This window comes from Rissa tridactyla, chromosome 1 (assembly GCF_028500815.1).
Source record: "Rissa tridactyla isolate bRisTri1 chromosome 1, bRisTri1.patW.cur.20221130, whole genome shotgun sequence".
Taxonomy (NCBI): domain Eukaryota; kingdom Metazoa; phylum Chordata; class Aves; order Charadriiformes; family Laridae; genus Rissa; species Rissa tridactyla.
The window spans coordinates 72232561-72290580 of NC_071466.1; the positions used below are offsets into that span (position 1 = coordinate 72232561).

The 58020-nt window shown below is 40.9% G+C and overlaps 2 protein-coding genes across 3 annotated transcripts; one reads left to right on the forward strand and one right to left on the reverse strand.

Moving 5' to 3' along the window:
- Positions 1-8575: 8575 nt before the first annotated feature.
- On the reverse strand, positions 8576-44584 carry TMEM182 (transmembrane protein 182). Of its 2 annotated transcripts, XM_054216866.1 has the most exons (6): positions 44430-44584; positions 43835-44009; positions 31805-31904; positions 30362-30460; positions 21631-21768; positions 8576-9758 (listed from the first exon to the last, which is right to left on the reverse strand). In XM_054216866.1, exons 3-6 carry the CDS (start codon positions 31821-31823, stop codon positions 9535-9537), a joined length of 480 nt encoding a protein of 159 aa, XP_054072841.1. In that variant the 5' UTR covers positions 31824-31904; positions 43835-44009; positions 44430-44584; the 3' UTR covers positions 8576-9534. The 2 variants fall into 2 exon arrangements, with proteins under 2 accessions (XP_054072841.1, XP_054072831.1); XM_054216856.1 differs by lacking the exons at positions 43835-44009; positions 44430-44584 and adding an exon at positions 32282-33099.
- On the forward strand, positions 43463-51978 carry MFSD9 (major facilitator superfamily domain containing 9). The gene is made up of 6 exons (XM_054216840.1): positions 43463-43616; positions 45921-46008; positions 47317-47360; positions 48163-48292; positions 49579-49788; positions 50327-51978. Exons 1-6 carry the CDS (start codon positions 43512-43514, stop codon positions 51115-51117), a joined length of 1368 nt encoding a protein of 455 aa, XP_054072815.1. The 5' UTR covers positions 43463-43511; the 3' UTR covers positions 51118-51978.
- Positions 51979-58020: the final 6042 nt, after the last annotated feature.

Consider the following 58020-nt stretch of genomic DNA (forward strand, 5'->3'; position numbering starts at 1 on the left):
ACACTTGCTGTTTGGTGACAGTCTTTCTGTAAATATTGGCCACTGTAGGGAAACAAGATCCCGGGCCTTTGGTCTGATGCAATACGGCCACTCTTACAGCAGTTCAAACTGTGGCTTCTCTGTGCTTTCTATTTGCCTTTCCTCCTGAGGATTTCACTGCTCCTGCTCAGGATTTAGATCCCATCATGCCTGGCATCGTGGCTACAATGCACGCATGCCAGGGAAACTGAAAAATCTTGCCCTAACCCTGCACTTTCCCTTCCCTCACTCGAAGCTGAAGGGAAAAGACAACCCGGCAGGAAAAGTGCCAAAATGTTTTAGAAATAAACGACAGGCACCAGAGTCATCACACATTTTCCGAGGCAGGATAGTAATTTCTGTAATGTATTTTTAACAGTGAGGAGTGATGGGAGGGAAGCCACTTAAATCTAATGCAAACGGAGGATTTGTCAGTTACGCAGTTTGTATAATGTCATACCTAGGAAATGTTATAAAAGTGGAGGGATTATGGAGAGGAGAGACATTTCTAAAATTGGAGGCCTTCTTTTAGGGCTTTAGCCCCCTCACTCTTCCAGATCACTGGGAACGTTTTTCTCCGAGGAAGGGCAGGAGCCTACCTCAAAAACTGTGACAGCTCTCTAAGCTACATGTTACTTAAGAAACTTAGCTCTCCTTCTCACTGCTACCTCTTCCAGTTTTTGCCAAATGCGGCTTCTCCTCAATTCAGCTCTTCAGTGATCCCCAACAATTTTAACCACAGCAGGGCAGTTTCCAAATGCTTCCAAGCTGTTTTCTTCTTCCTTTCAAGGCAGCAGCAGCTTCTGTGACCAAAAGCCTTATCTAATATGGAGACTTCCCGCTGTGTTGGTTTTGGTTCCAGCCTGGGCTTAAAGGTGTTAGAAACGGGACCATTTGCCTGGCTGATGCACAGTGACAGCAGCAGTTATGAGCACGTCTGGAAATTCTTCCCAGCAGTGGTTCGATAGGGTTAATTGTGCTGACCTCATTTAAAAAGCACTTTGAGATCTTATGAATGGATATAAGTGTTTAAAAAAACCCCATGCGTTATAGTTATTAATATGTATTACTCTCATGGCTAATTATTTAAGCGAGAAATTGTTGAAGCACCCGTTTATAGCAAAAAGTAGAGCGGCACCGCGGGAACAGGAGTCTGGCAGGCTGTAAAGAGCTTTTAGCACAACATTTGGGGCTGCCCTGCCCCAGAAACAGCCACTGTTGTTATTAAGGTAATGCAAGACTCGTGTGAAGGGTAAAACGTGCTTGAGTGTATTAGCCTCAACTCCGCGAAGGCGGACAGACTTGAAACCCCCTTCCACCCCCCCGCCATAAGCAGGGAGGCCGAGATACCTTTAAATGGCTAAAACCCGAGCTAACAGCAAATGCTCCGCGACGGGGAGGAGGAAAGCCAGGCGCTCATTAGCGCTAACAAGCCGCTTTCTCTGGAAGCAGCTCCCGGCCGAGCTCCTTTCGAGGTGAAATGAAGCCCCCCAGTGGCCACCGGCCGCCTTGCAGCCCCCCACCGCCCTCCCGCAGCCCAGCCCGCACCGCACCGCACCCGCACCTCTACCGCACCGCGCCGCTCCGCACCGCACCGCTCCCGCACCGCCCCCGCGCACACGCCCGCTCATGCACTGCACCCGCTCCCGCGTCTCTACCGCGCCGCTCCCGCTCCCGCACCACATCCACTCCCGCGCCCACTCTCCTGCCTCTCCCGCACCATTCCCGCGCCTGTCCCGCACCACTCCCACTCCCGCTCCCGCACCACACCCATGCCCGCTCCCGTGCCTCTCCCACACCGCTCCTGCACTTCTTCCCCATGCCTCTGCCGGGCTCCTGCGCTTTGGCCCCCGCGGCTCTGCCGGAAACCCCGCGGTGTTGCCACAGCCTGGGATGCTGGAACCTCGCCACAGCGTCGGCCCCCTGGCCCACGTATCCCCTCTACAAAAATTTCCTCGTCGTCTTCCTGCAGCCCACTTTTATGGGTCGCAACCGGCAGCAGGCTGACAGATGTAGGCATCAGCTGCCAGCATTTCCACCCTGCGTACAATGTATGGGTTATGGCTTGCACTGGGGTGACACGGATGTTCCCTGTGTTCCCTCTTAAGCTGAAGGGCAAATAACAAACCTCTATAAACACCATGCAGGCTGCGGTTCTTCTACTGCAGATAAAGCAGTTGGGGAGCATCCCTGTCTCGTGAGGTCAGAGTTTGTTTTTGCCAACCAGTTGTCTTACGCTGGAAGAACAGGTAGTTCAGAAGCTCATGTAGTGTAAGTGTCCTTTCCAAACTTCAAGCCACACCTTCGGCATTCTTCATCAGCGGGAACCCAGGTGCACTGGAAAGCTGGTACGGGCCAAATGCTTTTTATTAAATCACTCTCTCAGGGCCCTGCCTTTTTCTATTATTGAGTAGGTTTTAGACACTCTTGCATCTAAAGGTATCCCTATGTCCAGACACACAGGTGATAACTGAACAGGCAGTGTGTTTGTGCTGGAATAAGGATCTGACCAAATAACCCAAGCATATGAGTGATCAAAGAGTTTCAGATACCACCGTGTAGAGCATTAGCTTCTAACTGGGCCTTCTCCTTTGGTCTCTCTAGTTCATGAATTTCCTCCCTCTCTGAGTGCAGAAGCTCCTTATTAAATTAAAGAGCCCATGGCTGATTCACGCAGAGTCTTCAAGGGATGTGCTCATTTCACTGCAGCAGCGGAGATATGGGCACAGATTACCAAGGGCAATCTGAAGGGTATTTCATTGTCATTGAAATATGCATAGAATTTGTTGGGGTTCTTTTCTGCAAAGAAAAAATGTCAGACATGCCTTTTTATAGCAATTAATAATTGGAATATAATTACTTAATATTCCCATACATCTGAATTACAAAGTAATGCTTCTTACTGCAGAAAGGTTATCCAAATATTTTCCTACTGGGTGAATCACAGGTTAGAGTTATAAGAGGGTCTCGGGTACTAGAACCAGCTGTCACCATCCTGTCTTTAAGCGTGTACGTCATTGCCTTGTGACAGATTTCTATGAGACTGTTCGTACAATAAGGTACTACTAGGTTTTCATTAGGGCTAGAAAAACTAAGCAGACAGGAGTTGGGTTTTTCTTATCAGGCTAGAGTTATTTTTTTCTGATGGAGACTAGTAGCAGTGCCTCCTGTGGATTGCATTCTCTGTAGATACAGAGAGTCAGTAGTCTATCAGAAATGTCTTCCAAGGAAACATGAAGCTCTGCACAGCTTCTATACAGTGCTATTTCAATCCAGCTGAAGAGCGACAACCTACACATACCACTGAATCCCACCAGGTTAATTTCCGCAGACACAGCTAACATCTGGAAAACCCAGGAATTAATGGTGCAACTTCAAGACCAAAACAAGCATTTGGAGCTGCAGTGATGCGACCACAGTACTGGCACACCGTGCCTTGTCTCTGTGGGTAAGGCAGAGAGCACAGCCCAGGTTATAGTTCCTCCTCTCTTCGACCAGCTCTGCCTTGTACACCACAGCACCGTCACCATCAGCTGGCAGAGTGGAGTACTTCAGCTAAATTTTTGGAGCTAGTTGGCAGGCCCACACTACGTTGCTACATAGACATCTCTGGACGCTGCATTTTAAGCTGTATCCTCCCACATCTGGACACCGGTGTGGGTCCTGGAGCAGCTCGTGTAGGTGTCGTCTCAGCACCAGGCGTGCCTGGGACTGTTGTGTGCATGGCAGCAGCACAACAGTGTCTTGGAGGATGCGGTGCTCCGAGGAGCCTTAGCGCTCCCCTCCCTAAAGCCTGCTCCTCCAGGAAGGCTGAAAAGGTGCTCCTGTACCCGATTACATGATGTACGTGCCAAAGAAACAAGTTACTTCTAACACACAGGAACGTGCTCTTCATATTGCTTTGACTGGCAAGTTGCTAGCTCAGGGCAAAGCTTTAAACCCTGAAACGGTTTTTGACACAATTGCTGGGGACGGGACACACGAAACGATGACAAATGACATGGACAGGACTTTAGAAAAAAGGAGTGAAAGAAGGATTACATACGAAACTTCAGTTTCCTCAACGATATCCACCAGCGCTTCTGGGCAAGCACTATCCCATGTGTCCTGAGAGAGGTTAAGCGCAAACTGATCACCCCAGCTTCTCAATTTAATACATGTACCAGGGTTAACAGTGACCTGGGTATGAGATCAGTCACTTTATTTCCTATGGAAAAATCTCCTATTCTCCATTAATAAAACAATTAAATTCCCTGCAGTGTAAAGTATTTATTGGTTAATTCTTCTTGGGAGTTGCTTGTCTTGACTTTGTTCAATGTTTTGTAAAATTCAAGATTAGGCTCATTATATTAAGAGCAGGATTCAAATCTATTTCGATTCTCATAATGGCATCTTTTCCTGCTACAAAATCTCGTCCTGGACTGAATATGGGAAGACAAAATTAGTCCTTTTCAAGAAGCAATCATCAAAGATCAATGACCATCAAAGCACTTTACTTGGGGGAAAAAAGAAAGAGGCCAAATTTCAAGATAGTGCAGACAGTCAGTGAGACTGGAGTGCTTGAAGCTGGTGGAATTTTTTTAAGTCATTCTCAAATACTATATCTACCCTTGACAGGTCATTTCATTCTATTTAGCACTTTTTATTCTCTGTGGTTTATAAGCTCTTAAGCAAATCTAAGAGGGAGGAAAAGCTAACGCGTCTGATAATACACTATATCAGGCTGACAACCTAACTGAATTTCCCCTGTGGTGCTAGCAAAACGCTGTTCCAAAAGGTAATAATGCACATGAAAAAAAAAAGGGGGGGGGGAGAAAAGGGAAAAAAAAAGGATCATAGAGATCATGCCGTCACATTTAATTTCAGAGAACAAAACCTGAAGCTGATTTCTCTTTAGATCAGTTGTATACCAGTTGGAACATGGGTGCCTAGCACTGCGACAGAGTAATATGATCTGAGCTTTAAATAGCTGCCAAATAACCATGTGGTGGCTGGCAGCATTAAACGTGTTGCAATGAGAGTGATCTGTTTCAAAGTAAAGCCACATAACAGAGGATAAGTCAATCTGATGTGGTATAGAAAAGGGAGGGGGGAACGTTTTTCATTATCTTTCTGGGCTTCTTTCTGTTTTAAACGTGTTTCCATCGTAAAGACAAATTAATTTAAGATCTTTTTCTTAAAGGGTTTAAAACCTGAATTATGTGCGGGTCATTTCGGAGCACATCTCCTTGGGCACCCAGGGCACAGGGTGGTGGGGAACCGTGTGCCAACGGTGAAGTACCACCGCTGAGACCATCCCCTTGCTGCAATCCAGCTCGGAGTGGCTGCCTCCCAGTGTGATAGGCACCTTCCGTGTGTAGGGCCTCCCCCTGGTTTGTACTAAATGCATCCTTGGCAGTTTTTAGGAACAGATAAGGAACAGATCTACAGCAAATAACATGAGGTGACTTCTGCTCCAGCCCTCCCCATATCCTCACAGTGAAATGCAGAGCCTTGCAGCACGCCATGAGGCCCCTCTGGGCTCTTTGGGAGGTAGGGAAAAACCAGGTGCAGACTTTGGAGGTGTCTAACATAGGAAATGCTGCCAGCCCTTCATTCCTTCTTACCTTCATGTCAAACGGCTCTCCTGATCCCCATTGTCAGCATGTCTCCCGGGTAGATGAACAACATTGTGGACTGGAAAGATAGACCAGTTTAAACTGGTAACGTGAGTAAGAGACACTTCATCCCTTCTCTCACTTTTTGTTATAGATGACCGACTTCTGTTTTCAATTTTGGTATCTCCACTGACTTCAGCAGCATCAATGCAGATTTACTCTAAGTTAACACAGCACAATTTCATCTGAACATACTTTATCTTGTCTTCTCTGCCTGGAAATCACACTGCCCAAAGCACAGATAGGAACAGGAGAGCCAGAGGAAAACCCAGCTGCTGCATCAGAAGGTAAATAGCTCATTTAAGAGGTTCAATATGACTTCTAAGAAGATAATAAGCACAACATACTTTGCAGACAGGATTTTGCAAGACTGGGGACACGGCATTACCAACGCTACTTACAACTGTCCTACTAGTACACTATACTATAGACTATATAGAGCACGGTCCTAGTTGCAGCAGCTAGGCACTCTGCAGACAAATAGAGCAGGCTTTATGTTGCATTTCCTCAAAGGAGACCATTGCTTTACCTCACTAACATAAATGCCAATAAACAGCCACATATTTCATGAAGGTCAGCTCCACTGAAACTTCCAGCAGCCACCCCAGTGAGTAACAAGGATAAATCTTGGGCAAATCCTTTTCTGACTGTTTATGTCCGCAGCTGCCTTCACCACGTTGTGTCAGCGTGTCCCCCAGGAATCCACAACAGCTGCCCGGCGGGCTGGCAGAGGGTATCGCAGAGGGACGCTCGCCCTCCTTTCTCTCCCTCCTTTCTCACCTCCAGCCCCTCCTTTTCTTCCTGCCTCCTGCATGGGCAGTCACAGTCCTCGTCATGTTTGCACTGGACAAGCGGATGATTGTCAGATTGAAAGTAATCAGAAAATGCTTCTTATCTACCTGTTCCTTTCGCCATCACTTTTCCAAACACGTTACTTAAAAAAATAATGTCTTTTCTTCCAATATGACTACAGACTATTAAGCCAGCCAGCCAATTAAAAATAAAAACCAAAAAACCCTATAGGTTTGTGAGCAACACAGTTCTGTGACCAATTTCACAGAATATTTTGATTACAGTATTTAATCCCCTTTACAATCTTTTACTCAGCTCTAATCATGAAAATCCCTGCATCGCCGCCAAGGATTTTCTAGACAAAAGCATATCTGGAAGAATGCCACGGAGTGAGTCTCCTTAGCTGGCCTGTCTTCCCTCAGTTCTTACAGACCCATTCCCCTGCACGCAGTTCTTTAATGAAATCAGAAGAACAAGAGTTAGACTCTGCTTTTAGGTAAATCCATACAGAAATGCCTCCCCACCACCTTCAACACCGTTCCCCGGTCTGCAGCAGCTCCTTATTACGCATCATATGCTCAGCTACATACAGGTTTTGGAGGGAGCAAACAACCCGTCCACACCATTTCAGAAGGAACCTGACTCTCAGTTCTGCCGTTAGGAGAAGAAGGTGGTACCCAATTAAAGCAAATGGACAGAGCTACAGACTATTGCCAAAAAGTGTGAGTTTGAGTGAAGAATTTATGAGTACTCAAGCAATTTCTACTGACGCCAGAAAGGCTTCCTGAAGTTTCTAAGCAAACCCTCAGAAACACCTTGGGTCTTCAACGGCCATTACGCCTGCAGTCTGACCCAACGGGTTGCCTCCAAGAGAGGCCGCCTCACACACAAGAGTGTAGCTAATTTAGCTGCATAATGGAGAGAGTTCTGAAGATGCACATGGGCTGAATTAAGGGCTCCACAGGAGCCTTTGGCTCATTCCTTGCAGAGTTTATTAGTTGCTGCTGCACACATGGTTAGGTTTGCTGGAAGAAGTCCAGCTCTGAGGCACCTCTCAATTCCTCCAGCTTCTAAATGTTGCAAGAAAGTGGCTCAAGCGTATTGCCCCCTCTAAGCTCTTGTGGAGAAGGGCTCTCCCCTGCAGAGAAGCCGACAGGGTTTGGGAGGGGTACCTAGTCAAATAACTCTCGATTATTGAATTTGCCTCCACAATTACCAGTGAGTATCCTAGACTGTAAAGGGGGTAAATACCAACAGATTGTATTATTTGAGAAACAGTATGTGATTGTGTAATTAAGGGCAGGAATAGAATACCATATGCACAAGGGGCAGGGTTAATTTCAGCATTTCCTGACTAACCAAGGGCATTATGGTGTAACCCTAATGTTCTCCGGATGGCTAACATTTATATGGAGTTCATATATATGCTTATGAATATTTGGTTAAAATTCACCCATCATACTCTCTGACACAGTAATTAAAAACACCATGTTAGCTGCCAATAAAAATATTTTTGTGATTTGGTAATTATTCTAAACCTCAGAGTCCCAGCTCCCCTACCCCCCACCCTTGTTTTCTTCCTGTTCTATAATGTATAAAGCTAATCTTGATGATGGAAAAATAAATAAGTAGCAGGGAAGGCTGGAAAGCTTCCAATCACAAAAGCTCCTGAAATGGAAGCAGCATCCAATCTGGCCCACCACATCTTCTAGGTGGGCACTCCTTTCCTGCCTTTTAGTGATGCTTTCAGTATTCATAACAGCTGTGGAATTAAGCATTATGAACAAGAAGAAACCAACATGCAGTCTTTATTTTTCCCCATCAGTCCCAAACTATTCTGCATTGAGTTAAAAAGTGAAAACCAACACACTCTCAGATGGATTTAATTTCAGCTTGGGCCCAATGCCAGACACAGTTTCCCCATTGTTAAAACTCCACCCCATCTTTTCCATACCATGCATACAGCCCCATCCTCACCCATCTTCCAGACATATGCATGCACACACACACAGAACCATCCACTTCTACAATACAGAACCAAATCCATCTCCCCTGCTGTCTTAGGTACATTCCTTGCTTTCCCTGGGATAACTAGTAGGCAACTTGGATTTGGTCTATAATGCAGATTTTTAATATGAAGGAAGATGAAGGCTATAGAAAACATACATTTTCATGTCCTAGATATTGTCTTCATAAACATTTTTTAATAAAAAAGTCATTTTACACAACCAGGAAAATGTTTGTTGGAGGAGCCAATTATTCCATTCAAAAATAAAAGGCTTAAAACTTGATTAAAATATTAATGGTATAATTCAAAGTACAATTTTGGCATAACTTCAGCTAGAGATTTAACTATGGCAGATTGGCTTATAGAATCATGCAACAAATATGGATTTCAGAATACAGAAGTATACAGCTTTCAGATGCATACAGAAAAGAGAAACGTGTAACAGAAGCAGTTAAGTTTTTACATGTATGGACTAGCACCATGTCGCAGATCACGGCAATTGTCTTCTCTCCCGTCCGCTTCCCATGGATGCTGCATGAACAACTGCACTCTATTTTTATAAAGTGCAGAAATGTTTGCTTGTATTAAAGCTAAGGCAAGCAGTGGAAAACAGGAGAGGAGGTAGATTGAATTACTCTGTTTAAATGTTTGTTTTCCCCTCCACCTTGTACCATTCTCCACAAGCAGACGCACAAGATAAATGTTAAAAGACAAATGTATAAAATGTTGATTTGGCCCACTTCATGTTGGGCTTTGGGTTACAGACAATTTTTGCCTTCCTCTGTTTGCAAAACTGCAAAAACGCTGCTAATAGTACTATATGGAGAACAGTGGGTGTACTTCCTAAAGAATTCAAAGAAACTAGTTGGGACTACAGGTGATTTCTTCCTGTATTGAGTTTTGTGTCCTCTACCCTTAAAGAAGTAACAGAAGAACTTCCAGAAGTCTGCCTGCACACTTAGGATTGCCATAACGGTAATAACGTATAAAATTGTGCTCCAGTTTACAATCGTCATGAAGTTTCACTAAGATTCCTTTATTCCCTGCAGCAGTGTATGACTAGTCTGAGTGTAAATAAATGGCACGCCCTACCAACAAGAACAGCATTCCTGCTAATAAAGCAAAAAATACTCCTATAGGAGCCAGCATAAATGACCAGCCATAATGTACATAAACAGCAAAGTCTGGGCAATCCATTTTTTTCATGTTTGTGTAGTCTTCCAGATCAGCCATCGCCTGGACCCAGATGACATACATCACGACTACCAGAGAGAACAAGACACCTGGAAAAGAAACACCAGGTTTTAACAACAGAGTATAAGACAAATGCTGGGTGCATTTACTCCAACACCTACGAACCCATCGATGCTTGAGGCCCCGTCCGCAAGGCACAGTCAGCCACCACTGGAGGTTTTTTGCCTTTGGCTTCCTCTAACAAGAACCATTTCCATCTTGCTTCTGGTTTGCACTGAAAGGCATACTCCCACGACAAAGGATATAACTGGTTTTGGTGGGCAGCCTGAAACACAGGTGTGTTTAGGGACAAAATTAAGACAGGTATTTACTGTTTTGAATTCAGGATCCAAGGGAGGGGGAAGGAGGCTGGACGGGACAGGACAACCTGAAAAAAAATAATTACTTTTGCTTCCCAAACTCTGACATTGTTTCTATCACAGTCTTTTGGATGAGATACGAAAATGGGAAAGGGGTAGGAAATCTTTCTCTCATCTTCACATCTCTATGTTTGCTTCTTTTTTCTTATGAAAAGAGGTCTTTTTGGAACATACTACCTTCAGAGTATTCTACTCAAGTATTTTGCAGAAAAAATAATATGTATTTAATTCAAAATCCTCCACATTAGAAAAGAAGTTCCTAGTATAGGAGCAAAATGCACCAATAATGAAATAATAGCTATGAAGCAGGCTATTAGTATTAACCTCAGATGGGATACCACAGTTTCCTGGAATTAATCCACCACATAATTCACAGCCTTTTCCCAACCACTCCTCTGAAAGGGCTCTGGATTGTTTACACATGATAGTAATAGGAGCACATGTCCTTACAAACTTTGTTAATCTCTTTGTTACTATACACCAGGAGATATAAGAAGAAAGTGCTTTCCAGAGTATCAGTTGCACTCCTAATATTTCATTTCACTTTAGAAGAATGTGGACACTTGAGAAATGCAAGCCTGCAGCACAGATGCTCCAGCAGAAGACTTGCTAGAAAACTGAGGGCACAAGTCTGAATTTTTCGCATGCTCCAGCATGTACCCACTTGCTCCCTGAGCTCCAGTTGTCACAGCACAGTTACAGCAGCAGGACATTCCAACATTAAAATATTTGGGGGAAACCACCCATGGTGTTTTTATCTCAGGATGTTTAGGTGCCTCATTAAAACCAAAAGCCAGTGCATACTCCTGGGAATACTTATTGCCACACTCGAGTTTTCAGGCTGTAGAGCAGCAAAGTCAAAGGTAGTTGTGGTCTCTTCCCCATCCTCCTAAATACTTGCAATGCAACCTTGAACAAATGTGACACCTATGGCAAAACCTACCAATGTACTGTGTAAGCACCCGTGGATAGGCGTTTGCTTCCAGACCCACCTGTCCTGGTAAACTTTCATGGTTACCTTTCCCCATCCCCACCCTGAGATGCTGCCTCACCACCTCCTTTCCCTCCCCTTTCTACCCACTTACCAGGGAGCAACTCTTGTCATCACTCCCTCATTTGCTTCAGGCAAAATCAGACAGGTTAGCTACAGCAGCTTAAGTTGGTGATCTGGTGACATTCTTGTTGGTGCTTTATTGTCAACATGTAATAGCTTTACATTCTGAACATCTGACAGCTGAGAGCTCACAACTCAATGTTTGTGAGCGCTACCTTTTGAAGCCCACCAAAAAATGAGCTGAAGTAGTTAACCTGAGGCATAATCAAAATGTGACTGAAAGTCCCAAAGGATCTGCAATTTTTATGAGGCTGAAAGAAAGTAGAAAAACTAAATAAAGAAGGAGGCAGACGCATTTCCTGCCTATGAAATATACTTCCAGGATTACATTTTTTGCTAGGGCTCAAATTCCTAACAAAGTTTTTAAAAAAACAACACTCAACTCTAAAAGGCATAAATTCAATTTTGAAAGTATTTTACCTAAGTAAAACTCAATTCTGATGGAATTTAGTGCTGTGATTGTATTAAACCTACAACTGGTGAAACAATCAGAGAGAAAGATCACCTTAGGGCCAGATATAAAGAATGAGAAATTAAATTGAAGACTCGCCAAATATAAGTCAAATTGAGCAGAAGATTCCTATAACAGAACATCTAATGATAACAGATAATATAGGCAACACAGGAAAATCAGAACTAAACAGAGGTAGGAACTTTTGATGTAAAAAGATTCAGGGCCAAACACATAAATGGGGCTATTAGAGACATGGAGTTTCTTCACGTTCCAAACTTAAAAAAAAATACAAAATTCTAGCCCAGGTAACAAAAAGATTTGGAAAGATACATTCATATATGGCAAAATCCATAGGGACATTGGAATTTATCTCTTCAAATGGCGGTGCCTGTGAATTTTCAAATGTCTGTAGTCTTCTATCTATTCTCTACTTCAGGGCAAGCTTAGTCCAAACCAATAATAATTACAAAAAGTAGTGACGCATATTCCCTTACTGTAGCAGCAGGTAAGTGTAACCAGGCCTTGCACATCTGGAATGCTTTTCACCTCCAGCACCCCGGGCAGATATAAAGCTACGTCGCCTAGTTAAGTCAGAAGCATCTGCCATTAAAACAAGACTCCGTCAGAGGTGCTTTAATCTCAAAACACTTGCTCTTCAAGCAGTCTGAAATAACACCTTCTAGTTGGATAAACTAGAGCCAACTCCATGTAGGTGCAAAATAGCAAGCCAGTGCTGCCAGTGAGTGGTAAAACACCATCAGGGAAGTTGAAATCCATCAGGTGATTTCACAGCAAGCTGCTAATACCTGTGTGTGACAAATTGACAGGTACGGAAATTTGCTGAAGAAATGTATGTCAAGCAGAGAGAAATGCCCTTCTTTAAAAGATAAGAAAAAGAAAGGGAGAATATGTAAACCCTCAGCTAATTAAGGCACTAAAAGGGGTTTAAGAGTTCTCACTATCTGCTAACGGAGGCTAATTCGTAGGCATATTGACTAGTGTGTCCAAGAAATGTCTTGAACAGTAGAATCAGGCTAAGTAAAAACTGACCATGTCCTGTCGACTCCAATAGCATTTCATTCATTAGTGCTCCTTTTGCCTAATTTTCACAGAGTTATGATTTCATGGGAGTTAAGCACTTACACAGGAGTTTACTGATGGTCCTGTATGTTACAAATGGTGGCAGAGAAAAAAGAAAACAGAAGCATTTTTAACAGGTAGACACTCTGTTTTGTCCATTTGGTCTTGTTTCCTAAGATGTTCAAGTACATCAGAAGCCGTGGTGAGAGCAGGGAAGCAGATCTTGTACTTCTATTATCACTAATGCATCTATTTAAAATGTTTGATGTTTAAGGCCAGAGGCATTAGTTCCTTCCTACCCATTAAGCGCTTCAGCTTGTGCTTAAAGTTAAGCACATGTGGAAGTCTCTCTGACTTAAATGTTTTTTCCTCCTGGCATCCACACTGATTGCATCAAAATACCCGATTCAAAGGCAAATATGAGCTTAATGAATGGTGACTAGAGCTTAAATACTTATCTGGTTGTTAGATTCCAAAAGAATACTGCTTCTTTTCAGATTATATGATTTCATGTCTGTTTACATCGTTTTATTTTAACAAAATGGAGGGATGTTAACAGTTCAAGAAAGGTTTGAAGAAAAAGCAGTATCATGAAGAGAGTACAAACAATTTGTTCAGTGGACTGAATAGCATATAAAATCCAGATACACGTAGCGTGTGAAGTATTTTTTACAGGTGACAAGATATCAGTTTGGTCTATGCACTATGAACTGTAATAGTCATGTCAAATAACAGTCAGCACTTTATATGGCGTTTACAAAAATACAGATCAAAAGCTGGGTTTGTCTCCATTTTGTAGAAAGAAAAATGAGGAACAGAAACAACTAATTTGATATTCAGAGGTTAAGTATCCGAGCTTTGCTCTTGACTGCGGCTTTCAAAGGAGTTTTGCTCCTCAAAGCCAAGGCAGATTTGCTTTACACATAACACATACCACAGCAGAGTTGCTAATAAATACAAGTCTTCTGCCTCTCCATCCTTCTGCTTTGTGCGTACATCTGCACTATTTCTGCAACATTCTGCTTTGGATATTTACACCAGGCGGTGAAGTACCATTCACTGGAGTGCACTTAAACAAAAGGAAAGGCATTGGACTGAAGGCAACACAAAATCTTCCTAAGCAATTGTCTATCTTGGTCTGCTCAAGTGTTTCAAACTAGCTCCCATCACTGCAAAATCTCACTGCCTTAATTTATATGTAGGGAATACGGTATTTTTGAAGAAAAATCATATATTGCAAAAAGCTTAAAATTAGGCTTTTTCTTTACATCACCCCCAATCACAAGATTTGGACTTGATTACGAAGAATCAAGTACAGTCGCTAGAATACTAGTGACTCAGAACCATCAGCAGAGTCCACGTAAAACTGAAGAGCGGTCAGAATTAGACTCTGTACTGCTGGAGAGTGTTTTCTTAGATAAATTTTATGCTGCTTGTGGAAGATAATGGAGAGAATTCCTCCATTTATGTAACTACACCATTGCTATTCCATCCTACTTCTGTATCCACAAGTTTGCCTCCCTGGCTTGTCTCCTTCCTTCAGAATATTAGTCATGCCAGTAAGAGCTGAGAAAGCATCCATTACAAGTGTAATAGGAATGGCTGTCCATTATGGAGGAGAATATACTAAAAGGAATATATATTTATTCTGGGAAGTCTGTTCCTGCAGTCTTGCACTATCTATTGTGAATGTCATGAACTCTCATAGCCAAGCTCCAAAGCAAAATTACTGAGATTGAAAAAAAACTCCACAATTTCATGAAGCAAGTATTTTTAGGAACAACGTGTGCTATGATGTATTTCTACATTTTCAGCATTTAGACCTTTTGCATAGTGTGCGGGTGTCCATTTGCCCTTGCCTTTTAGTGAATATAAAATAAAACAGCAGTCGCATGAATCAGGAATGATGGGGGAAGTTATTCCTAGAACATGAAATATGTGTGAGAGAGATTAAGACAAATAAATACCTCCCTCCTCCTCCTTTTTCTTTCTTTTATTCTATTTTGCATTTTTTTTAAGAACGCACATGTTTGATACACAGCTCTGTGCAGTGTGATAAGACATGGACTTCTCTGAGGTCACTCTTTTCTGTCTTTTGCATTTATTCTTTTGAATTTCTTTCCAACAAATACTTGTGCATATTGCAGAGGAGAAAGAATACAGAACCTTTAGAAATGTCTATGAATTCAAGAAGCAGTTTGCTGGCCTTTAGTACTTATTCTTCCCACATAGAAATGCCTTTCACTTGTCAATGGTGAATAGCTGTTTATGGCATGAATCTTTTACTATGCAGACACGAAGACAACAGGTGCTGGGAAGAATGATGTGAGCTTTTTACTTGTGCCTAGAAGTTTAGAACTCTTTATCTCACTTGAGGAAAACTTGTATGTGTGTGTATGTATTCTTTTTTTCAATTGCATTTTTCTGTCCTTGTCCTTATTACAGATTTCACCAGCTACCTTGGCCTCTTGTGACCTTTATTTACGAAGTATGGTTGACATTCCACTCTGAAGTACCTGCAGAGGATCCCACTTAAGAGCTATGGGAGTTGGCACATATATATTGAAGACGGATTTTTGTCCTCATCTAGGAGCTAGAATAAATATATCACCTTTTTCCCACTCTTTTGACAGGAAGCAGAGATTTAGATTAGATATTAGGAAGAAATTCTTCACTGTGAGGGTGGTGACACTGGAACAGGTTGCCCAGAGAAGTGCTCTGGAAGTGTTCAAGGCCAGGCTGGATGGAGCTTTGAGCAGCCTGCTCTAGTGGGAGGTGTCCCTGCCCATGGCAGGGGGGTTGGAACTAGATGATCTTTAACGTCCCTTCCAACCCGAAATATTCTATGCTTCTATGTTTGTACTTCTAATCACAGAACCACAGAATGGTCTTGCTTCTTTCACAAGGGCGTGATTCTGTAATGCTCTGTGCACATCCTGGGGGCTTGCTGCTTTGACATCAGTACAAGAGGACAGTTTTCACCACCGCCCAGACAGGAACAGGCCCAAGGTAATTCGGGACTTCATTGAAGGCTGCTCGAAGTGATTATTTTATGGCAGCTTTCCCTTCTTTTCCTATGACCTTTGAAACAACTATAAGGCTTCTTACATTTTGCACTACTGTAGCTGCTCTTGGTCCATCCTCTGATATCACAGACGTGGAGATAAGACTGCAAAGACAGTGCTCAAGACACTAACTGTGGTATCATTGAACTGATGCGCACTTTTTCCCCACAGGTGTAGCCTCTGTAGTTTCACCTACAGCCTCAGGTAGTTAATGTGGTTACAAAGCTTAATAGGGAAAGCTGCTAGTCAATAAGCTGCCACCAATACTAATAATTGTGTGTGCCTCTCCATTTGTGATAGTTCAGCTGCACCACTCAGTAGAAGTGGGCAGCCTTTCTTAAAGAACAGGCTGAAGACAAGGCAGGTGTGTGACTCCACCACAGATCAGACAGCAGAATTGTTCTGTGGGTGGGTTTGCTGCTGTTTTGGGACCCAGATATGTGACACTGTGGAGAGGCTTCTGAGGTTCTTTTGGACCTTGGAGACCCTTTGCAGTTCACCAACATGGGCACCAGTGATGCTGGCAGAGAGACCTTGAGTCCTTGAGTGAGTAATTGGCGGACTCTGAGGGTGAGAGGTAACGGCATGGGGCCCAGTTGATGATGGTCTCAAACCTGCTGCCTAAAGGATAAAAACTCTACAAAAGTTGGCATACGCTGTCCATCAGCTCCTACCTTTGCAGATAGTGTCACAAGCAGGGCTTTGGCTTCTGTGACCACTGGACCCTCTTTGAGATACAAGAACTCCTGGGGAGAGGTGAGATCTGTCAGACAAGGTGGGGTCAGACAAGCTCAGAAACCTTGTAAGAAGAGGTATTTGCAAGGACCATTGGCAGATGGACATCAAAGCCTCCAGATAAGCAGGGGGAAGAAAATGGAGAGCATATGCATGGGACAGAGCAATGAGGGAAGCTCGTACACTTCCACTGAGAAAGCAGCACATCTGAAAGCCCATCTCAAATGCATGTACATAAATGAACTCAGTGTTGGAATAACACAGGAGGAATTCAAGTTCATGCAGTCACTGGATGATGGATGAGGCCACTGCAGCTGCAGACATGGTTAGACTGCTTGCTTGATTGGAACGCTTTGCTGGATGGATACAGACTTTTTAAGAAAAGGCAGCTAAGATGGGGTGGGATGGCTGCAGTCTGCACAAAGAAGTATCCTGAACGGACAGAGATCGTCTAAGTAACAGGAGCTTATGGGTTAAGATCAACACGGTGGACAAAAAGGCTGTGGTCACGATGGGTATCTGCTACAGGCCACCTAATCAAGAACCGGACTGTAAAAATATTTAAGACTTCTGGTTCTCATGTGGGACTCAGCCTAATATCTTTTAGAAGGGCAACATTGCAGTGAGCAAGCAATCCAGGAAGTAGGTAGCTGACTGCATCAAGCATAACTTTTTGAAACAGCTGTGGAACAGACCAACTAATGGAAGAACTTTGCTGGATCTGCTACTCAGAAATAAGGAAAAAGTGGCCAGGAATATCATAGATGGTGTTAGCTATGGTTATAATGCCCACAAAAAGGCAAAGTTTAATATTCTAGGAGGATACCCAGAGACGTTGTGGAGTCTCCTTCTCTGAAGATATTTAAAACCCGCCTGGATGTGTTCCTGTCCAACCTGCTCTAGGTGAACCTGCATTGGCAGGGGCATTGGACAGGATGATCTCCGAAGGTCCCTTCCAACCCCTACCATGCTGTGATTCTGTGAATATGAAAAATGAGTAGGAGATTAAAGACCCAGAACTTCAGGAGAACAGATTTCAGACTGTTCAGGGAACTGGTAGGCAGGATCCCAAGGCAGGCTGCCCTGAAGGACAAAGGCGCCCTGAAGGACAAAGGGGCCCAGAAGAACTGGTTGTTCCTCACAGACAACATTCTTAGAGCACAAGAATGGTCTCTCTCCATGTGCTAGAATTCAAGCAGGTCTAGCAGAAATTAAAGGTAACCTCATATAGAGCTGCATTAGCAAGAACACAGTCACCAGGTTTGTAAATACTATAATTTCCCTTTACTCAGCACTTGTGACATCATATCTGGAAAACTGTGTCCAGTTTGAGGCCCCCTAATGAAACAGAATACAGATGAACTGAGGTGATGACCACCAAGATGGTTAGGGGGATGGATGACAAGGAGAGGACAAGTGACCTGGAGAGTTTTAGTCTAGAGAAGAGAACAGTCTTCATCTTTCTAAATGGGGTTATAGAGAAGATGGGGATAGACTCTTCAGAGACCTGCACACTGAAATCATGGGACACAATGGTCACAAGCTGCAGCAAGGACAATTTCAGGTGGATGCAAGGAAAAAAGAAATTCACAATTAAGTTGGTCAAATAGGGACAAGTGCCAAAAGATGCTGTAGAACATCAATTATTGGAGATTTTAAAAACTTGACTGGATACAGCTCTGAGCTGCCTGATCTAACTTTGAAGCCAGCCCTGCTTTGAACAGGAGGTCAGACTTGATTGCCACAAGAGGTCTTTTGCAATCTAAATTTATTCTGTGTCACTCACAATCTCTGTTTAGGCTCCTTCCCTACGTCCCTCTAAAAGACAAGTCTATCTGCCCTAGCACAGATAAGGTGAAGTGTCTGTCCCTCTGAGAGTGTGTTTTGTAAGCAGTTGGTTCATACAAAACACTTAGCTTTATCAGATGGCTGAACTTGTTGGCATGAATCCCATTCCCAATAATATCTTCAGCTGCTTTCTGAACCCTAAGATGGCACAGCAGATAATGCTACAAGCTGTTCTCTTCAGTTGAGGCAGAACTTTTATCTGCTACCTAATTTGTCAGTTAAGGTTGCAAAAGGTTACAGACACTTCAGTCCAATAGTAGGTATTAAAATTGCTTCATCTAACATTTTTCTTCAAAGATATGTACGTAGAAAAATGACCGATCTTCCTATCTTCTTTCAAACTTCCACAGAACAACCACCTTGTCTAACTTCTTTCTCAGAAGCCTACTATTCTCTCCAGTCTAACAGCTACTTGAACTTTGTGGTAAGACAGCATCCAGGCCCTTTCAAAACAATATATATCATTCCTTTTTTTCTTCGAATCACTATGCTGGTTTCTGTCTCACAAGAACTCTAACTTCACCTATGATCTAAGTCACATGACAACTTTTAATTTTCCTATTAGGGTTGTCTTTAAATAGATGCACACCATGGCTGCATCCTGATCACATGTTGGTATGAGTGGTAAAATAACACTTCTCATCACTCTCCCCCTCCATGCCCTGTCTTCCTTTGGGAGACAGTAAATGAACAGGCTGTCTAGTCCTGGACGAGATGGGCAGAGGAAGGGGTCAGGACAGCAGGGAACAGGTTGGATGGGGCTTTGAGCAACCTGGTCTAGTGGAAGGTGTCCGTGCTCATGGCAGGGGGTTGGAACTAGATGATCTTTAAGGTCCCTTCTAACCCAAACCATTGTATGATTCTATGAACACAGTAAGGCACACCACCCTGCCTTCTAGAGGCAGGTTAAACCACTCCTCTTATGCATCAGGTTCTACCTTATCTTGTTCTGCCCCCAAGTTATCCCAGATTTAAGATATTAATTATTGTGAGGAACTCCTATTGAGAGAGAAAGAGAGATAGCAATTTCATGCTGTCATACCTTTGGGTCTGAGAATCCCTCTTACTCTCCGTTTAATACGATGGGCCACTGTTCAGTAATACCAAAAGAAATTGAGTTGTTGCCCAAGGAATTCCACAGGACATAGCTTTAACTACTGACAATGCAAAGTATTTATAAAATCTTCTTGTGTCAGTATGGTCACTCCCAACAGCGTGATTTTCATTCATTATATAACTAAACCCTCACCTTGGCTACACGAGTACTTGTGAGAAGGGCTGAGAGCAACAAATTTTTTTAAATGTTTTTGTGGCTGATCTGATGTGTTGGGTAGGATAATGATATTTACAATAATTACCTCCCCCGCCCTACTGGTGGGACTGGGAGAAAATGCCGAAGAGCTTGGTAAGGAACCTACCTAAGCCAAGATGTCTTGTACAAGCCAAATGGCTGCAGGGTCCTATATTCTGCTGCCAACACTACCTTTTGGCATATCATAGCAGGATTTTGCTAAATATCCTTGCTTTTCAACAACAACAATGGTAATAGTAAGAATAACACAGCTCTTCTCTGAAGCCCTGATTGGAAACAGTCCTGAAGTTGAAAGATACAACAAATATGGAGAGTAAAAAGTCAGGATTTCCCTTGAAGTACATCTGCTCTATAGGGAAAAAGGGTGAGAGGGGCAAAGAGACAGGCCCAAGGTCAGACACTGGGATAATAAAGCTCATTTGACTTCACACACCTAAAAAAATAGTCTCTCTAGATTCCCTCAGTAAAGGAAAGAGAGTTGTAGGGTTCGTCTCATAGCACATTCATCTGATCCAGTTAGGCCCCTCTTTCAGGATGAAATGACTACCCGGACAGGGAAACTTCTTACATGCCTACTGTTTTTACTGCCAATGAATGTTATTGCCACTTGCAGGTCTCCTAGGAAAGCCAAGGGAGACTAGCACAGACTTGGGGATCTAACTTTCCGCTGCCTAAATGAGGGCAGAGGAACTGACCCAGAGTGGAGAACACACACGTCGCTTCAGACCTCAGCCCATTGGTTCCTGGTGTCTTTCAAGTGCCCTTTTCCTCTCTAACAGCCTCTGCTACTTTATAGTGACAGCTGAGTTTTTTTACAGATTACAAATGCAGAAAAAGAACAGGACTCACATGGCCCCTTACCCTGCAAACTGGCGACAAAAAACATTGAAATATCTTAGGATTTCTGTCAGACTATGAATATTTCTTTATGTCTTTTAAAAGCGTGGAGGGGTAATTCTCAAGGGATCAAGTGCAACTATGCAGGAGTTTTTTTCAGCAAAAATATTATAAAATACTTCCCACACTTCACTGAGGGTCCTTTAAAACGGAATAATGATCACTAGCTGCGTATGAAGAGCTGTGAGGTGAATGGGGAAGCAAAGTCAGCAGGTTAGTAACAGAAGCAAAGAGAGAGCCCAGGCCTTTTGGTCCTGACACAAGTGGTTCTACCCTGTAACACAACACTGCTCTCACAGGATTGCCTCTCACCAGGCTTTATACAAAGGAGAACAGTGATTGAGCATATACTATCACTTACATCCTGTACAACTGTATCTTACACGCCAGTGTGACGTCTTCCCAGACTTGTCAAGGTTAACCGAACAGCATCCCAGAGAGCTGCCCATATCAGCTGAATCCTGGGAGGGTGCATCTGCCATAGTATGTGTGGGTTATGAGGAAGGAGGGAATGCAGTTATTTGTTATCTTTCATTCACAGAGGTTTAGAGCTCCTACTTACTCATATGTGACAACTATTTTATTTACTCCAATCACATCCAAAACATTTCTGCTATATTGGTCATATGAATGTGACCTGTCTCCCAACTTCTTTAGAGCCTACTGTAATAATCTTTTATGTCACTGATAAAAAAACACACTCCTCTCCTTAGCTAAAGCCCTTGAGAATCCTGTAAGGCAGCATCCCTAAATATGCACTCTTTTTCCTTCTAAAAAAAGTAGATTGAGATTGCAGTATAGTTCCATGATTTGTCCTGGATTTTTTTTATCTTAATCCCAAAGTAGCTTTTTGAATAGCTTCATGACTAAATAACTGTGGAAAGAATTGTCTCCAAGGTAGGCACTCCACAAGCCAAACAGAAGCATATGCTTTTTCTTTCTTTTAACCATGATTAATATAATTTTTGGTCAAGAGAAATGGAAGAAATACCTCATCCTTTCTCTTCTTTAATTGACTGAACAAACAGTATACCCACCAGCAAGGATGAAAAAGCCTCCTCCTGCTTTGTACAGAATGTGGCTGGCAAAAGGAGCTGCACAGATGATGAAGAAACTAGCCATCACAATAGTGAGCACTCCCAGGAGCATAAGAACTGTCCAGAAACCTCGATAAACTGGAGAAAGGAAGAAGGAAAAAATAATACAACACTATTAAGAACTTAAACAAGTGACATATTTGGCTAACAAAGATTTTTCTTTTCCCCTTCTCTTTTCACTTGCCTTATTAACAAATGAAACATTCATTCTATTGTGCATATACATTATATATCATGTGGACCAAATCAGGTTTGAACGCCAGTCCTTATCTGATGATCATGGAAAATAGGTTGTAAATTACCAGGAATGAAATCCATCTGCTTAGTATTTAGCAGTGACTTGTAAGGTAGCAACTTGACCAAATTTATGCTCTTTAGAAAATGGTACACCAAAGCTGTAGCAATGATTCCTTGGGATAAATGATTAGACTGACAGGATACAATTGTTTTAACAAAATTACTTAGGAGAAGCAGAGGGCTGTAACATCTTGATGTTCTTAGTGCTCAGACTATATCACCAATAGCAATCTGTAAGTTCTCTACAATTTACAACTGAATAATTCTCCTTACATATAGCCATATTCAATAGACAGAAATCTAAATCAAGAAGGGAGAGAAACTCAAAAAATGTAAACCGGGTTCTGAAAAACAGTTAAGTATTTTAAACCAGCTTATTCCTGCTCTAAAGCTCTCTGCATTTTATTAAATTTTAAAATGATGTTTCAGAAGCCCCTGTTAGACAGTGCCAAGCAGTGTTGAATTAATGGATGCAGCTGGTGATAAATGAGCCGAGAGTTTTGTGACATACTCTGGCCAAAAGAGTCTTTCTAACAATTATTTTTTAGCTGGTTAATTGCACATCCATTTAACAAAGTCATCATTTTGCAAATGCTACAAGAGTGACATAAATTTCTCCCATGAATTTAAAAATTGGTACATTAACACAACCCATTAGTAAAATTATGAGTTGCAAAGATCTCCATCGTCAGATCTGAAAATCTTGAAGCACTGACAATTCAGTCAGTGAAAAACATTTCCACCCAACTGAGGGAAAGCATATAAGCCAGCTGGCAAGTCAGGAAAAGTGAGTCACAAAAGAAACTGCCACTTATCATTTGACAGCACCTACTTACTGTTATAGCAAAACACAACCAAGCAACTATTATACTGGTTCATATCCTCAAAGTTTCAAATTCATACAGCTTGTTAGAGCCAGCTATTCTGGAATAATTCAGGTTTGCTCTCATCTAAAATCTGAAGGTGCACTAGACATTATCATCTCGTGCTTCCCACTAATGTGTTCCAAAAATCTATAGTTTTTAACTTGACCAGCTTAACTGATGTTAAAGTATACACCATCTTGCTTCTATCAGCCTTGTAAATGTATTAGCTATATCACGTTCAATGCATCACATTAGCCACCCTTTTAAAATAATAACCTTTTTAATCCAGGCAAACATTCAGAGACATAATTTTCCGCCATGCTGATCAGCAGATTTGCGCACAGGAAGGATGAATGTGTCTGAAAGTAGCTGGCAGAAGGGTTAAAATCGTGTTTTGGTTCATATCCAATACAAGACTTCTTTCCACATAAACAAAAAAATATGGAAATAGTAGGTAAGAAATAAGGCTGTGGCTCAGCAAAGCAGTTAAGTGTGTGTTCTCCTTTAAATACTCTACCTTTTATGGGATTTAGGCACCTGTTTAAAGTTAAACACATAGTTAAATGATTCACTTAATGCAAATGGACAGTGAATGGAGACCTAGAAAGGTAAATCTCTCAAGTCCTTCAGTCTTGGGTCTCTGAAGCAATTTCATATTATTTTCCTCATGGGTCTACTTTGCTAAGCTTCATCGCAGTCCCCAAGTCCATGGGACATTACTTCCTCATTTAAAACCTAATACCTCTAAATCAGTCTATAACCACCCAACTATTTTACATGGATGGCCCAAGGTACTTCAAAGTCATGCTACATAATAGGACACATTGGCCAAAATGGACCTTGAAAAAGCTTTCTTCGATATCATTATGGTCAGTCACCTAAGTCATACAGCAGTGTTTCTATTTTCTGAATGGATGAAGACACAAGCTTCTCCAGCATTATAAATTAGTATACAGTTTCATTATCTACTCTTCATACAGGAAGCTTTGAAGTCTGCTTTTAGTGCAATTTTACCAGAAAAGCTTGATTTGCTCAAATATTCCAGGAAACTGAACATAAAAGGAGTACAAATGTAACTGATGAAAATTTATTTAAACCTCTGCAACTATGCAAAACTGTTTCTCTGCTCCGAAAGCATAAGTATTTTATGCATTATATGTGAAATACTGATTTGACCTAGCTATCACCTGAAAAAAGCTTTCATTCTATTTCTTTAGAAATAATTATTTACTCTAGAGAATCATGGATAAATTCTGATGATCCTAATACTTGTTTAGCCAGCTAACCCCATCATTAAACATCGATTTGAAAATGGAGTAGACAGGTAAGCAGCCTGCAATGTTCCCAAATCAGTGGCTTTTCTAATCTGCAAGACAGTAAGTCATTAGGGTCATTTGTGGCACAGGTCTGAGGAAACATCCTAAGAGCATTTAGACTTTTTTCTTTAGTAAGGGAGTTAAAAAGCAACCATTTTTTTGCTGAAGAAGGCTTCGCTTATTTCATACTCAGACCATTTTTGCTCAGATCACATTTCCCATCTTCTCTGCCTAGGTGGGCAAGATCAGTTCCTGCAGGGCTAACCATTCAAAATTACAATGCAGCTCTACTGCTGTGATTTAGCTTAGCTGGTATCTATAGGCAAACACAAAAGAGCTGGCTGAAATTTAAACGACCTAAGAATGAACTTACTCTTCAAGTCAAAGACTTTGCTGCTCTGAGATTGAGGTGAACCATGACAGATAAAAAAACAACAGAAGATGCTGATTTGAATCCCATGAAAAGGGATGACACTGTGGTCCAAGCAGCCTGTTCCAAGAAACAGTGGCTCAGTGTACCTATACAAGGTGTTAAGATATGTTTTCATCATTTCAAGTCTCACTGAGGCAGTTCATAAGATAGCCCATGTTCTGGTTCAGATGACAAGGAATACCCTTGCCTCGAGGCACTTGCCAGATATATTTGAGTTAGCTACCTCAAGTGCATGCATTATTCCAAGTATTTCCTACAGTAGAAGAAATAAAGTACAAGCACTACCACCAGAGTCCAAGGCAAACGTATCTGTAGTGATAAGCTCAGATACCATTGGTCTGTGTTGCGAGAGTGCTAAACAGAAGTTTCTGTAACTTGTCTTGGTAAGCTGCCCCTTCATCGGGTACAACATTTGCCTTGGCAGTGACAGGCAGGCCTAAAAATAAAATAGTACTGCTTGTCTTTGAGCTCTACACCGTTTGGCCTGTATACCATCGGAACGTTATAGCTGCAGTATATGCCTCCAAAATTGCATGACCTGTAATTTTCCCTTGCTACTTGCTTTTCTCCTTAAAGATCCTAAGTTGGATTCCTCTGGAGACTTCTGCATCATTTGAAAACTGGAAGTATCTAGTTTTGATTAAGGGACTGAATTTTGGAGAAATGGCTGAAAATTATCAAAAGCACCCTTTTCTAATATAGTAGATCCCAGCATTGGTTACAAACTGAAGCCACAGACTCGTATTTTAAGATGTCACATCTGCAATGCACGCTTGTTGCATAGTATCTCTGCACACCTCTGAAGCTCCGTAATGGGTTATTCAGGAAAAGGTTAACTAATGACACAATGATACACCCATCTACAACTGGAGACATTAACACCAACCTCATGAAAACATACCACATATTTTATTGCCCTTGATGACTTCAAGTGTTTTTAAATCTCAGCCATCAGCCCATACATTTTCTATGGCCTATCAAAAAAAAGCCCAGCCACTTAGTATCAAATTCCATGTTGAACACAAGTTATTAAGCACTACAAAGCTGAAAAACTATTTGAAGCATATGCGAGTAAATGCTACATAAACATTACTAAGGATAGGAAAAATGACTTGGAAATTTGGATTTTCATCCACAAACTCACATCCTAAAGTGAACCTTTCCTGTGATTTGACTGTGGATTGTATTTTAGAATATGTCTTTTTTACCTCTCTATTTAATTTAAGAGATATCAAAATACTTTTGACAAGAGTCTTGCCACACACAGTATAAAATACAGTGAAAGGTGAAGTCCCTGAACTGCCTTAAATCAGGAGTATCTTCTCTGCAGATAAGCAGCCGTAAATGAGATCACAGATCTCAGCAGCAGCACAGGAGACACCTGACAACACGATAAACCTTGCAAAACTTTTCCCAGTTTCATTCAGTACCCTTTACTATCCCTTAGTAGTAATATTTTTTTTTAATAGCCTTAACAGTAAAACAAATACAATATTCACAGTATGAATACATTGCTTTTTTAAATACTTCTTGCTTTATCACTGCTTGGTGGCTGGGGAGTTCTCCCTTAGTAAATGTACTGTATTACAATCTCTTATGGGTAATTATGTGACTGTATTACATGACAGCATTTTTTTGCCCTAGAAATAGGCTACTGCTAACGTTTCACTGTACAACTTTTACTTTCAGATTTCATTGCTGATATTTTGTAGATTACTTTAGGTTAATTTCAGTCCAGTAACAAACTTGCCAATAAATTTGATCACACTATGTTAGATGTAATAGTTGCTGAACGAGAATTTTGCTTCAGTCCTATAAACATTCTGTGTTCTACATTATATTAGGCTCTACTGCAAATGCTGGCAATGTGCCCAGTGCTGGACAAAATAAGATACTAATGGTCAGGAAAAAAAGTACTAGCAGCTGAAAATCAGTGCACTAAACTAATGTATCAGCATAGCCCCATTAAATGGCTTCCAAATTAGCTTCAGAAGGCGCTGGGGCCATTTACAACAGTTAAGAAACTATTGTTTATCTCTAAATAAAGTTGAAAAAAAACACCTCAAAAATAAAATTAATGACTTGACTAAGCACTAGATCTTACACTTCTTTTTCTTAGGAATAATCTCACTATAGCCATAGGACTACTTGTACGAGTAAACACTTTGCACATTTTTCAAAATGAGGCCTAATATTGTCCTGTAGTAAAAGAGTTTCATAAAAGTGTGGTAGTCCTTTAATGTCAGTGTTAAATAATCTAATGACAGGATACTATGCATTAATCTAGCTAGCAATGAATTATTATTTAAGTACTATACTATTATGCTTTCAAAACAGCTTGACAGGATAACCAGTCTGATTATGATTATACAAATGTATGTTTACTTTAGAATGCAGAGGTCACTACTCTGGCAGTTTTATTGTATGGGCTAATTTATTTTTTTTTATTCCTAGCTTGTAGTTTGTTGCACGTATGTTTGTGAATCATCATATAAATGAATGTGCTGGCAACACAATGAGGTGCTGTCTGTGTCTACTTAATAGCTGCACGCTGTAATAGCTGTCACTATAAACCACTGTACCATCACAGAAAGTCACCAGTCAGACTTCCCCTGAGTTCATGCAGACGCCTATTTCAGGTTAAGATAAATGACACGGCCTGCAAATTTCTGTAAGGGCATTAATCACAAATGATGGTTAGCACAGCTTGGACCCTACACTGCAGGTAGGAGAAGTCCTCCCCACTCCACCAAGATATTTAACAAAACCAGTGAATGAACAAAACCATTGTGACTGCGATTAAAAGATGCAGAAAGCTGCAGTTTCAATGCAGTGCTACCTAACCCTTCGAAACTAATCATGCGTCTGGCAGTAATGATGAAAAGAAACATAAGACATTAAAACATGCATTCAAATCTCTAATGTAAGCATCACTATAGGCTCTTCGGTCTTTACATTTCCATCTAAGGCTATAATTCTCGACATCAAGAGCTCATAGTCGAGGTTTGCACAGCAGGATGAACCAAGCCTTTGGTCTAAAGCCTTGTAAAGTGTACTAAAACACTAAACTTGAAGGTCTTCAGTGTTTGAGCCTTTTGGGCACTATCACACAAATGCCATAAAATCAACAGACAGAAAGATGTAAATAAGCTCAGAGGGGATAGATTGAGCCTCCTTTGAATTCTGGCCCAGAAAAGCTCTGAGCCATATTCCTACTGATACTAAAGCCAAAGGAGTTATGTCAACAGAGAACTTGGTCCAGTCACTGCACCTGAAAATCATCAGGGAATTTATGCTCCTCAGCAAACTTATCTTTGCCTGAGCCCTTCTAACTGGCTGGTAACGTGGCTGTCCACCAACAAACCACACTTGTGTTTCCACTAGGGGCTGCAGTTAAATCCAAATATCTCCAATAAGGTCCCAAAGTCTCTTAAGACAAACAGTCTGTGAAAGAGGTCACATGCTTTTGCTTGCTCAGAAACGAACAGTTCTGTTAACAGAAAGTTAGAGGTTTTTAGAAAAATGTGTTGTACATACATGTTTGATTTTTCTAATGAAGTTTAAAGCTTTTTATTCAGCTGTTTATTTTTCTATGACAGAGCAAGTTAAGTATTTTTCAAATGACAGAATATTTCTTCTTATCCACTCCTAATTAAAACAGGACTTCAGGGACTCACAAAAACAGTTTCTGTGTGGGAGATTTTTTTTTTATCCCCAAAAGTGAATATACTGAGAAAGCTATGAGCCATGAAAATGGCAATATTGTATCAAGAAACATCAGCAGAACCAAAAAGAGGGACAGTAACCTCAATATTTTGGTAGCTCCTTTTTGTTCTATGTTTAGCTGATAACTAAACTAGCTGATAACAGGTATTAGGTGCAGCCAACTGGATATACAAATAGTTGATGAAATCTTGTTCTTCATGAAATCAAACCGAGGGCTTTTGCCACTGGCTTGTACAGAGAAGCACTTCCTCCACTGAATCAAGAAGAAGATAATAACCTTCTAGCATTTCTTAATTTAGCAACTGCAGTTGCAGCTAGGTTTTAAAAACTTGTTTGCCAAATACCATGGGCAGGACCGTCAGACTAGACTAACGGAGAAACAAGTTTTGAACTAACAGAAGAGACAATGACATAACCTTCTTCATAAAAGGTTGTGAAAGACTCTTGAACAAGCATACCTGGCTCTAGTAAATAGCTCAGCTTGGATGCTGCAAATGAACTGGAGGCATAAAAAACCCCTCTTCAGTTTTAATGAGCTCGAAAGCAATCCAACTGTATCTATTTATATAGCAGGAATGGCTCTGAATATACTCCACCTGGGCCAGCATCTATAGTACAGTTCTGTCTATTTTTAATCTCCTAATATGAAATATAGATAGGAAAATTATATTTGAGCAGTGGCTCTTTTGGCAAACATTAACTAAAATTAATTAAACTTTTGATGATATTCCTTCCCCTTTCCATATTCTTTGTTTGTCCACTTCTGTGTAATCATGCAATATAATTCGAGGATCCTTCGTGAATGTATGAGTGAATGGTGGAATACAAACTCTGTCTAGATTATTAGGAGCTGATGACTGTCACTTTCAAATGGAAAGATAAACTGTTCTAGAGGTGCTGTGAAGTTACAGATTGCATCTCTGAATGGTGAGGTCTGAATTCTTCCTGGACAAACACTTCATAATTTCTAAAGATTAAGAGAACCATGATCAGTCAACTTTCTTGTTCAAGTCTGCAGCATAAAAATTGGATTCTGAAGACACTTCAAAGTTAGCAAAGGCATAATTACAGCTTCGGGACAGGAGGGGATCACTTAAGTCACTGAGTCAGTGAGTTCAGAGACAAGCAGAATCCACACGTCACAGGTTATTTAAAAAGTCATATGAAATAGGTATCAGAAGTTATTTACTTCAAATACGTTTGCATAAAGCCCTTGATCTGATGAAATGTGACCAATATTTTAGTTTTTAAGAGCTGTAAAAACAGAGCTTTCCAGGCATTATTCAAACATAAGGTTTTCAATTACTGTGTATCTTCCATATATATATGTGTATATGTATCTCTGTTACTGCACTAGTGTTTCTCAGTGTTAATATCTCAGTGTAACATAGTAAGTATTATGAACTATTATAGGGAATATATATATATATTTAAAAAGAGCTTAGTTCACAAAACAAAACTGCCCATTGCTACAGTCTTAGGCTACATTATTCATGTATGGCACACACTGTTCAGAGTAATTTCAGTGCCTCAGCTCCCGATAGCGTCAATGGAGAGAAGCTGGCACTTCCAGCAGTCGGTGCAGTATATTTGAGTTAGTTGAATAAGCTCAGACAGTACCAAGGCCCCTCTCCTCCTTCCTCATAAAGTAAAAATGCAATATATTTTTACATGTTGTTATTTATTTAACAAACAAACCAGTTTTATTGGAATACATAAGAAGCACTTGTTTAATGCATTCAGCTCAAGGAAGATACTTTTTATGTTGGAGAAAAAAGCACTAAAACGGAAATGTCTCTTTTTTTAGAAACTACTTCCATTCTACCATCACGCTTAAAGCCAAGCATTCATTTAAGTGCTTTGCTAAATAGTGGCTTAAATATGCATGTTGTAAAATTATGACAAGTATGAAACACCCAAAACTCTATTAATTAAACTGTGTGGAGCGATAAGGCTGTTTTATACTGAACCATCCAAATTGTTTTCTTGAAACCATAGGCATTGTATCCATTTGCAGCCAAAAAAATACTTACTGATTGCAGAGTCATAGGAGGTTGAGTTGTGTTCATCTCGGATAAGAGGAAATGGTGACAGGTAAGCATGTGTACAATTCTTAGAAGGTGACTGGTTAGCTAAAAGTGAAAGAAAGATAAAGATGAATATTTTACTGCCTTAACAATAAAATATTTTAAGCCTCTTCTTCAAATGGGCAAACTGAGTTTCGTAAGTCAGGATTCCAGGTTCTTTCCCAGGCAATAGCTTACAGTGGATTTGGTTTGGTAAGAGATACCAGCATTGTTCTCCAGCCAAGGATATTCCTTAAAGGGCAACACAGATTTGTACTACGGGAACAGTAAAGTGGCCTTGCTGAAGGCACACTGCAATTTATATGCAATGCATACGTATGCTTTTATATGCATATGTACCTTTCTCCTTTCTCTTGTGAGGGTTAATTATGTCCGTCTCATTATCGCATGTGCCACAGCAAAAAAAAAAAAGGAAATTACTTTTTCTCTTGTGAAAGAACAATGAAAAATATCAAGCATCTTCAGAAAGTTTACAGTTTCAACGAATATGAATTTAGTCTATGGAATCAATATCCCCAGAGAAGGGTAATTTCATCCTTTATATTAAATGCCTATAAAAACATCACCTCTTTTCTTGGGAAAGATAAAGGCTGACTATACCTTAAACAACATTTAAATTTCAGATTCCTGACCACAGAATTCTCCAGATAAATAACAAGGGGAAATTAACTAGAGTGAATATCATATTTGACACGTAAGACCAAGCAATATGTTTAGCAAAATACGGGTTATTAAAGTCGAATTTGTATGATGGCACCTGCTTTTCACAAGGACTGTGGAAGTCTTGCAATAAGGAAAGGGATCTCTGCACCTCAGAGGAAGGGTCAAAGACAGGAAAAGGAGTTTTACTTGACCTCTTCTTCATGGGAGACTTTTGGTTGTAAAATACTATCTGATCTTCCAGAATCCTGGCACATAGTGAAAGAAAGCAAAGGGTCATCTGTGAATTTAGTAGAGGAATTTTTCTGGAGATAATGCGTCCTACACCATTTTCACAGTGGAGTTGCCCATGTCCTCCTTAACCCACTCGTAGAACTAGTTGGAGAAACTCTCCAAGCAAAAATTCATGGAAGATCCTAACTATTAAGCTCTTTTTCCCTATGTTATAGAAATAAACTCTCTGTTTAACTATCAGTGGCAAGAGACTGTCCTGATAAGAATGGACTCAGGTTAACAGGGCAGCCACAGCATAAATTGATAAACATGTCTCATTTTGTCCTGGGGTTTCCTTTAGTACAGATTACAAAAACATAAAGAATTTATTTTAGGGTAGTTGAAGAACCCAATCGCCAAAGAAGCCATATGAAATCTGGTGATTCATAAGACGGAAGAAAATCCCACAACAATTTGGAGAACAAACTACTGTAGATATTGTAAAAGGTTACTTACTATACCAGAAATTCCACATGCTGGCATTATTTTCTCCTACATTTCCACTAAACCAGCACCTCCAGAAGAAACCTTCATGATGGAAAGTGGCCTTCTCTCCCTATGGGGAAAAAAAAAAAAGCCGCCATTACCTTACAATTTTTAAATGGCTGAAAGACTCAAGTTCAACTGAAATTAGATAGTGAGGTAAAAAACACCACCATCATTATGAAACACAGCCTGTCTGAATATAGGTTAGCTATAGCATATCTAAACAGTCATACTTCCTTTGAAAGAATGTCGTATTGCAGAAGTAGTATCGCAAAAGACAAATTCATTTCAGATACAACTGGTTACAAGAGGTTTTGAAGTAGGCTTGTAAGCCTTTAGAATGTCAAAATGAGTATATTGAAAAGTTCATACAGAAGTAAAGTCTTAAAAAAACACATCCAAGAAACATATATCATTCTCATTACAAATAAAAGTGTCCATACTAACCCCAGCATCTTCAGGTGCTTTTGAGCACCTTCCTATTTCTGTAGCAAGAAGCCAATAATCAGTTCCAAATGCCACCAAAAAAAGCAAAACCCCCAGAGCCGCAAAGAAGCCTCCAAAAAATATCCCCACGCTCAGTTTCATTACCGCAGTTATCTTAAAAAAAACAAACAAACAACAAAACAAAAACAAAAACTTAACTACTTAAGAGGAAGCAGTAAAATTATTGGGAAAGTAACTAAAAAGCTGTTTGGAGAATACAGCTCATATCTGAAGAAGTTTCTCTTCACTTGACTTTCTGCCTGTGCCCTTCTTCCCAATGCCCTGTAAGTCGATTTGTGTCTCCTAATTTGTGTTCCATGTGGCTGACTCAAGCCTGACAGATGAAAAGGGCCTTCTATTTTAGGACACTGATGGCAGAGCTTCATTCTGTTTCTCTGTCTGGGTGAGGCCAGTCAGAAATAGCCGACCTTCCCCTAACTAAGCAGGGATTGACTTGAAATATTATTGCAGCTGGTGCACCAACATCAGTGGAGATGGTGATGGAGATGCAATGGCTCTGTCCGTCCATGTGAACTGCGTTACAGGGCACATAGTAGCAGCAAGGACTTCCAAAGCTCAGGCTTGGTGGTGAATGTTTCCTTGGCTGCTAGTGGGGAAGGACGCACATGGAACACTTTGGACGTTACTGTTAAGTCATGTTAGTAAATGAAGGCTGAGATTTTTTTATGGAGCTTTGAAAACCTGTTAGCCAAATTGCAGAGATGCCTTTGAAAGATCCTAACTTTTATTACAAATCCAGTTAGCTTTTAAAATCTACATCTTACTGTTAAAGAAATAGCTTTAACAACACTAAACTAAGCATTTAACTGCTTTATTTATTCAGATGCATCTTATTTGCCTATATCAGAAATGCATGCCATTAAAAATTCCTATTAAAATTCCTATTTCCACAATAGAAAACATTCCACTGACTTCCCATGCTGGGACATGCTGGGAGCAAGAGAAGGATGAAGTCAGTTTACTCCAGAACACATTTGTCACAAAATTTTATTGTAACAGACTTAGGTCTCCAGGTAGAGGGACTCCTACTTCCAGTATCCGTTTGGACAGTGCAGCAGTGTGCTGAGGGAGAGAAAGGAAAAGACTGTTTCTACCACATCTCCTCATTTCCAGACAGATGAACCAGAGATGTGTCCTGCGTGTTTTCATAACATTACATTATCGGCTTAACATCATATTTGCATTTGTTACAAGTCATATTTTATTGAAACCTGACACTATACTAACTTCATACACAAGCACTTCTGACATTTTGTGGCCTTTTTGCACTGCACAGTTTCAGTGTATGCAGAACAGTAAATGAATTTTCAGTCAGACAGACTCTTTTTGCCATATTTGCTTTCCCTGACAGCCACTGATGCAGTTCACTTTGCTATAGCAGAAAGTGATGTTTGGAAACATCACTTGGGAAAGTGATGTTTTATTGTTCTCTATGTCATTAAAGAAAAAAAAATGACTTTGGGAAAAAGAAGAACACATGGAATGGGCTATAAAAGAAAATAAGGCATATTTTAGAAAAGCATTACTTGCAGGTTAGAATAACGCTTTAACTTTTGGTCAGCCCTGGAGTGGTCAGGCAGATGATTAGATGATTGTTGTAGGTCCCTTACCAACTGAAATATTCTACTCCACTCCACTCCATTTCATTCCATTCTATTTTATTCTATTTGATTCTATTAGATTCTATGATTTTATTCTAATAGAAATAGAATATAGTTCAAAATAGAAAAATAAAAAAAGGAAAAAAGCAAGGTAGAATTCAGTTCAGGACTAACATGCCCAAATTTAGACAATTTCACATGAGCTAGATGTCTTTCCATTATAATCAATAGCAATCTAGTCAATACAGTCAGTGGAGCCTGGAGAGCGGTTCAGCACAACCTCGATTAGACTCGGAGAGCTCAGTTCAGTCACTCAGGCAGACATCTAGCTCTAGCTAGTTCCCAGGGTCTCCTACTAGCTCTCAGCTGCCACTCCAGAAAGGTATATTTCTCTCCCAGTTTTAACCATATCTGCCAGCCCCACACAGGGGTCTTAGGCACCTTCTTTAACCTCAAATGTCACTAGGAGCCCACGTGATGCTGACTGAATCAAACATGGACAGAGGGATACATTTGCCTTACTGTCATCTCCCACCATTAGATGCTCCAGGATGTCTAAGGCATCTACATGTGGCAGGCAGGTATGACAAGGGACTCAGAGGGGACCCACAACTTTCTTGAATGACAACCACAGGCCAGGTTCACACCACCTAAAAGTGATGCTAGATACCTTTGTTTAGATCGCTGAAACCAGTCTCCATTAGCTGGCCAGGTCATTCTGGAGGCACTACTGAGTGTTTTAACAAGATGTCCATCAACTCTAACAGCAGCACAGATTCCTGTTTCACACAGAGAAGTCTGAATGCAAAGGTCTTAATTTGGAACTGAAACCCACTCAGTGGGCTGGAGTTCCCAACCACTTTGCTGTTGTATGGGTGACCTTACAAAACATTGTCCCAAAGCCCAAGACATTTTATTTAGTGAAATCCAGAGATGTAGATAGTCACAACATGTTCATGATAACCATTTAAAAAAAACAGATAAAATGTAATTAAATTAATATAATGTCATTTGGCTCATCCTAAATAATGTTATTTTTACAATGATATGAATTTATAACCTCCAAGATACCAATTGGACAGACCTATGTATGTATGAGTACTGCAAAAGGGGACAAACCTGAAGCTGGTGAATTCCAACAGCGAAAATAATAAAAATATTTTTCACTTTCATGCTTTACTCTACAATTCTCAAAGCTCTTTTCAAAGATAGTTACGCACTACTCTTCATACCTGTAACTAAGGAAACCGTGTCACACAGTGGTGAAATGGTTTTTTCAATGTTGCCTCAGAAGTAAAAAGAGAACTCCAACCACTTGACTCAGCTACTGAACCACAAATAATAAAAGAAACAAAATAGCTGGTTTCAGTCTTATTACACCTACGTGGCTTCAGGTCAGAAATACGTCGGTGACTCCGTGAACCCATTTTTGCATGAGAATAACTTACTCTCATGAGTAGCTTCACTGAAATCAGTTTGCATGAAAAGTTTCACTGAATTCAAATGACAGCTGAATCACTGCCTGTGCAGTACAAGTATTTATTTTTAATATACTGTACATGCACTCTGGTGTCAGTTCAGCATGTTCATCCTGAGAGGATCTAATTTAATTATTCTCTTTTATATTTATGGCACATTTTCCGGCAGTGCTATCTTCCAAATACTCTAACATCTCCAGTATTATGCCCAGCTATGTCAGGAATGAATCAGAAGCCCTGTTAAGTCTTGTTATGTCAGCTTAAAAATTCATGTTATCCACTACTTGAATGCTCACAGAAAGTCTATGGGCACTTTTTCTTCAATTCAATTAAATTCTGAAGGTCCCTCAATAGAAGAGAGACTGTTTCAAGGCAGAGAAAACAGGGTCAGGTTTATCAAGCCAAAACAATCATTATTCTGAATCTTAAGTAAGGTCACTCCCCAACTACTTCCAAAACTCCTAAATTTCTACAGAAAGACTGGCATTTTAAAATCAAAATGACTTAGCCAAATTTATCCCTACTATAATGACAATGAAGTAATTTAATCAGTTTTAATATACAATCAATTTGGCCAATTAAGCCCAACATTCATTGATTTTGTTGATTCATAGTGTGAAGATTGAAGGCCCCCACATAATGGATGGGTTCCAACCTCATTTAACAAAGCTGGCAAAAGTTTTATGATTTTATTTCCATTTAATTTCCAGATAGATAGGGCTAAACTAACTCCTAAATCTGCATATTTTATTTATGTATCTAAATAGCTCCAGCTTCAATATAGTATCTGAGCCCCTCCTTGTATTTAAAAATAGAAAAGAACAACAAAAAAAAACCCAAACCAAAACAATAGCAGGCTGTTTCTTTCTTCCTTTTCCATCTGAAGGAGAAAAAGCTTGATTAGTTTATGGGAGGGGAGGTTGTTTATTTGCTTGTTTATGTTTGTGTGTGATTGAGTAAATGTCGTATGTGTATGTTTGGAATTGGCAGGCAGCTCCTTATCTGTGCTGGCAGATATGTCCATGATCTAAAAACAGCCCTTTAGAACTGGTTGCATGTCTCACTATACACCAAGAAACAATTCCAGCAGCTGCCTCAGAGCCGAGTCCTTCTGAGACCTCACTGCCCATTTACTGTTGCAGAAAAACATTCTGAAGAGTGATGGAGTATCTCACCTGCTGATTCAGGTCCTCATCCTGCCCAGCCTCTCCAGCTGGGTGGTATGTTATCCATTGCACCTACACGACCAATTGTCAGCAGCGCGCCAGGCAGACGTACAGAGTATAGTACACCTTGTCCATTAAATCTTTGGCTGGGACTCATCTAACCTAACACTAGACAGCTGCAGGGTAGCTGTCTCCAATTAAGCCAGTCACCTCAGGTTTCCTTTACAGTCATATTGGCAGTTCCAGGGCACAGTCCATCCGACCTATTTTTGGATGACTGCTCCAATGTGCAATGAATCATGCCTTAAAAGCTCAATTACTTTTTTTTTCCTTTTTTTTTTCCTCCACTGACTAAAATGGGGCCTGGAACAACTAGTGTGAGATATGACTACTTTAATATTAACACTACAGTAAATCAGGCCACATATATCAGAACCACAGAACGACTGAGGTTGGCAAGCACGTCTGGAGGTCACCTTATCCAACGCAAGCAGCTCAAGCAGGACCATCTAGAGCTGGTTGCCCCAGACCATGCCCAGGTAGCTTTTGAATATCTCCAAGGCTGGGGACTCCAGAACCTCCCTAGGCAACTCATGCCAGTGCCCTCACAGTCACCCTCACAGTGAAAGTGTTTCCTGATATCCAGCAGGAACATCCTGTGTTTTGGGCTGTGACCACTGCCTCTGGTCCTGTCACTGGGCGCCACTGAAAAGAGCCTGGCTCTGTCCTCTTTATACCCTCCCCTCAGGTATTTATTCACATTTAAAAGATCCTCCTGAGCCTTCTCTTCTCTAGGCTGAACAGTCCCAGCTCTCTCAGCTTTTCCTCATAGGAGAGACGCTCCAGTCCCTTCATCACCTTTGCTGGACTCTATTCAGTATGTTCATGTGTCTTTTGTACTGGGGAGACCAGAACTGGACCCAGTACTCCACGTGTGGCCTCACCAGTGCTGAGTAGAGAGGAAGGATCACCTCCCTCAACTTGCTGGCAACACTATGCCTAATGCACAGCAGGATACCACTCACTTTCTTTGCCACAAGGGCACATTTTTGGCTCATGTAAAACCTGAGCAGAGATTGTAGAGAGTACAAGTCCTCTACATATGGATGAAATCAAGCCATTCTGGACACAGGTATCACAGAGTCGTTCATTCTGCATGAGCTACACTAAGCTCATGAAGAGATCGATGATGGTAACTACCCTTCTTCTGATCTGAGGACAGAAGCAGCCTATATCCCAGCAACAGCTTCAACAGGAACTCTAATAAACCAACAAGAACAGTCTTCTTTATGAGCCATTATAACTACACGTTCTTATGTATCCATGCATTATATCATACACTCTGCTTATTTACTGTGTGGGAGGTAATGAAAACTACAGCCTCTCCCTCCCATTTCTATTAGCACAATCTGGTGCAACACGCATTTGCAGGAACATGCGATAGACTTGCAGCCACCCGAATGAAGAAAGCTGTAGGGTGTATATCCCATTTGGACCCTGCCTCATACCCTCTCTGTGCTCAGGACTTTGACACTCTGCAAAGCATCACAAGATTCATTCAGCCACAGAAAGGAAGAGAAAATTTTAGTGACTGTGAGTGGGTCACTGTTTCATATAGCCCATTCTGCATCATATCTTACATTAAATCGACAATGGATAAAATAGGTAAAAATATGGGAAAGCACGACATTTTTTGATTGAGTCATAACACTACTGTTATGTGATGTCCTAACAGTGACTGTTGTGAAATTAATCCATGTCCCTGGAAGTTGGGCAAGATAACTAGAACCATCAGAGGTACAAGAAGATGCTTCTGAGTTCCTCACATCCTGGGTGAGCGGTCCAAACTTTTCTTTCAATTATAGGAAAGCCAGGCCAATACCATTAATGTTTCCTGTGGTGCTTTAAAGGAATGGCTTACCCCTGCGTGCAATTTACACAGAAGTTAATGAGTTGACTAATTTTAGGAGCTGTTCCAGGCAGTTTCCCATGGGAACAGTTATATGCCTGCACGCCAGAAACAGTCAGAAATTAAGAATTGCAACCTCCTTCACCATTTTTATTGCTGTCTTACCTGGGTCCTTCCACAGCAGGAAGCTAGTATGAATCACACTCTCAGGTAGTAACTCCTTCCATCTACTGCACAGACAGTTTTTGGTACACATTTTTGGATTCTATTCAGGAAGCCTGAGGAACAGTCCTTTCTGTACACTTCCAGCTTCTACAGTGCTCCTGAGGTTAAAAAAAAATTAAAAAATCACAGGCTGTGTGTGTGTGAAATAAGGGTATAGAAGTACAACAGGAAGTGGACTGGGGTCACCAGGAGTCATCCAGGCCATCCTCTGCTCCAGAGCAGGATCAATAGTACCTAAACCATTCCTGGTGTATTTATTTTATCTGTTAAATATTAATTGAAAGAAACAGGGAAAGCTACGTGGTCTTAGTTATGCTGCCATGGAAAACTCCAGAAGGGGAGAATGAGGCCTAACACCTGAAGTAATTCCTTCCTTTAACAAGAGTTTTAGAAATGCTTTCTAAATCACTCTGTCATGCCCACCAGCACTCACAGCTTAAGGCTGTAGTCAATTAAAAGGTTTCTTTCCACATTCCTTAAAGCTGCAGATCTTTTCAGAGAGATTACACTTTAAATGTCTTTCAGATTAACATCAGTTTCCAAACTCAAGTTCATTTACAGTACCTCTTAAAATGTTCTGGACCGCTGGATTGAAACTTTTTCTACTAGGCTCAATTTGTATATGAAAAGTTGAAATGACTGTTGAATGTTACCCTAATGATCTGAAGCGGTAAACCAGAATGAAATAAGTCATTGTTAGATTCGCTAAATTTGATGACAAATTATACCTTTGGAGGTCTTGACCTTACCTATTTGTAACATGTGAATCCAAGAAGATGTTCCATTTACCGCAACAAATTGCCGTAGTTGTCTCAGGTCTGTCTTGCAAAATTATTTTACGAACTTTATTTAAGAATTTATACGGTTTAAAATTTTCTTCCTTATGGAAGGAATGAAAGGTTCTTTTTCTTCAAAACTTTGTTAGATTTCAGATGGTTTCCCTCAGCGCTTTGGCTTGGAGCACGCACAGCCACCAGGCTGGCTGAGGAAGGGCAGCTGCAGACTGCTTCAAGCCCTTGCTTGGTAGGTGACACCACGCATTTACCACAGCGGATGGTTTTCGTAAAGGACTGCAGATCCCTCACCCCTTCTTCTCGTTAGCAAACTGAACCTCAGACGTTTTCTCAGACAGGGCTACGAAGATGATTAGGGGATTGGAACACCTCTTATGAAGAAAGGCTGAAGATTTGGGTCTCTTCAGTCTGGAAAAAGACAGATGAGGGGGAACCTTATCAACACTTATAAATACTTAAAGGGTGGGTGCCAGGAGGATGGGGCCAGGCTCTTTTCAGTGGTGCCCAGCAACAGGACAAGAGGTAATGGGCACAAGCTGGAACATAGGAAGTTCCACCTAAACACGAGGAGGAACTTCTTTACTCTGCGGGTGACAGAGCACTGGAACACGCTGCCCAGAGAGGTGGTGGAGTCTCCAACTCTGGAGACATTCAAAACCCGCCTGGACACGTTCCTGTGCCACCTGCTCTAGGTGACCCTGCTTTGGCAAGGGGGTTGGACTACATGACCTCCAGAGGTCCCTTCCAACCCTACGATTCTGTGATTCCCCCAGACTAGTTCTCCTCCCATTCATAATTTGAGGCAAAACCAGCCCACTCAGCAAGGCTGAGGACAGACCGATCTCCGGCAGCCTGATACTGCCATTAAAGTAACCTTTTTTTTTTTTACCCTCTGCATTTATTCAACATTGATCTTCAGAACAGCAGAATTAGACACCATGTTGCATTAGTATTCAGACCAGACCAAGTAACTGATACAAAAGGAATAAACTTTTCCTGCTTTTCTACTTCAGGTTCCTCTATTTCCTATCAGAAGATGGAGTTTGCTTTTTGGGCCACAGAATAGCAATCAAAACTTACGGTCACTGGTTATCTCCCATGACTACCAAATTCATCTCATAATCACAGACTGCCACAAGAAAGAGGTGCACCCCCTAAGCATGCATCATGCTTTGTTTCTAGCTGTGCTTTTACACTCAGAGTACTTACATATTATGAAAGCTGAGTATTCAGATCGTGCTGTGTCAGTAGTCTGCATAATTTTGCTGGTCCTAGCGTTATCCATAAAATCAATAATTTTTATTCTATCTCTTCTTCCAGGTCATGGAAAAAGGTTTAGAAACAAGAGGACCACCTAGACACACTTATTCTTCAGGGAAGATTATCCGTTCACAAATAGTCTGGAGATGCATCAAACAATTCTGAATCCACGTGCTATTTGCCATTTCTGAGTACATATTGCTCTACTATCTTTAAGAACCATCCAGTAACAAGTCAAACACCTTAAAGCAGCACCAAGTCAAATACCTGAAAGGAATGTAAGTGTACTATATACTATCATTTTAATCAACCAACCATGTAATTCTGCCCCCAACAATATCAGGCTGGTTGTATTTTCAATAAGACTCTGATACATGATCTTCATCGTATTTCATTCCTTTGTTAGTCAATTCCATTATCAGTCATACCATCACTTTATTTAGGAGCCTGTATCTTAAGAATTCTGTATTTGTGAGCCTTTATCTTAAATTTTATAATTTCAGTGACAGAACACGAGTGAGGTAGCAGGAACCATCTGCCTTCACTTCACAGGAAACTGACATATTTGCCATGTTACTGTATGTTAATGCCTTTTTCTTATATATTATGCAAAAGTAAACATGTAGCATGCACAATTCTTTACTAATCTAATGCTTTTGTAAAAGCAGTAAGAGAAGGAAGAGACACCTATATTTTTCTAAATACTTTTTTTTTCCCCTACATGAACAGTTTGCACTGACAATGTTATCAGACCATCAAAAAGTTCGGTTATTCTCTGCTTTACAAGCTGTCCTGCATGGAGGTAGGTTGGAATAATAGACATAACTAAGAAAGAGTTTTCATTGTCAGGCAATTCAATATTCCTGTCTACGCTATTTTGTCCCCATTATATTAGATCATTTTGATCTTCAGAATCTCAGAAGAATGCAGAATTGCTAACTCTGGTTTCTGAGACTTACGGCAGAGACTGACATTTATGTAGAACCTCAAAAATTTCACTTGGGATCAGTGTTCGCATAAAAGTCAATCCGCCTCATACCCCAGGAACAGCACCTAAACCCTTGCAACATCATCCACCTCTTCAACAGTTTCCTCCGACACATCTTCAGGCCTTTTCCATTTCTTCTGTCAGAGTCAAAATGACCAAGGGGGTAAAATTAGCGCACTATCGATCAGACAATGTAGTGTCAATTCCCACGATGCTCTGATATTTCAATATCTTGTAACCGTTTTGTCCATTTCAGAGAAATTGCATGCAATTGCGATCTCCATTAATGTTATTCCAGAATTTTAAAAATCTCACTGAGAGGATTTGTTATTCAAAGTGGCCTTAGAGAGCTAAATTAATGGGATGTATTGGTTAAGCCAACTATAGAATATCACAGCCACTGGGATATTAAACAACTGAGTTATTCTGGAGACTCTGACAAATTCTTTGTCCCTATGGATATGCTACGCTAAGCTCTGCCTTGGTATCTTATAAATAAGCTGCGTATCTAGAAATAGGTCTGTCTTCCATTTTTTTTTTTGGGGGGGGAGGGGTTTGAGCTTAATTCTTCATAACCATAAGGAAACCCGCGTTACCTTCTCCTTTTTTGTGACCTAAATCTGTAGAAAACCCTTCATCCCGTAATAATTATTTCTTCTGAAAACACGAAGATAGAACTATGGCTATTCTATTGTCAGTTATTGATTGATCATTCTCAAAATTTATCAACTGGTGCTTTTAAAATTTAAGTAATTGTTTTTCTAAAGCTTCTCCTTAATGATAATTAAAAAAAAAAGTTAAAACATCTCCTGTTTGCTAGTTCAGTTGTTCCTTGTGCATTTTTGTTTTTTTTTTAAAAAAGTATTTAAAACCGCAGCCCTTTCATTGATCCCGGGCCTAGCCGCTACATGAAAAAAAAATCACCTCTGCCTCAAACATAACGGTATTTTACATGTGACAATCACTTCCACCTGTGCATCTCAGAGATTTAAGACTGCTGTTTTACTTCTTTGGATGCAAATACATTATAACATAATAGCCATCCATAACTCCACATCTCCAACATCCCTGACTTTAATGGGAATGCAGCACAGCAGCGTGCCTGGCAGAAAGAGGGATGCCCTTCTTCCCTGGCTCAGTGCCGCAACCACCAGCCACGTAACAAGGCAGGAAAACACTCTGACACCAGAAACACTTCATGAAGGCACCGGGCTGAGCCCCGTGAGAGGGACAAGCAACAGCAGCAGTGGTGGGACACGGCCACTTGTCCCCATGAAGGAGGTGCCCAGGTTCAAAAGCCACTTGTCAGCAGCAACCGAGAGAGAACGGCCCAGGCGACCCGCCACCAGGCTCCCAGGGCGTATTTCTGCCTCCAAAGCCCCTCCACCCTGTGTCAGCTCGTCCTGCTCTCCTTAGAGCCCCAGGCCCCAAGATGAGGGCTTGCAAAACTCTCCACGTACAAACAGGCAACAAGGGCAAAGTCCTACAGGTGGGGGGGGGGGCGGCAGGCAGGGATCCCGACGGCCTCCGACACCCGCAGGGATCCTTATTCCGCCTCCTATTCGCCCAAAAATATGAAGAAACACGAAGAACACACTCGCCAACACCAACAAAACACCAGGATCTCCCCTCATCCCCTACCCTCTCTCCCTGCCCCGCCGCCATGTTCACACCGCCCCGCCCGCACTGCGCATGCCCAGCGGCGCCGGCGCCGCCACGGGGCGCGGGCCCACGGCCGCCGCCGGCCGGATGGAGGAGGTGGAGGGGGAGGATGGAAGCCGGGGAGCAGCGGGGAGGCCGGCGTCGGCGGCGTCCACCCGCTTCGTGCGCTGCCTCTACGCGGTGGGCTTCCTGGTAAGCGGGGAAGCGGGGTGGGGCGGGGGCGGCCTGGGACGGGGCGGCCGTGCCTGCGTGAGGAGAGTCGTCCCTTCGGCGCCCCACACCACCCGCTGCCCGGCCGTGGTCGAGGTGGGGACGGCCTCGCAGCCGGCTGTGGAGCCGCGAGTCCCCTCAGGGCTGTCAGGAGGCGCTGGGAGGCCCGAGGTCGGGCGGGCACCCCCCGCCCCACGCACCTCATCTTCCTCGCCGGTGTCTTTTGCCGCTCCACCGGCCCCGGGGCCGGGCTGCGTTCCGGCTGAGGCTGCTGGGTTCCGGGGTGCATCGCTTCATCGCTTCACCCGATTTTTTTGAATTTGAATGTGTTCTGTAGCGGCGGTTTTGCTGTTAACCTGCCGACGGTCGTGCAGCCTGATAGAAAAGTGAAGGAAAATGCAATTGCTTAGCGCCCTTTAACGCAGAGTGTCGCCTTACGCTTATCAGAGAGCTCGTCCTTGTTTCTTCATGTACCAGTGCTTAGTGTAAACTAAACACTACCCCCCCACCACACCCCCTAAAAAAAACCCAAAACAACAATCAAACCCTGCGCATTTTCTAACCTCCCTCCAAAAAAAAAAAAACCAAACAAAAAAACCACACACACACACACACACACAAAAAAAATCCCGCAAAAAACCCCTTACAGTCTTTAAAGACAGTTTGTATTATGTATCATTTCATGAGCCTCAGGAAGATGTCATTTAATTAATCTAAAATCAAAAGGGTTAACTTGGAAGTTGAATACAAAATAAGCAGAAATTTGCACCATGAAATGTAGATATATTCTCTTACCTGCCTTCGGGTTGGGCAGTAGAAACAGTCAAGTTGGTTGGTTTGGCTTCTGGAGCAAATATTCCAGGAGAAGGTGTGTTAGAACAAGCTTTGCTCTTTAGCTCACTTTCAAACAGTGTGGTTCCCCAGCCCTGTAATACCTTGCTGACACCGAGCTGGAGTCCATGCTGAAATCAAACAAGAAGCGAGTAGCTTTTCAGAGTGTGTAAGAGTGTGGTGAAATATCATAATAAAGAACTGTTGTCTGTGATGCAAGCTTCCTGTAACCAGGCAAATATTAGGGTATTTAGCAGTCAATGTAAGAAAATAAAGATGAAATGAGAAATAACTACCCATCTACAATAGTGTTTGATGGGTCTTGCTCTACCTGCATGCTTATGACAAGTCCAGTACTACCCGGATGTATTCTGATACGTGTTCTTTTTTAATGTCTCTATCGATGACCTGGATGAGGTCACTGAACCTCTCTTCAGGTTCGCAGATGGCGCCTAAGATTGTGTTATCGAAGATGTTCATAAGTCGTGTGCTGTTTGCTCATGCTAATGTATTCAATAATGATTCTAACCTTGCAAGTCTTAATTTCAGCCATCAAAAGACACTTAATGACAGACCGTGAGAATTTACTTAGTGATACGCATTGTTACAGTTATTCAGGCTTTGGATGTAGTAGGAAGCCTAGTTCAACTCAAGCAGTCACTGGTAAAAGATGATCTTGTTCCAGTAGGCGTTCTGTAAGATTCTGTTCTGGCACTGTATGCTGTGCCGGATAGTATTAGTGAAAGAACTATTGGATCAATGTGGTTGCCTTAACAAAAGATAAAAAATCAAAAGGAATAAGTAGGAGATCCTTGTACTGTTCAGAATGGGCAGTGTCCTTTGCCCTCCTGTTACAAAATGTTTTTCACTTACGCTTTTCTTTTTTTCTTTTTTCATGTTTCTGTCTCTTCACTACATTCCTAAAGTTATACACAAAGGCAGTCTGTAGTTAGGTTTAGATCTATCATAGCCTCTTCCCCATTGTGGTTGAGAGTTAAAATACTGTAGATTTTCCAAATATACTCTCTTTGCACAAGTAAAATATATTTTTAGGTTATTGAAATTACAGACCACTTTGAATTTAAAATACTGGTACCAAATACTTTTCTTGTTGAACAGATCAAGTTTAATATATATTAAAGGAATATTTAACGTTTAAATATATAACTTCAGAATGGTTGTATCTGGAGGGAGGGAAGAGGATTGCTGTTTTCATAGTTTTAACTCCTCTGTGAGGCAATCCTTTATCTTTCAGTTTATGTGGTTTTGTAATATTGTACAACTGGGTGTGTTGTAGAGGTTACAACATACCACTTTGGCCGTGAAAAATTTTCTTTTAATCTTGTCTTGATATGGAAATGATTTAATTTTTTTTTTATAACATATTGACTGTTATTAAGACATCACCTTTGTAAAACTGATCTGTTATTAAAAATTTTCCTACCTTCTTTTCAGGATTTATTTGGTGTGAGCATGGTTGTTCCTTTAATGAACCTTCATATCAAATCTCTAGGAGCAAGTCATACAGTTGCCGGAATAATAGGTGAGTTGCAGTACTTGACTGATTTACCAAAGAATAAGATAATGTGAACTGCATTATGCCTTACTGCAAATTGGACATTGTAACATAATTCTTCCTTGCTAGTAGCATAATGAAAAGTAATGCCAAATTCCAAGTAAAACTGTAAGGGTAGCCATACTGTGTTCGACACAAAGACCTGTCCAAATTTGCATACTGACGGTAGCCAAAAGCAGGTGCTTGGGAAAGAGCATTCTTGGATCAAACAAGGAAGTCTTGCAGTAATACTTGTACGGATGCTTTTCCAGCATCCAAGAATTCACAGCTCAGCAACTTTGAGAGCTGGAGGTGTTGCTTTTAGTTTTATTGTTATTTATAGGCTTTGCAAACAGAACTTCTGAAGCTGGTTCTCCTGAACTTTCCAAAGACTGTGATTGCCCCCAGTTTGATTACATTCCTTGCAGCTGGCTTTTGGCAAAATATTTATCATCTTTAGGGAGTATTTACAAGTAAATTCTGAATGTTTGGAATTTTATCTTAAAAATAAAGTGGTAAGATGAAGTTCTGTGGTTTTAAAGTTCTTATTTATATCTTATGGTACTGTTTATGGTTTGCAATGATACAAGTATGATATTCTTTATAGTTACGTGTGATTGACAGGGGCTCTGTTATTCAGGTTTTGACTACCATGCTTTTTTATTTTGGATGAAATTAGCACTTTTCATGAAATAATTCTGGTTCTGTTCTGAGTTGTCAGAGTATTATTTTAAGCAGCAATTCATCAAAACTATGTTTTCATTTCAACAGTCTGCTTTGATTTTTAACTTTAAAAGAATCTGGGTTTTGAGGTGTATTCTTTTAAATGAAAGAGGCTGGCATATGTTTCTCTCTGCTTCTTTTTGCTGCTTCTCTTCTGTTACTAACTGCTGCTAAACTTTTAGCCTCCAAGATGAGAGAGTAGGGTTTGTAGTTTCTTCGGGGCTTCTGTGGTGCCTTGTAATAGGTTGAAGTGCAAAGAGGAAAGTATTTAGTGCCTCCCAGTAATGAAATTCTGTCCTTATTCTGAGAAAGCCAAGATCTGTTTTGTTTGATACACCATACAAAGCAACATCCTTCTTCATTACATAGTAGTACAAGTTTTCAGCAGAAAATACTTCCTTGGTTATGTGCTAAACTCCATCTTTGGTTTGTCCTGCTCCTTCTTCCTATTCTGCTAGTAAATTATTTCCAGAGTTTCTCTCATGTTTCAGCATTTAAAAAATTTGTGCCGTTTTCATTTTTTAAAAAAATCAGTTTAATTTTTAACATTGGTATTTTACTTGTTTGTTTTAGGATCTCTCTACGGTATAATGCAGCTGTTTTCCAGCACATTTGTTGTGAGTTTGCTTGGTTTTATTTTCTATTAACTTTTGATTTTTTACATCCTTATCTAAGCAAGAACGCAGAGACTAAACATCAAGGCTGAACCTCTTGAATGAATGCTTTACCTATCAATACCTTAGATGCCTATATTTAACCAGGAGCACCTTTAATATTACCCTGGTACCTCCTGACTTTCAAGAGAGCAGATTTTGGGCATCTCATGAAAAAACTGTTTCAGGGTTTTCTATGCAGGCCACCCAGGATAACTTGCTTTTATAATCTTATGAGAATTGCCTGCTTTCTTAAAAAACTTCCTGTTGGAATCAAGCCGATTTGTAAGCATGCTACATGCACATTTACTGTTTGCCCTTCTCATAAATACTTCCTACTTGTCTGCGCTCAGATGACAAACACCTCATAGCTAAGATCATTACTTTTAGGATGCTCAACCGGTGTCTAGTACATCGCGACCACTATTGGAAAGAAATATTTGTGGTTGGTTGTGATAACATTTTCAGAGCACCCCTACTACTAATATTTCACAGTGTTTATTGCAGGATTGTATTTTTGAGAGAGATGTTATTTTAAAAAAACCTGTATGTATGACATTAAATAGAATGATAGTTTCAGCAGGTACACTGCTAGCAGGGCAGAACTCTGCTCATCACTTATAGATTTTGACCATTTAGGAAAGTTGTGTAATAAGCCTATGAAGCGTTCATTGGCACTCCTTTGATCTCTTTTCTTAATTTAATTTAGAAGTATTGATTGTTAAATGTTATAAAAAGCTAATCTCAATTTTCTGCTTTATGAAAGGGCTGCTGGAGTGATATAGTAGGAAGACGGTGTTCCCTGCTTGCTTGTATTCTTCTCAGTGCACTGGGTTACTTCCTACTTGGAACATCCACCACTGTCTTCCTGTTTGCCCTTTCTAGAGTCCCTGTAGGTGAGTAAATGCTTGGCATTCTGTGGTTTAAATTCCCTGTAGTCTCAGCTTGAGAATTACTGCTACTGAAATTGTGGTATGTGGATGGCTACACAGCATCATCATCCAGTAGCACCAACTAAACCCTAGTAATGAAAAAAAAAAATCCCTACAAGTCAAACCTTTTGACTTTTTTTCTGAAAATAATTTGAAATGAATACTCAAAAACTGTCACAAGTTTTATGCCACCTTGAGTGTCTGAATTTTATGAGAATAGGAGTGCAGCAATTCCATGAAAGAGGCTATTTTAAGGTTAGTCATAACAGGTACACAGTATACCAGACCACTGCTGGAAATCTTGGCCTGCACTTGCAATGGGGAATGGAATGATGTGTGCGTTACTGGTTTTTTTCTCATGCTGAAAACATACCTCAAAGTGATACTACAAAATCTGGCTGAAATTTTAGGTCACTGCTTCAACAGAATATTTATGTTGTGCAAAAGCATGTATGTTTGCAGCACAGAATTGTGCCAGGATTTGTATCGGAGTTCTTATAATAGCAGAACACCTTTTGCATGTATTCTGGTATAATATGCACTGCTATTACTGTGAACACATCTACTAAAGGGCACTTCCATGGTCCATACTCTTGATTTAGGAACTGTTTATGTTTTTTCCTAATTTAAAGACAATTTTCTAATGAATTATTTGGTTGATAATTTGATTACTTAGTAGAGGTAATACTTTTTAATGCTAACAGCACTGTGACTGTGACAGCATTGCCCTGGTCAGAGGGAAGGAACATAAAAGATGCATTATTAGTATTCTTGCAGTATGCTTACCCTTCTGTACTTATCTTTTGCCACCCACCAGTCTCCTGTATGAATTTGGTATGTTACAATCATGGAAATCTCCATACTGAGCAAAGTTCGTGCAGCGCTATGTTCGTAAACAAACAAGCTGTTCCTACTCCACTATTACCCACCCACAAGTTCCTATTTTAGCGGCTGTTTTATTCCTAGTTTGCTCTAGCACTCAGCTAAGTTACTGCTTCTTTCAGCAGGGCTGCAGGAGCACTCCTTCAACACAGATGCATGAATAATTTTGATTCCTAAGGCCAAATCCTTGAACAGCCAGGACGATGGGCATGGCCCAACGTGCTGCATGACTCTAGCATTGAAGAATTTGTGGTTTATGGAATCTTAAAAATAGATTTTGAAAATTGATACATCAGATAGCTTCTGTCATTTAAGATCCTTTGGACTGAGTGGTACATGTTTATTATCTTGTTTATATTATGTTGCAGGTATTTTCAAACACACGCTCTCCATCTCTAAAGCCCTGCTTTCTGACTTGGTTTCTGAGAGAGACCGCCCTTTAGTAATGGGACGCTTCAATGCAGCCTCTAGTGTGGGCTTCATTCTGGGGCCTGTTGTTGGTGGCTACCTTACAGAGTTGGAAGATGGCTTTTATCTAACGTCTTTCATCTGTGCTTCTATCTTCCTTCTGAATGCTGGTAAGTTGTATGCGGTATTTTGCATCTTGGGTCCCTTCATTCCCCACTCTTGTCTTTTTATGCCATTTGTAATACCTTGAATTCATGGTGTGTTTATCATCTATGGCATACATGTTCTGTATACTGATACTACCCTTTGAATTTGAACCTGGGTGGACGGGTGAAACTTTTGAAACAGCTAACCTCCACATTGTATTGTATATATCACTTTTACATTCAGACACAGGAATGGGAATTTTTAATGTGCCAAAAGATGAAGACTGGAAATCAGAATTTTGACTTCGGCCATTAGATTTGTTATGTTGTGAATATGGCATCTCAGTGTGTTCCTTCCTTGCTTTCACCACATTTAGAATTGAACTGATACTGTAAATAAGAGTAGACTTAATCTTTGTAATTTTTTAAAGCAAAATGATCATTGGAAGCCCTTTTTTAAATTTTGATCTTTACACTAAGTAAAATGTTACAGTCAGACTAATGTCTTCCATGTAAAGTTAATGCAACTGAATTAAATCAACTAATTTCTTCATCTATATAGGTCTTGTCTGGATGTTACCCTGGAGTGAAGAAAACGCTGGCAATAGGGAACGTCAACAAGGCAAGAAAGGAACCGACAGTTTCTCAGCAAAAACAAATCGTGACCTGCACTCCAAATCAGCAACTAATGGAGCTGTGACAAGCGGTAGTCTTTTCTGGTCTCCGTGGGTCCAAGTTGCAACAGTGATGAAGAGGATTAAAGGAATCGCGTGCTCTGATCTGTGGGATATATTTTTAGTGCGGTTGCTGATGTCTGTTGCTATACTGCTGTACTACAGCAATTTTAGTCTGGCCTTGGATGAGAGATTTGGGGTGAAACCCTTGTTTGCTGGATACCTAATGAGTTATAGCAGCGCACTTGGAGTCCTGGCTGGTTGTCTGCTCGGACCAATAACGAGACTGTATCAGCACAACACTTACAGAATTTTGTTGCACTCCAGCACTCTTACCTGCACGTTGATTCTCCTGTACGCGTCAGCGCTGAGCATATGGATGGTCGTTTTGTCTTCCACATTCTTAGCCTTTTCAACTACTATAGGTCGTACTTGTATCATCGATCTTGAATTGACCATTGGTGGGAATGAGGCCAGTGGTACGCTCCTAGGTGTTGGACAGTCTGTGACATCAGTGGGACGTATAGTTGCCCCACTGCTTTCTGGAATTGCTCAGGAGTTCAGTCCTTGTGGCCCTCCAAGTTTAGGAGTTGGACTAGCTTTAGTAGCTATTCTGATAATGAATGCCAACAAACAAAAATATTGTAGCCATGGAAATGTTAAGTTAAAAAATCAATAGCTGCAAATTTGGATTGCATCGACTTATCTTACAGGAGAGGCAAAGTGAATCAGCCTGGGGTGATGCTGCCAGACTTGTACAATGGTAACAGGATCTTTTAAGAGGGCACATTCTGTTCACTTGGAGGCAAGTACATATAAATATTTCTGATGCAGGGATGTTAACTCCAGACAAATGTTGCTCTAACTGGTACCACGAAAACACTGGTGAGAGGGGCAGCTGTTGCTGTATTGTACTGCCTGGGATGTTTTTACGGATTTTTAACCTTCTTGGAGGGGAAAAAAAGAATGCCATGAAATACACAAATCCTGGTTGTAGGTCACATTTGAAACAGTGTTTAGATTGATAGATTGCTAAAAGACAGAAATTGATTCTTATTATTTAATCAGAAGTGAATTTTTATTATTTAATCAGAAAGAGAATTTGCAATATAGCTCGTTAGCCTTAATTTCTTATGCTGCGGTCTGCTGCCATTTGTCTGCTGTGACAGTAGCTTAATTAACAAGGTGTTTGCTTATGTGATTTTGTTAAGCATACTTTGTCTACAAAACTTGCTGCATAGCATGATTAGGCACCTCAGGGTAGCCATCCGACCCCTGCTGATTCCTGGTCTTCCCCAGGTAACGGAATTGAGTATATGCTAATTTCATATATTAGGAGGCCTAAAATGGGACAATTTTAGAATAATATGGGGTGATTCAGACTGAAACTGAGACTGAATGTAAGCTTTATTGAAACGAACCGGTGGTTTCTGTTTAGTAATAACTTCTACTGAGCAACTTTGTCATAAATTATTTGTTAATATTTCCTGTGCTATTTTTCTACATTTTAAGAATAAATTTGTTTCTTAATTCTTTTGAATGACTGTTAAAGGTGTGCTGGAGCAACTGGCAGTAGTTCATGAATCTGGATTAATGCATAAGTGACATTTCAGTGGCAAGAGAAAAGCTGTTTATTTGTTGGTATTTTAGTCTTCATTTGTCTGCACTGCTTAACTAAGGAGAGGTTACTTACTCTCAGAGCTATACTGAGAGTAGTAGCACCCTCCTGCACTATCTACTGTTCACGCTCATATTACTCGCCAGTCACCGCTGTTTGCATTTCATTTGACACATACGAAAAAACGTATTTTGCACTCATAATGTTCCATATGCTTTTCCTGGTATTACTTGATGAAAGTACAAAGTCAACAATGTATAATTGTTGGCGATTTTTCTTTTTTTTTTTTTTTTTATTAAAAACAGTGTAGTTATCTCCTTGAATGTATCCGTGCAAATTGTGTCCCTGCTTCAGGAGAGTCATAGATGATGTTTTTCATTTTTCATTTTTATTTTCTTCTTTTCCTTTCCCAGTGCCTGGTATCGTTTAAATCCTTCTTGAAACCTCAGTGATTCCAGCGGCAGCGCGATGGGAATATGTATGGAACTCTGAGGTGTTTTAATTTTATATATTCACATAATGAATGTGTGTCTTATTACTGCTATGATTTCAGTACAGATCCTCAGAGTTCCTTATTGTAATAATTTGTGTTTCATTTCTCCCTAGGAACTTGAGGCATTTTCAAGTGTCTTATCTCCTCTTGTCTTACTTTGTAGATTCCCCAAAACATTCTTGCCCTAAATTTCTGATTTTCTTTCTTTCCATCTTTCAATTTATTTTTTTTTTACCTAAAAACATCCTTCCATAACTTTTTGCAACTATAGCAAGGTGTGAAGGAAAAGGGTAGAAAAAAAACCTCAAAAATTAATATATATAAAAGATTGAGTAATTTTTCCAATACTTGTTGATTATATCAGGTAACATAACACTTACCCTTCTAAGTTGCTGCACTGATTAAAGCTGAATTCTGTAAACACCATAAAATTCAGTTTATACTAACATCTACAGCTGCCTGAATATTATATAAAAACTTCAAAACTTCAGTGTTTTGTTTATACACAAGTGAAAAATGTGATTTCCAGCAGCAGCAAATATTTTTGCTTTATTTTGAAAAACAGTTCTCCATATAAGCTAAATAAAAATGAAATTAAATAAGCAAATTGAGAAATCTGTGGAAGGCTGTGGTCTCAGGGCCATGTTGCAACTGATGTTACAGAAGAAAGGTATTTTACTTGTAGGCCAAAATGATGTCTGAAGTGTTCCAGAAACATTTCTTCTTTATAAAGCCTCATTTAAAGAGAAGTTGCACTATTTTTTTTTAAAGGAATAGAAATAAAATGAAGTGACATTCCATATCTACCATTTTGTCACTGTGTTTTTTTCCCCTCTTCCTCTGGTGAAACTACAGCACAAAATAGAGGTGTTCAAGTCAATATGAAGTGCAGATGATTTTGGTTTGGTTTTGTTGTGTTTTTTTTCTTGAACCCGTTCCTTAACGGGTGATGATGATGATTTGAATCTGACTACTATTTTTCATCTAAAAGGCACAGGAGCCAAGGATTCAAGCATGAAGTGGCTCGACAGTGAATGAAAAAGAAGAAATCAAAGAAAATAGAGAACTTGCCAGTTTTGAGATAAAGTGCTTAAAGCTATTGTTCCCGGTGCCTGGAGACCATGTTTGCATCCCTTTTGTTGCCTCTTAGTCGCCATAACCGTGCGAATTCAGAGAGTGATGAGTAAACGACATCCCTGGAGATGAGGAGATGGGACTCCCCCTTTTAAGTTGAGGGAGGAGCAGTTGCAGCTATTTTTGGCTACAGTCTAGTGGCCTTTACTGAATTAACTTAGCAGTTCCTTGAATCCACTTGTGGTATGTGAGACAGTAACAAAACAGGGATCTGAATATGGACTAAAGAAAAAATGTTTCTACCTGCAAATCCCTGCAAATTAAAATTTTTCTCTTGCTTGCTGCTACTTTAGTTTTGGGTTGATTTTCTTGGGCGTGTAGGCAGGGCTGGGGTTTTTTGCTTTTTATGTGTTGAAAATGTCACTTTTTTTAACAGTAACTACTTTTCTGACCTTTATGATCAGCTGACGTTGAAGAGGCTGTGTATACAACGTAGTAACTTATTTCTGTTAAGCAGCTGGTGGCATATGATATGTACTGATTTTATTGCTTTTAAATGACGAAGCGAATGTTAACATTTATTCCATGTTGGTGTCCGCTGCATACATTTGAAGAGAAACTTTATAAACATACCAGTTCTGCAGATTTCAGTTTCTTGTCCTGTTTTCTCTGAATTTACTCACCGCAGCACCACCACAGAGGTCAGTACCATTCTCATTTTCTGAGAATAGGTTGATTACTGAGCAGATAATGCAGCAAAAAAAACCCAAACAACAAAACAGAACAAGCATTGCTTATTAGCTCTCTGTAATGCCACTGCATTCTAGCTGATGGGTATGCTTAGGTGCTGCCAGCCCACGTTTGGTTATGGGTGCTGTGGAATAGCCCTGGGTAAGTGATGCTTTATGGCTTGGCATTTTGGGATTTGAAAACCCAAGACCTCGACTGTGCTGGTAGCGCTATAATTTGGAAGACTCATTCACAAAGAGCTGATCATGAATCTTGCATTGGAGCCTGAACTTTGAGAATCAAATGATTTTGAGTGGAGCTCAGACTTCTTTCTCTACACAATGAGTTTGTAGAGCTTGTTTTAAAGGGGAAAACTTCTGTGCTAACAAGGAGAAATGAAGCTAAATTTCTAGTTATTTTAAATACTAAATTAGCATCAAAGAACAATAGTTCTGAGGTGTGCTACAGGATAGGAACTGCTCTTCTATTCTGTCAAATTTCTAATCATAAAATCATTTCTAATCATAAAATCACACACACACATCTGAGGTGTGCTACAGGATAGGAACTGCTCTTCTATTCTGTCAAATTTCTAATCATAAAATCATAGAATGGTTAGAGTTGGATGGGACCTTAAAGATCATCTAATTCCAACTCCCCTGCCATGGGCAGGGACACCTCCCACTAGACCAGGCTGCTCAAAGCCCCATTCCAACCTGGCCTTGACCACTTCCAGGGATGGGGCATCCACAGCTTCCCTGGGCACCCTGTTCCATTGTCTCAGCACCCTCACAGGAAAGGATTTCTTCCTGATACCTAATTGAAATCTCCCCTCTTTCAGTTTAAAACCATTACCCCTCATCCTATTGCTATGCTGCCTCATAAAGAGTCCCTCCCCATCTCTCCTGTAGGCCCCCTTTAGGTACTGAAAGGCCACTATAAGGTCTACCTGGAGCTTTCTCTTCTCCAGGCTGAACAAGCCCAACTCTCTCAGCCTGTCTTCATAGGAGAGGTGCTCCAGCCCTCTTATCGTCTTTGCAGCCCTCCTCTGGACCCACTCCAACAGGTCCAAGTATTTCTTATGTTAGGGGCTCCAAAGCTGGACACGGTACTCCAGGCGGGGTCTCACCAGAGCAGAGTAGAGGCAGAGAATCACCTCCCTCAACCTGCTGGCCAGTCTTCTTTAGAGTCAGACCAGGATGCGGTTGGCATTCTGGGCTGTGAGCGTGCATTGCCAGCCTATGTTGAGCTTCTCATCCACCAACACCCCCAAGTCCTTCTCCTCAGGGCTGCTCTTAATCCATTCTCTGCCCGGACTGTAATTGTGCATAGGATTGCCCTGACCCACGCACAGGACCTTGTACTTGGCCTCGTTGTACTTAATGAGGTTCTCATGGGCCCACCTCTCAAGCCTGTCCAGGTCCCTCTGGATGGCATCGCTTCCCTCCAGCATATTGACCACTCCACACAGCTTGGTGTCATTGTCAAACTTGCTAAGGGTGCACTCGATCCCAACATCTGTGTCACTGACAAAGATGTTAAACAGTACTGGTCCCAGTACCGATCCCCAAGGAACACCACTCATCACTGGTCACAACTTGGACATCGAGCCATTGACCACAGCCCTTTGAGTGCAGCCATCCAGACAATTCCTTATCTGCTGAGTGGTCCATCTGTCAAATCTATGTCTCTCTAATTTAGAGACAATAAATAGGAGGTCTCAGATATGAAAAATAAATGAAATAAACTGGGGCATTTAAAATGCCTTTTCCTTTTTGTGTCAAAAAAAAATATTTTTGAAACAAAACCTGCCGCTATTAGGATGCTGTTGTAGCTCACAAATCACAAATTTAAACCTGAGCACATTTTAGATCATGAATCAGTGAGACTCATCAGAGCAGCCAGTGCAACTATTGCTTTCCCTTCTGCAATCCTATTCCCTTATATTCTGTCAAATCTCACAGGATAAAACGGCTTCCAAAGCTTGTCAGTGCTGTACGGGAATCGCATCAGTGTTTGCTGACTTGGGAGAGGAATGATGTCAAACCAGTCTTCCCATTGTGTTGTCCTACTAGAAGATCTGTCTACCACCTGCACGGATAAGAGTCTCAAGTGACTCAGCACAGTATCTAAGAGGAACAATTTTCAGCCCCAACGTTGATTAACTTCCAAATGCTAAGGTTCCTTCAACTGTTCAGAGAAGAATTAAGCTGCCATGCTTTTTTTGATTTTTTAATGTCGTGGTTTAACCCCATTTAGCTGGACATCTAATAAACAGGCCAAGAGGGAGATGAAACTCTTTGTCTTGATAGTTGTTCACACAACTGACAGTGTCAAGCACAGCTGTAGGTTTATCTAGAAAGTGCAAGTTATATCATGATCTGGTAAAATGAGGGATAAAAAAGGCTGTTAGTCCTTCCCTCTCACAGATTTAAATAGCACCTGAAACAGGTAGTCCATGACTTCTCTCTCTGTGGTGTCCTAAAGCAGTTCCTCCTTCTTATGCTTAGACTTGATACCCCCTCCATCCAGAAAACATTCTGACCTGAGCCTTCAACCTGTTGTTGACCTGGCTGGGGCTGTGTATTGCACATGCTGCGTTTTAAGCATATTTACAAACATATTTTTATAGGATCAGAGCTCTTGTAGTACAAAAAGCATTCCTCCAGCCAGTTTCAAAATCCTTCATCTTCTCTTCAGGAGATGGGGGATGTTGGCAGAACTTAGACAATTTTAGAAATGGTGACCAGCTGAAGCATTTCTTGAAGTTTCAGCGTTAGAATGTTGTTGGTGTCTGGAACTGGTGGACTTGGCATCTCTTGAAAAATTCCATGCAGGCTGCAGTGTGTTTTCTCCCAAAGACCCCAAGATATTCTTCATAATAGCATGCTTAGTATTTTGGCCAAATTTTTAACTTTGTTTCTCCATGTGGTTTCTTTGTGGTTTCAGTGGAGAAGGACATTCTCAAGTTTCTAAACTGTTATGCAGCACAGTTTTCTTTTGTTGAACACCTGTGGTTTCACTGGAGCTAGCATTATACTTTAGTACCAAGTAGGGCAGCCCTTAAAATTTTGCCTCTTATGGCAAATTCAGCCTGGAGAAGAGAAGGCTCCGAGGAGACCTTATAGCAGCCTTGCAGTACCTAAAGGGGGCCTACAGGAGAGACGGGGAGGGACTCTTTATCAGGGAATGTAATGACAGGACATGGGGTAATGGCCTCAAACTGAAAGAGGGTAGATTTAGATTGGATATCAGGAAGAAATTCTTTACTGTGAGGGTGCTGAGACAATGGAACAGGTTGCCCTGGGAAGCTGTGGATGCCCCATCCCTGGAAGTGGTCAAGGCCAGGCTGGAAGGACCTTTGAGCAGCCTGGCCTAGTGGGAGGTGTCCCTGCCCAGGGCAGGGGGGTTGGAACTAGCTGATCTTTAAGGTCCCTTCCAACCGAACCATTCTGTGATTCTGTGAAATTATTCTTGGTTTCTCTTTCAAATATCTGCTTAAAACATATAACTGGGTGTCTACTCTCTAGCTCTTGCTATACCTACTTCATTGTCCTATTTACTTTCAATTTATAGGCCTCTCAGCAGCTGAAGGGGGAAAGACATTCTCAGAAAACCTCGAATCAGAGTGTGACACAGATATTTTCCTACTGTCCCTAAATCTGGAC

Excerpts from the sequence above, each read along its gene's own strand:
- TMEM182 (XM_054216856.1), bottom strand. The coding sequence starts at position 32,422 with ATGAAACTGAGCGTGGGGATATTTTTTGGAGGCTTCTTTGCGGCTCTG. Across the intron at positions 31,905-32,281 it reads AAGCACCTGAAGATGCTGGG|GGAGAGAAGGCCACTTTCCA; the intron begins GTTAGTATGGAC and ends TTTTCCCCATAG. Across the intron at positions 30,461-31,804 it reads CATGTGGAATTTCTGGTATA|CTAACCAGTCACCTTCTAAG; the intron begins GTAAGTAACCTT and ends TTTCACTTTTAG.
- MFSD9 (XM_054216840.1), top strand. The coding sequence starts at position 43,512 with ATGGAGGAGGTGGAGGGGGAGGATGGAAGCCGGGGAGCAGCGGGGAGG. Across the intron at positions 46,009-47,316 it reads TACAGTTGCCGGAATAATAG|GATCTCTCTACGGTATAATG; the intron begins GTGAGTTGCAGT and ends TGTTTGTTTTAG. Across the intron at positions 47,361-48,162 it reads TGTTTTCCAGCACATTTGTT|GGCTGCTGGAGTGATATAGT; the intron begins GTGAGTTTGCTT and ends GCTTTATGAAAG.